The sequence below is a fragment of the Strix uralensis genome, unplaced genomic scaffold (assembly GCF_047716275.1).
Source record: "Strix uralensis isolate ZFMK-TIS-50842 unplaced genomic scaffold, bStrUra1 scaffold_219, whole genome shotgun sequence".
Lineage (NCBI taxonomy): Eukaryota > Metazoa > Chordata > Aves > Strigiformes > Strigidae > Strix > Strix uralensis.
In genome coordinates this window covers 94,769-157,616 of record NW_027436828.1, presented here as the reverse complement: position 1 = coordinate 157,616, position 62,848 = coordinate 94,769, and the positions used below count along the sequence as shown (strand labels likewise).

At 70.8% G+C, this 62,848-nt stretch overlaps 9 protein-coding genes and 1 long non-coding RNA gene across 15 annotated transcripts in view; 4 read left to right on the top strand and 6 right to left on the bottom strand.

The window, feature by feature from the left end:
- Positions 1–5,818: 5,818 nt before the first annotated feature.
- RAD23A (RAD23 homolog A, nucleotide excision repair protein) lies at positions 5,819–10,027 on the bottom strand. Its single transcript, XM_074857495.1, has 9 exons — positions 9,848–10,027; positions 9,056–9,217; positions 8,781–8,959; positions 8,443–8,498; positions 7,947–8,074; positions 7,766–7,841; positions 7,137–7,267; positions 6,901–7,056; positions 5,819–6,365 (listed from the first exon to the last, which is right to left on the bottom strand). Exons 1-9 carry the CDS (start codon positions 9,917–9,919, stop codon positions 6,252–6,254), a joined length of 1,074 nt encoding a protein of 357 aa, XP_074713596.1. The 5' UTR covers positions 9,920–10,027; the 3' UTR covers positions 5,819–6,251.
- LOC141938603 (uncharacterized) lies at positions 6,310–6,841 on the top strand. The gene is made up of 2 exons (XR_012627335.1): positions 6,310–6,481; positions 6,572–6,841. It is a non-coding gene; the product is annotated as an uncharacterized LOC141938603 (long non-coding RNA).
- Positions 10,028–10,173: 146 nt separating the features above from the next.
- CALR (calreticulin) lies at positions 10,174–13,486 on the bottom strand. Its single transcript, XM_074857508.1, has 9 exons — positions 13,141–13,486; positions 12,074–12,175; positions 11,787–11,990; positions 11,615–11,709; positions 11,328–11,537; positions 11,133–11,246; positions 10,893–11,036; positions 10,714–10,806; positions 10,174–10,637 (listed from the first exon to the last, which is right to left on the bottom strand). Exons 1-9 carry the CDS (start codon positions 13,469–13,471, stop codon positions 10,455–10,457), a joined length of 1,476 nt encoding a protein of 491 aa, XP_074713609.1. The 5' UTR covers positions 13,472–13,486; the 3' UTR covers positions 10,174–10,454.
- A 567-nt stretch (positions 13,487–14,053) lies between these two features.
- On the top strand, positions 14,054–17,153 carry FARSA (phenylalanyl-tRNA synthetase subunit alpha). Its single transcript, XM_074857505.1, has 13 exons — positions 14,054–14,326; positions 14,404–14,541; positions 14,622–14,720; positions 14,833–14,951; positions 15,031–15,123; positions 15,232–15,360; positions 15,433–15,548; positions 15,636–15,720; positions 15,814–15,913; positions 15,993–16,161; positions 16,235–16,312; positions 16,776–16,890; positions 16,982–17,153. The coding sequence occupies exons 1-13, from the start codon at positions 14,069–14,071 to the stop codon at positions 17,085–17,087; spliced, it is 1,605 nt and encodes a 534-aa protein (XP_074713606.1). The 5' UTR covers positions 14,054–14,068; the 3' UTR covers positions 17,088–17,153.
- A 131-nt stretch (positions 17,154–17,284) lies between these two features.
- On the top strand, positions 17,285–19,549 carry SYCE2 (synaptonemal complex central element protein 2). Its single transcript, XM_074857509.1, has 3 exons — positions 17,285–17,926; positions 18,254–18,419; positions 19,163–19,549. Exons 1-3 carry the CDS (start codon positions 17,814–17,816, stop codon positions 19,355–19,357), a joined length of 474 nt encoding a protein of 157 aa, XP_074713610.1. The 5' UTR covers positions 17,285–17,813; the 3' UTR covers positions 19,358–19,549.
- Positions 19,550–19,747: 198 nt separating this feature from the next.
- GCDH (glutaryl-CoA dehydrogenase) lies at positions 19,748–23,512 on the bottom strand. The gene is made up of 10 exons (XM_074857510.1): positions 23,436–23,512; positions 23,099–23,239; positions 22,661–22,723; positions 21,950–22,120; positions 21,252–21,381; positions 20,944–21,163; positions 20,761–20,864; positions 20,557–20,682; positions 20,314–20,474; positions 19,748–20,239 (listed from the first exon to the last, which is right to left on the bottom strand). The coding sequence occupies exons 1-10, from the start codon at positions 23,509–23,511 to the stop codon at positions 20,148–20,150; spliced, it is 1,284 nt and encodes a 427-aa protein (XP_074713611.1). The 5' UTR covers position 23,512; the 3' UTR covers positions 19,748–20,147.
- A 418-nt stretch (positions 23,513–23,930) lies between these two features.
- On the bottom strand, positions 23,931–39,929 carry MAST1 (microtubule associated serine/threonine kinase 1). 5 transcript variants are annotated; one of them, XM_074857504.1, is made up of 28 exons: positions 39,788–39,929; positions 39,337–39,368; positions 38,476–38,564; positions 37,899–37,974; positions 37,579–37,657; positions 37,036–37,226; positions 36,495–36,570; positions 35,747–35,953; positions 34,855–34,956; positions 33,753–33,882; positions 33,084–33,151; positions 32,917–33,002; positions 32,730–32,817; positions 32,609–32,648; positions 31,321–31,459; positions 31,107–31,239; positions 30,864–31,029; positions 30,012–30,113; positions 29,805–29,927; positions 29,439–29,548; positions 28,305–28,432; positions 27,966–28,153; positions 27,714–27,890; positions 26,957–27,186; positions 26,217–26,339; positions 25,851–25,987; positions 25,596–25,765; positions 23,931–25,355 (listed from the first exon to the last, which is right to left on the bottom strand). In XM_074857504.1, the coding sequence occupies exons 1-28, from the start codon at positions 39,824–39,826 to the stop codon at positions 24,673–24,675; spliced, it is 3,912 nt and encodes a 1,303-aa protein (XP_074713605.1). In that variant the 5' UTR covers positions 39,827–39,929; the 3' UTR covers positions 23,931–24,672. The 5 variants fall into 5 exon arrangements, with proteins under 5 accessions (XP_074713605.1, XP_074713601.1, XP_074713602.1 ...); XM_074857500.1 differs by having other exon boundaries at positions 32,609–32,817; XM_074857501.1 differs by having other exon boundaries at positions 32,609–32,817; positions 37,036–37,199.
- Positions 39,930–40,782: 853 nt separating this feature from the next.
- RNASEH2A (ribonuclease H2 subunit A) lies at positions 40,783–44,394 on the bottom strand. The gene is given in 13 exon segments (XM_074857487.1): positions 40,783–40,929; positions 40,932–40,987; positions 41,414–41,486; positions 41,489–41,536; positions 41,615–41,702; positions 41,862–41,944; positions 41,947–41,998; positions 42,433–42,520; positions 43,231–43,288; positions 43,291–43,342; positions 43,344–43,357; positions 43,594–43,665; positions 44,209–44,394. Coding segments are annotated over 13 exon segments (885 nt in total). The 5' UTR covers positions 44,336–44,394; the 3' UTR covers positions 40,783–40,855.
- A 5,596-nt stretch (positions 44,395–49,990) lies between these two features.
- Positions 49,991–57,568, top strand: HOOK2 (hook microtubule tethering protein 2). Of its 2 annotated transcripts, XM_074857498.1 has the most exons (22): positions 49,991–50,090; positions 50,644–50,729; positions 50,870–50,942; positions 51,270–51,320; positions 51,422–51,554; positions 51,645–51,712; positions 51,977–52,039; positions 52,209–52,289; positions 52,473–52,633; positions 53,360–53,500; positions 53,601–53,802; positions 54,455–54,565; positions 54,685–54,772; positions 55,067–55,136; positions 55,227–55,340; positions 55,424–55,490; positions 55,792–55,823; positions 55,942–56,012; positions 56,232–56,335; positions 56,622–56,729; positions 56,814–56,885; positions 57,171–57,568. In XM_074857498.1, exons 1-22 carry the CDS (start codon positions 50,040–50,042, stop codon positions 57,312–57,314), a joined length of 2,091 nt encoding a protein of 696 aa, XP_074713599.1. In that variant the 5' UTR covers positions 49,991–50,039; the 3' UTR covers positions 57,315–57,568. The 2 variants fall into 2 exon arrangements, with proteins under 2 accessions (XP_074713599.1, XP_074713600.1); XM_074857499.1 differs by lacking the exons at positions 49,991–50,090; positions 50,644–50,729; positions 51,270–51,320; positions 51,422–51,554 and having other exon boundaries at positions 50,874–50,942.
- A 109-nt stretch (positions 57,569–57,677) lies between these two features.
- Positions 57,678–62,848, bottom strand: part of BEST2 (bestrophin 2) — a 7,926-nt gene continuing 2,755 nt past the window's right edge. The window contains exons 4-10 of the mRNA XM_074857488.1: positions 62,145–62,299; positions 61,985–62,062; positions 60,721–60,873; positions 60,564–60,644; positions 60,311–60,462; positions 57,872–57,996; positions 57,678–57,799 (exon numbers count right to left, since the gene is read on the bottom strand). Coding sequence (XP_074713589.1) covers positions 57,678–57,799; positions 57,872–57,996; positions 60,311–60,462; positions 60,564–60,644; positions 60,721–60,873; positions 61,985–62,062; positions 62,145–62,299 — 866 coding nt within the window. The remainder of the gene's footprint in view (positions 57,800–57,871; positions 57,997–60,310; positions 60,463–60,563; positions 60,645–60,720; positions 60,874–61,984; positions 62,063–62,144; positions 62,300–62,848) is intronic.

Sequence of the window (62,848 nt, the reverse complement as noted above, 5' to 3'; positions counted from 1 at the left end):
GCGGCAGCGCCGGGACGGGGACAGCGCGGCCGCGGTGGCTGTGGCAGTGGCGGGGACAGGGACAGTGCGGTGACAGGGACAGTGCCGGTGACAGGGACAGTGCGGTGACGGGGACAGTGCGGTGACAGGGACAGTGCGGTGACGGGGACAGTGCCGGTGACAGGGACAGTGTGGTGATGGGGACAGTGCAGTGACAGGGACAGCGCAGTGACAGGGACAGCACGGTGACAGGGACAGTGCAGTGACAGTGCGGTGACGGGGACAGCGCAGGTGATAGGGACAGCGCAGCCGCGGTGGCTGTGGCAGTGCCGGTGACAGGGACAGCGCTGGTGACAGGGACAGTGTGGTGACAGGGACAGTGCCAGCGGTGGTGGCGGTGCCAGCGCCACGACAATGGCAGTGCCAGTGCCCGTGACTGTGTCGTGGCACTTCCACGCCGATGACAGCGCCGGTGCCGCGGCAGTGTGGGTGACAGTGACAGTGGCAATGGCAGTGGCAGTGGCGGTGACAGTGGCGGTGGCAGCCTCATCTGTCATTCCGGCTGCGGCCGCGTCCCTCCGCCATCTGTCACCACCCGGTGCCAGCACTGGCACCGTCGCCGCTGCCACCGTCACCCCTTCGCTGCCGGAGGCGCCGTCACCGCCGCGGCCCCGAGGGGTGGCAGGAGGGGCCCCGGCTTTGGGGCGCCCCAGATGTCACCGGGTGCCCTGGGTGTCCCCGCGGCTGGAGGGGACCTCGGGAGGGGGCGCTGGGGGGCGGGGGGGGTGTCTCAGCACCCCCCCGCCGGAGGGGGAGGGGAGGGTGGGCACAGCTGTGGCCCTCCCCCACACTGGGCCGCTGTCACGGGGAGGGGGGCAGGGCCGTCCTGCAGGGGACACGAGGGGACACGGGGGGACGTGGGGGGACACGGGGGGACGCAGCCGCACAAAGCCCCCGGCCCCCCCCCCCCCAGCGGCAGGGGGGGACACTCGGGGTGGTCCCAGGTGTCCCGGCCCCCGCCGAGCCCACGGCCAGAGGGGACCCGGCTGTCCGGCGCACGCGAGTCCCTGTGCGCACACGCGTGTGCAGCCGGCGCGTGTCACCCAGGGCCGTCGAGTGTGTGTGTGTGTGTGTGTGTGTGTGTGTGTGTGTGTCCCGCCCCCCCCCACCAGCTGCTCAGGGGCCGCCAGCGCCAGATGTGCCGCCGCGACCGGCTGGGGCCGCAGATGGAGCCGAGCGCGGGGGGGGGGGGGGGGGGGGCGGCGCTCACACACGCCGCCACATGCAACAACACGCCCTGACACGCCGTGACATGCTGCGGCATGCGATGACCTGCCACAACACGCGATGACATGCCCTGACCTGCCACAACACGCGATGACACGCCCTGACCTGCCATAACATGCGATGACACGCCCTGACCTGCCACAACACGCGATGACACGCCCTGACATGCCACAACACACATTGACACGCCCTGACCTGCCACAACATGCGATGACACGCCCTGACCTGCCACAACATGCAATGACATGCCCTGACATGCCACAACACACGATGACACACCCTGACCTGCCACAACATGCGATGACACGCCCTGACATGCCACAACATGCCCTGACCTGCCACGACACGTGATGACACGCCCTGACACGCCACGACAGACACCGACACCACAGCGTGTCACCTGCCACCCCCCGGGGACACGCGTGGGACGGGGACCTGGGCGTCCGGGCTGCACCCCCCACCCTGGGTGGGAAAAACCTGGGAGGGGAGAAATGCCCCCCCCGGGGGTAAATCTGGGGCTGGGGGTCTCGATGGCAGAGAAGGACAAAGGCGGGAGCAAAGGAACTGCAGAGGCCCCAAAATCAGGCAAAATTGCCCCAAAATGGGCCAGTTTCCAGCCCCTCCCCTTGGCCGGGTTTGGGGGTCCCTGGGTTCGGGGGGGGGGGGGGGTAGGGGCCGGGACCGCGGACACCTGGGTCCCCCAGCTGGCGGGGGGGGGCTGCAGTGGGGGCGGGGGGGCCCGGACGCCTGGGTCCCCCACCCCGGGGAAGGTTTTGGTGCAATTTCGGAGGATTTTGGCTCTGGGTAGCAGCGGATTTTTACCGGCTGCCGAGGCCTGGAAGCCATTAGGGCTCCCCCCGCCCCCGGCCCCCGGCAGCTCCAGCCAGAGCTTGGGGGGGGGGGGGGGAGCGGACCCAGGCGTCCGGGGGCCCCGGCCCCCCCGTGGGGCCCACGCGGGGAGCGGTCCCAGGCGTCGGGGCGCCCCCCAGCCCCTTTTCCCGTCACCCGGCTGCACGGCCCCCCCTGGCCCCCCCCCCCCCCCGCCGGGGATCCGGGCGGCCGGGGGCCGCTCCTGGGCGCGGGGGGGGCGGGGGGGGGCCGGGCCGCGGGCAGGGAGGGGTTAACGCCGCCGAGCCCTTGGCAGCGCGCCCCGGGGTTTGGCTGCGACTGAAAAGGGGGGGGGGGGGGCGGGGGAGGGGCGGGGGGGAGGGGAGCTCGCGCCGAGCCCAAACCCCCCCCCCCCCCCGCTGCGGGGGAGGGGCGGCTGTGGCGGAGCATCGCGGAGGGGAGCGCCCCCCCTCCCCCCCCCCCAGCCCCCCGCCGCCCCCCGCCGCAAGGAGGAGCCTCCCCCCAACACCGGGGGATCCCCCGGGCCCCCCCGTTGCGCTCCCCCCCGCCACCATCCCGCTCCGGGCCCCCCCCACCGCTGGGGTCCCCCCGCCCCCCGCCGCCGCCCCCGGCTCCTCCCCCGCTCCAGCCCTTCCGCCCGTCACCTCCCGGCCCGGCTTCCGCCCGCGCCTTCACCCGCTTCCTCTACGTCACTTCCGCCGCCCGCGCAAGATGGCGGCGCCCATGGCGCGAGGGCTCGCGGCGCTGCTGGGCCGGGCCCGGGCCTCGCTGGCGATCGCGGCCCCGGCGCGGCCCTACCGGGCGGCCCCGCTGCGGCGCGGCGCGGGCCGGGGCCTGGGCCCGGCGGACCCCGCGGACCTGCGGGCGGCGGCGCGGCGCTTCGGGCGGCTCGGGGAGGCGGCGGCGGTGCCGGTGTGGCGGCTCTGGCCGGGCCCCGAGCAGCTGCGGGCGGCGGAGGCGGAGGAGCGCGAGTGGGACCCGCCGCTGCGGGAGGTGGAGGCGGCGCTGGACCGGCGGGAGCGGGAGGAGGAGCGGCGGCGGGAGGAGAGGTGGGGCGGGGCGCCGGGGCGGGCGGGGGCACTGGGAGAACTGGGACCGGACTGGGGGGGGGCACTGGTGGAACTGGGGTCAGGGTCCTGCGGGGGCACCGGGGAACTGGGAGGAACCGGTGAAAACTGGGAGAAATGGGAACGGAGCTGGGGAGAACTGGAACCGGGTTGGGGGGGGTACTGGGGAGAACTGGGGGCATTGGGGGTACACTGGGAGAACTGGGATCACGTCTGGGGGAGGAAAAACTGGTGAAAACTGGGAGAACTGGGACAGGGTTTGGAGGGGCACTGGTGGAACTGGGGTCAGGGTCTGTGGGGGGGACGGCAGAGGAACTGGGGGCACTGGTGAAAACTGGGAGAAATGGGATTGGAGCTGGGGAGAGTGGTAGGTGCTGGGACTAAGGCCCACGAGGCACTGGGAGAACTGGGATCGGATTGGGGGGGGCACTGGTGGAACTGGGGTCAGGGTCCTGACGCACTGGGGGCACTGGTGAAAACTGGGAGAAATGGGAACGGAGCTGGGGAGACACTGGGGAGAACTGGAACCAGGTTGGGGCGGTACTGGTGAAAACTGGGATCATGTCTGGGGGGGCACTGGGGAGAACTGGGGGGATTGGTGTCACACTGGGAGAACTGGGATCAGGGTCTGTGGGAGGAAAAACTGGTGAAAACTGGGAGAAATGGGACCGGGCCTGGGGATGCTCTGGGGAGAACTGGGACAGGGTTTGGAGCGGCACTGGCAGAACTGGGAGGAATGGTGGGCGCTGGTGGGACTGGGAGGAGCGGTGGGCACTGGAGGGACTGGGAGGGACTGGGAGGAATGGTGGGTGCTGGTGGGACTGTGAGGCACTGGGAGGAGCACAGGTGCTGGCATGACTGGGAGGCACTGGGAGGAACTGGGAGGAGCGTGGGCGCTGCTGGGACTGGGAGGAACTGGGAGGAGTGGTGGGCGCTGGTGGGACTGGGAGGAACTGGGAGGAGCGGCGGACGCTGGCGGGACTGGGAGGCACTGGGAGGCACTGGGAGGAGCGTGGGTGCTGGCGGGACTGGGAGGCACTGGGAGGAGCGGTGGGCACTGGTGGGACTGGGAGGAACTGGGAGGAGTGGTGGGCGCTGGTGGGACTGGGAGGAGCGGTGGGCACTGGTGGGACTGGGAGGCACTGGGAGGAGCGGTGGGCACTGGCGGGACTGGGAGGCACTGGGAGGAGCGGTGGGCACTGGCGGGACTGGGAGGCACTGGGAGGAGCGGTGGGCACTGGTGGGACTGGGAGGCACTGGGAGGAGCGGTGGGTGCTGGTGGGACTGGGAGGAACTGGGAGGAGTGGTGGGCACTGGTGGGACTGGGAGGAGCTGGGAGGAACTGGGAGGAGCAGTGGGCGCTGTTGGGACTGGGAGACACTGGGAGGAGTGCAGGCGCTGGCACAACTGGGAGGAACTGGGAGGAGCGGCGGGTGCTGGTAGGACTGGGAGGCACTGGGAGGAGTGTGGGCTCTGGCGGGACTGGGAGGAGCGGTGGGCGCTGGTGGGACTGGGAGGAACTGGGAGGAGCGGCGGGCGCTGGCGGGACTGGGAGGCACTGGGAGGAGCGGTGGGCACTGGCGGGACTGGGAGGCACTGGGAGGAGCGGTGGGCACTGGCGGGACTGGGAGGCACTGGGAGGCACTGGGAGGAGCGGTGGGCACTGGCGGGACTGGGAGGAGCGGTGGGCGCTGGCGGGACTGGGAGGCACTGGGAGGAGCGGCGGGCGCTGGCGGGACTGGGAGGCACTGGGAGGCACTGGGAGGAGCGTGGGCGCTGGCGGGACTGGGAGGCACTGGGAGGCACTGGGAGGAGTGTGGGCGCTGGTGGGACTGGGAGGCACTGGGAGGAGCAGTGGGCACTGGCGGGACTGGGAGGAGCGGTGGGCACTGGCGGCACTGGGAGGCACTGGGAGGAGCGGTGGGTGCTGGCGGGACTGGGAGGCACTGGGAGGAGCGGTGGGCGCTGGTGGGACTGGGAGGAACTGGGAGGCACTGGGAGGAGCGGTGGGCGCTGGCGGGACTGGGAGGAACTGGGAGGCACTGGGAGGAGTGTGGGCGCTGGTGGGACTGGGAGGCACTGGGAGGCACTGGGAGGAGCGGCGGGCGCTGGCGGGACTGGGAGGCACTGGGAGGCACTGGGAGGAGCGTGGGCGCTGGCGGGACTGGGAGGCACTGGGAGGCACTGGGAGGAGCGCGGGCGCTGGCAGACCCGGTGTCCCCACGCGGCCCCTCGGTGCCCGCAGGCGGCAGCTGGTGGCCCGCAGCCTGGCGGCCATGCCGGCCCGGATCAGCGCCTGGCGGCAGCAGCGGGCGCAGGCCCGGGAGCGGGCGCGGCAGGAGGCGGCCCGGCGGCAGCGGCTGCTGGCCCAGGCGGGGCTGGGGGACCCCGCGCGCCCCGGGACCCCCCCCCAGGGCAGCGCCCGGGCCCAGGCGCTGCTGGAGGAGCTGGAGCGGCGGCAGCGGCGGGAGGAGAAGCGGCGGCGGCGGCAGGAGCGGGACGAGGCCGCCCGCAGCGCCATGGCCGCCGCCGAGGCCGCCGCCGCCTCCCGGCCCCCCCCGGGGGCCCCCCCCGAGAGCACGGGGGCTCCCTCCCCCTGAGCCCCCCCCCCAAATCACACCCACGCGACCCCGGGATGGTTTTAAAATTCTGCGTTTAATCTCTTCTTCCCCCGAGTTGTGGTTCTTCCCGTAGCGCTGCCCCCACCCCACCCCCCCGGGGCCCAACGGGGGAAGGGGGGGGGTTGGGGGGGGGGAGGGGGACAGGAGAAAGCGATTTGCTGAGCCCCCCCCTCTGTGGGGGAGGGGAGGGGGGGTGGGCGCTCCAGGGGCTCCACCCATCGCTGTCGCTCCCTGGGGAGGGGCGGGGCGGGGGCCCAGGGGGGGTCCCGGTCCCACCCCTCCCCAAGGACAGAGCCCCAGCCCCCAGGGGGGGCTGCGTGGAGCTGCGTGTGTCCCGCCCCCCCCCCCCCCCTCCCCACTGCGGTGGGACCCCCCAGGAGGCAGCGTGGGCCCCCTTCCCCCCTCCCCCAGAGGTGGGGGGAGGGTGGGGGGCGCCTGCCCCAGCCCCTCAGTCATCGTCAAAGTTCTGGCTGAGCAGGAAGTTGGCCGCCAGGTTCTCGTTCTTCTCGCAGGCGAAGTAGGCCTGGATCACCAGGCTCTCGGGGAAGCCCAGCGCCTTCAACTGCAGGGAGAAACGTTCACTCTGGGCCCTACTGACACCCCCAGGGCAGGGCGAGCTTCCCACTGCCATGGTTAACTCTGGAGCCTAAGGATAGCTGTCACTGCGTCCTCCCCGAGGTTAGCTCCGTACACGTTATGAATTAAGAGTGCTCTGGCTCCTCGCGATGGCTGAAAAGCAGTTAGTGCGTTTCTGGTTTTCCCTGACAGCTGCTTTCTGCTGTTGTTAACTCTGGAGCCTAGTGACTACAGCCCAAGTGCTCCCATTATTAGCAGCTATAAGAATACTGCACCTCCCACCAGCATTAGGTCTGGGTCTTAATAATACCTCTAAAGGTGGGTCGTTTCCCCGACTTCCTCAGTGCTGTACACTCTGGTCCCTACTGATGGCTGTAAATTACCTGCAGTGACTCGTGTCCACAGATCAGCCCTACTGTTAACTCTGATCCCTACTAACACCAAGATCTCCCTGCACCCTGCTGATGTCTGAGAGCCAGTGCCGCCATGTTGCCCCCCCTGTGGTGTCCCCTCGCTCTTACCCTTTCTATGGCTTCTTTTTCCTGAGGCGTCACCTGGATGTAGTTCATCTGGGGGGACTCGTCCCCGATGGCGCCTATCTCCCCCTCGAGGTCACCCAGCTCCCCCAGGGGCTCGTTCAGCATCTGGATGAACTGCTCCTGGTGCTGGCTGATTTGCTGGGGGAGGGAGGGCGAGTCAGGGGGTGCCGGGGCAGGGGGGGGGTCCCAGGGGGGTTCCCGGAGGGGGTGTCGCGTACCTGGAGCAGCTGGGGGTTCTCCTGGCCCAGCTGCTGGAGCAGGGCGGGCAGCAGGGCCGGGTTCTGCTGGATCACCTGCCGCATGTTCTGGAACTGGGGCTGCTCCCGCAGGAACTCCAGCGGGTTCTCCCCTGTGGGGGGGCGGGGCCAGATGGTGAAGCCCCTCCCACAGGGAGGGGCCCGGCCAGGACACACCCCACACCCCTGCAGGAGGCGCCTCAACACCCACCCCGAGGTGGGACCCCCACAGGTGCTGCTCGAGGGGGTGGGGGCTGGCACAGCCACGCCCCACAGTGACCACGCCCATGAAGGGGCGGGGGGCTGCTCAGGCCACGCCCCCACACGGTGAAGGGCCTGGTAGCACCACAGCCCTGGGTGGGGGGGAAGTGGGTGGTGCCACGCTGGGGTGGTGTTTAGTGCTTGGCCACACCCCCAAGGGGTGGAGCCTACAGACCCCACCCCCTGGTGGCCACATCACTCAAGCCCCAGCCCACCCACCAGGGAGGAGCCCCGAGCCCCGCCCTGAGGGGACCCTCCCAGCACCACCCAAGTCAGAGCCGCTTGGGGGCGTGGCCAGACGCGGCCCCGCCCCGTGGGCGTGTCCTGCAGAAGCCCCCTCCCCCACCCACCTTCAGGCGCCGGCTGCTCCGGGGGGCGACTCTCCTGCACCGGGGGGCGCTCGGGCTCGGGGCTGCCGGGGATGCCCTGGGGGGGGGGGTGGGGGGTGGCAGGGGTCAGGGGGGGCCCTGAACCCCACCCACTCCCCGGGACAACCCCCCCCCCCCCGCACCCCCCCCCGCCCCAGCTCACCGTCAGCAGGTACTCGACGGCGCGGTGGGGGTTGTTGTAGCTGGCACGCAGCGCAGCCACCACCCGCTCCCGCTCGTACCCCATCGACATGATCTCCGTCAGCATCGTCTCGTACTCCGAGCCCGTCACTGCCGGTCCCGCGTCAGCGCTGGCCCTGGGACCCCCCCGGCCCCAAGACCCTCGCCTCCCCCACCCCTCCCAGTTACCCGTGACAAGGACCCCAAACTCCACAGACCCCCACTTATCTGTCCCATTCCCTCACCAAGGGACCCCCAAAACATTTTCTGTGACCCCTCCCCCTCTCCGCCACCCGCCCCCCCACCTCCCCCCATTCCAGAGCCCTCCCCCTCCCAGTGACCACCACGTTCTGAGAAGCCCCCACCCCACAACCCCTCTGGGGACCACAAGTCCACACCCTCCAGGGATTCCCCCCCACATCCCTCCCCCTCCTTCCCCTCACCCAGGGGACCCCCCGTTCCCACCCCCTGGCACCCACCGAGGGTGGAGGCAGCATCGGCCGAGCGCCCCGCGCTACTTGCGGGGGGAACAGAGCTGTGGATGCAAGAGAGAGATGAGGCAGTCGGGGCTTTTCTGGGAGCTCTGGCCCCCAAAAAACCCCCTGTGACCCCCCCAACACCTCCCCCTGCTGGCCCAAAGCCAGTCCCCGCTCTCCCCCTATTCCCATTATTTCCCCCCAAATCTCCTCTATGCTGGGCCCTAAACCCCCCCAGCTGCTTTGCTTCAGCTGCTCCTGTCCCCTGCACCCCCCAGCCACAAAATCCAACAGAATTAGACGCCCCCACCCCCCCTCCTTGGGGCTCTGCCCCCCCTTACCCCGCTGCAGGCTCTGAGAGGGCAAGCGGAGGAAGGTCATGGGATGGTGTCTCCTCGCTGGGGGCAGCCGGCGGCGGGGGGACGGCGTCTGCGGCCGGGGGAGGCCCCGGTGCCGCGGGAGGCTCCGAGGTGCCGCCTGCTCCAGCCTCGGGGGCTGCAGTGCCCAGCGCCGACTTGGCCTGTGGGAGGGGGTCGTGAGTGGGTGGGGGAGCGTCCCGGTTTTTGGGGGGGCAGGGGGAGTGTTCTGCTCTGGGGTGGGATCTGGGGGGTCCCACCTTGGTCACCATGACGACCACAAAGTTCTTCTCGTCGATGCGGTACTCGCGAATGGGGACGTCATCGCTCAGGATCTTCCCGGCGTAGATGAGCTTCTGCCCGGCCACGGGAAAGGCGTCGCTGCCCTTCTCCGCCTCGATCTTCTCCTTCAGCGCCCGCACCTGAGCGCACGAGGGGTCAGGGGCAGCCCCCAAGCCGGGTCACCCCAAAACCGCGAGGTCCCACCGAAACCCACAAGGGCCCGCCGAGCCGGGGGAGTCACCCTCCTGCTCCGCAAAGGAACAGCCCCTGGGGGGCGGCGGGCGGCAGCCGGGGGGCTGCTCCGAGCCGGGGGGGGCGGTTCGCCACCGCTGATATTCAGCCCCGCACAAAGAATTCCCTCCTCAACCCCCCCAGCGCGCAGGGGACCCCCGCGGGGGGGCACTGGGGAGCCCTGGGCTGCCTAATGACAGAACCCGCCCCCCCAACACCTGACGCCGCAGCGGGGACGACACCCGCCCCCCCCCTCCCTCCCCAAAGGGGGCAGGACGCGACACAGACCCCCCCCCGCCCCCCCCTGCGCGCGGCTCCATCCTGAGCCGGGGGGGTGGGGGGGGGAACGCGGGGACGGATCCGAAACGGCCCCGCGGGGACGCAGAAGCCCCGCGCGGCCCCAGCGCCGGGGGAGCCGGACCCCGCGGCGGGCGGGAGCGCGATCGGGGCCGCCGCGGGCCGGCGGGGGGGGGGAGGCCCAGCCCCGCCCGCCGCTCCCGGCCGCGCCCGCCCCCGCCCCCCCCCGGGGCCGCGCTCACCGTCTCGTGCGGCTCCATCCGGATTTTGAAGGTTTGCTGCTGCAGCGTCTTCAGCGTCACGGTCACCGCCATGGCGCGGCGGCGGCTCCTCCCGGCGGCCCCACAACATGCAACTCACGCCGCCGCCATCTTAGGCGCCCCGCCGCTTCCGCCACGTGACGACCCGCCGGAAGTGCGTCACGGCGCGGGCCTGGCCCGCCTCCGTCCCCGTCACGTGACGCGGGAAAAAGGCGCGGAGCCCGGTCACGTGAGGCGCGCGGCGGCACAAAATGGCGGCGGGCGGGGGTGAAGATGGCGCGGGCGGAGTGAGCGGAGCCGAGGCGGCGGCCGGGACGAGCGTTAATTTAATAGAAACCGGATCGCGACACCCGTACAGTCACGTGCGCCCGCGGAGCCCCACCCCCCCCGCCGGTACCGCGGGGGTGTCCCGCCCCCAGCCCCCGCCCCGCGCCCCCCCCCACCCCCGGTACCGGGCCCGGCGCCGGTCCTGAGTCCTCGCCCCGCGGGGGCCCCGCGGCCGGGCGGGCGGCGGCGCCCATAGAAAAGAGTCCAGGTCTCACAGAGACATTACGGTCCCGCCCCGGGGCCGGCCGGGCCGCGCCGCCCCTCACAGCTCGTCCCGCGGGGCCGCCTCCTCGGGCTCGGCCTCGGGCTCCTCCTCATCCTCCTCCTCCTCCTCGTCCCCGTCCCCCTCCTCGTCCCCCTCCTCCTCCTTCTGCTGCTTCTCCTCCTCCTCCTGCTTCTTCCGCTGCTCCTCGTCCTGCTGCTCCTTCATCTTCCTCTCCGCCTCCTGCGGGACAGGGGGGTCAGGAGGCACTAGGGGTCATGGGGGGTCCCGGGGGGTCCAGCCCTGTCCCCTCCCCTACCTTGGTGGCCCCCCAGGTCTCATTCCCGATCTCCTCCGCCAGCTTCTCGTCATCCGTGATGAGGAAATTATCGAAGATGGTGCCAGACTTCACCTGTCGGGGAAGGGGGGGTCAGGGGGGGCACAGGGGACTTGGGGGGGTGGGGGGGGGGGGTCGGGGGTGTCCACGGCCCCACCCACCTGCCAGAGGTCGAGGCCGATGACGCCGAAGCTGTCGTAGGCGTAGAGGTGGGGGTCGGGGCTGTACTCGGGGTTGTCGATCTCGGGGTGCACCCACTTCCCCTTGTAGTCGGGGTTGTCGATCTGCTGGGGCCTCCACTCACCCTGAGGGGGGCACAGGGGGGGGTCAGGGAGGTGGGGGGGGGGGCACGGCCCAGCCCATCCCCTCAAGACCCCCTGCAGACCCCCCCCCAGCCTCACCTTGTACTCAGGGTTCTGGATAACGGGGGGCTCCCACTCCCCGTCCATCTCCTCATCCCAGTCCTCCGGCTTCTTGGCATCGGGGTCAGGGATGTGCTCGGGCTTGTCCCAGTCCTGGGGGGCCGAGCAGGGTCAGGGCTCTGCCGCAGCCCCCCCCCGAGCCCCCCAGCATCCCCCCCAGAGCCCCCCCCCCACCTCAGGCTTGGTGTCCTCGGGGTCATCGATCTTGGCCCGCTCATCCCAGTCATCAGGTTTCCGGGCCTCGGGGTCCTTGATCTTCCTGGGGGGCAGGAAGTCCCAGTCCTCCTCCAGGCTGCCCGACTCCACCCGCCCATTGTCGATCTTCACCTCGTAGGTGTTGTCGGGCCGCACCACCAGCGTGTAGAGGTGGGTGAACTCGTCGTCCTGTGGGGAGGGGGCGGCTCAGCGGGGCCAGGGACCCCCATTTGCAGGGCCAGGGACCCTGTGCCCCCCCCGCCCACCTTGCAGCGGATGTCCTTGTTGATCAGCACGTTCTTCCCGTTGTAGTTGAAGATGACATGGACCTTCTTGGTGCCGGGGCCGCAGATGTCAGGGCCTGGAGGGGACACAGAAGGTGAGGGGGAGGGCTCCACACACCACCACGGGGGGCTGGGGGCGGGTCCCAGCACCCACCAAACATGATGTTGTACTCCGAGTCGCCGTGCATGTCCTCCTGGCTCAAGCTGGCCGGGAAGAGCTTGACGTAGCCACCACCACAGTCTATGTTCTGCTCGTGCTTCACCGTGAACTGCACCACCAGCGTCTTGTCCCGGTTGCTGAAGGGCTCAAAGCGGGAGGAGATGGCGTAGAACCGGGCGTCCTGGCTCGTCTGGATCCCTGCGGGACGTGGGTGCGTTGGGGCAGGGGAGGAGCCGGCACAGCCCGGCCCCGGGGGTCCCCACCCGGCACAACCCCCTCACCTTTGTCCTTCTCCGAGTCGCCGTAAAACTTCCCAGCCGTGAGCACGAACCGGCCGTAGTCGGGCTTGTGCTTCGATTCCACCCACCGGCGGGTCCAGGCGTCTGCAGGAGGGGAGCGCTCAGGACCCTGCATCCCCCCCCCGCCCACGGCCAGGGCGTCTGATCCCCCCCAGCGCAGAGGCGGAAGCTGGGCAGCTCCCAGCCAGGCCCGTCACGCTCCAGAGGAGCCCATCGAGCACAACTGCCCACCTGCACCCACACCAGAGCTGGGGGGCCCCACATCGCTCCTCCCCCTTTTCCCCCCACTGCTGGGTGCCCCAGAGGGAACCTGGGTCCTGGGGTGTCTCTTGCTGCAGGAGGATTTGGGGTCCCAGGGACAGACAAACCCGCAGTGTGACCCAGCTGCTGTCCGGCCTCCCTGCAGTTCCCACATGTCACCTTCCAGTAAGGAGCCCCTACGCCTTGGCATGACCCCCACTCTTGATAGCCCACATCCACCCACCACCTCTCTGCCCCCCCCAAGTTCAGGGGGACCTCAGCCCCCTGTATCCTCCCAGGACCCCACTCCCCAGCCCAGTGCATTTCTCCTACATAAGGTTCTCCCCCAGACTCCCATCCACGTGGGCCCTGAGCCTCCCTCTACCTTTCTCCTGACCCCTGACCCTCCCCCGGACCTCTCAGCACCCTTTATCTCCCCCAGCCCTACCCGAGGGCTCACCCAGAGCACTCACACCCCCCACCCCTCCAATAACCCGCCTCCTCTGCCCAGGTGAGACCCCTCACACCTCACCCACTCCCACCACTAGGACACCCCCCACCACAGCCCCTGAGCTCCAGCTCAGGGGAGGCCTCCTGGCTCCCCCGTACCCACCCTCACCTCAGAGAACACGCTGGGTCCCCACAGCCCCCTCCTTCACCTCAGGGGCCCCCCCAGGTCCGCGCAGCCCACCTCCATCTCAGGACCGCCCCCCGCCAAGTCCCCGTCACCTCAGGGGACACTACGGCTCCCCCCCAGGCCCCGCCCTCTCCTCCCCGCCGGGGACCCCCGCCCCGGCCCCCCCCCTCACCTCCGTCCCCGAACTCCTCCCTGAAGAACTGGGTGGGCCCGGCCGCCGCCAGCGCCAGGAGGGCGCCGAGCAGGACGGGGAGGCTGAGGCGGCTCATGGCGGCGGTCCCAGGCGGCGCGGCCCGATCCTTCCCTGTGTCCCGGCCCGGCGGCGCCCGGCACTGCGGAGGGGGGGGGCGGTGGCGCCCCCTTTTATGTGCCCGCCGCCCCTCGGCCCGCCCCCAGCCCCGGCCCATTGGCCCGTGCCCGCGCAGGGCCCGCTCCCATTGGCCGGCCGCCCGCTGGCCGGCGGCGCCGGCGCCCCCGAACGTTGGCGTCCCAGATGGCCGCATCCCATTGGCTGAGCACGACGACCAATGAGGAGCGACCACGCGTTCGGAGGGAGACGCCCCCCCCCCTCCCGCGCGCGCCTGTCCTCCCTCCGCCGGTGCGTCACCGCAGTCACGTGGGGCCGGGCGCTCTTAAAGGGCCAGGCCCCCCACCCTCCACACCGGCGGGGGAGCGGTGCTCTCCATCCCATAATACCACCGGGAGGAGGGTCGGGGCCCCGCCATGGCAGTGTCCTTCTCGTCTCAGGGTTATACGACCTAACGCAGACCTGTGACGCAATGATGACGTAACATGGCCCATCGAAGCCCAGGCAGGCGCAGGCCGAGGGGCCCCACTGACCGAGCGCGGGGTCCCTCCGGGGGCCGTTGTCATGGCGATGGGGCGCCGGGGTCAGCGTCACCACAGCGGCAGGCCCGGAGCAGACGTTGCTGTGGTGACAGGTCTGGGGGTGACCGGGCCCAGGGCGCACGCGGGGGTACGTGGTTAGCACGACGTCACTCGTGACGTCACTCCGCAGCCTCACGACGTCACAGCCCTCCCGCAGCGCCTGGCGGCTTCCTCCTCCCAGAGCCCCCCGCGGGGGGCCCGCAACACTCAAGATGGCGCCTCGCCACGCTCAAGATGGCGCCCGCCGCGCCTCCGCTTCCGGTTTGCGCCGGGAGCGTTTCCGGTCGGCGCCGGCAGCGCTTCCGGCCGCCGCGATGTCGCCGAGCGTGGCCGAGCTGCTGCTGCAGCGGCTGGAGCGGGAGGCGGCGGGGCCCGGCGGGGGCCTCTGCAGCCTGGAGGCGGCCGCCGCGCTCGGCCTCGACCACCAGACACTCGTGGGCGCCGTCAAGAGCCTCCAGGCGCTGGGGGAGGTGGGAGCGCCGGGGGTGGGGCCGGGGCAGCCCCGGGGTGCGGGTACCGGCGCTGACCCCGGGGCCGGTTCCCGCAGGTGATCGAGGCGGAGGCGCGGGCGGCCACGCGGTGGGAGCTGAGCCCCGAGGGTTCGGAGGTGCTGCGGGACGGCAGCCCCGAGGTGCGGCTCTTCCGGAGCCTCCCGGCGGAGGGGCTGCCCCAGAGCGACGCCATGGTGAGCGCGGGGGGCACCGGGAGGTGTGGGGGGGAGCACCGGGGGTCATCCGGTCCCTCACGGCCGCGCTGTCCCCGCAGAAGCTGCCCGGCGGCTCGGTGGGCTTCAGCAAGGCCATGGCCAACAAGTGGCTGCGTCTGGAGAAGGGGGCGCCCGGCGGCCCCCGCGTCCTGCGCGCCGTGAGTGTCCTGGGGCGGGGGGACCCACGCGTGTCCCGGGGGGGGCCCTGTCCTCGGGGCCTGTCCCCGGTCGCCCCGTGACGCGGCCGTCGCGCCCCCCGGTGTCCCGCAGGTGGCGGAGGTGCAGGACGGGGTGCAGGAGAGCCTGCGGCGGGTGCAGCGGGGGGAGGCCCAGAGCCTGCCCGAGCGCGACCGCACCGAGCTCAAGAGGCGGAAGCTGCTGCTGGAAGTGTGAGCGGGGCGGGGGGTCCGGGGGGGTCGGGGGCAGGTTTGGGGGTGCTCCCCTGACACCCCCCCCCTCCCCCCCCAGCACCCTCAAGTCCTACTGGATCCGCAAGGGCAGCGCCTTCAGCACCGCGGTGGCGCGGCAGGAGACGGAGCTGACGCCGGAGATGATCGCCACGTGAGTTGGGGGGGCCGGCCGTGCCGTGACCCCATGACCCCCCCTGTGACCCCCTGACCCTGCCCTGCCCCCGCTGTGACCCCGCCGTGACCCCTGACCCCACGGCAGGGGCTCCTGGCGGCAGCTCCCCTTCAAGCCCTACAACTTTGCGGCGCTGGGGCTGCCGCCCGCCTGCGGCCACCTGCACCCCCTGCTGAAGGTGCGCTCCCAGCTGCGCCAGATCTTCCTGGAGATGGGGTGAGTGGGGGGCCCCGGGGGGTGACCCCTGGCTGGGGGGCACGGCCCCCCCCCTGACGCCGTGGCCCCCAGGTTCACGGAGATGCCCACCGACAACTTTGTGGAGAGCTCCTTCTGGAACTTCGACGCCCTCTTCCAGCCCCAGCAGCACCCGGCCCGCGACCAGCACGACACCTTCTTCCTGCAGGGTGGGTGCTGGGGGCGAGGGGGGGTGGGATATGGGGGCACCCCCAAATCCCGCTGACCCCCCTCCTGTGAATGTGCCCCCCCCCCAGACCCCGCCGAGGCCCCTGAGCTGCCCGCTGGATACACGGCCAAGGTGAAGAAGGTCCACTCGCAGGGAGGCTACGGCTCGCAGGGGTGAGGGCGAGACCCTGGGGCAGGGGGCGGGTTGGGGGGGCCGTGCCCCCCACCCCCAGGCCATGCCCCCGCCCCGCTGAGCCCCCCCCCCAGGTACAAATACGAGTGGCGGCTGGAGGAGGCGCGGAAGAACCTGCTGCGCACCCACACCACGTCCGCCAGCGCCCGCGCGCTGCACCGGCTGGCCCGCCAGGTGGGACGAGTTTAGGGGGGGACACGGGGGGCTTTGGGGGGTCTCCGCCTGACCCTACCCCTTCCTTGTCTCCCCCCAGGAGAAGTTCTCCCCCGTGAAATACTTCTCCATCGACCGGGTGTTCCGCAACGAGAGCCTGGACGCCACCCACCTGGCCGAGTTCCACCAGGTGGAGGGGGTGGTGGCCGACCGCGGCCTCACCCTCGGCCACCTCATGGGCACCCTCCGGCAGTTCTTCACCAAGCTGGGTACGGGGGGTCCCGGAACAGGGGGGGCACCCAGGGGCTCCCCAGGGCACCCCTCACCCCTCTCTGTCCCCAGGCATCACGCAGCTGCGCTTCAAGCCGGCCTATAACCCCTACACGGAGCCCAGCATGGAGGTGTTCAGCTACCACGAGGGTGAGGGGGGACCGGGGGGTCTGCGTGGGCCCCTCCATGGAGCAGAGGGGTCCTGGGGGTCCGCGGGGGTCCCCAAAGGAGCCCCGGGGTCTGTGTATGCACCCACAGAATAGGGGGGGAGAACATGGGGGCACGTGGCCCCGTAGAGCGAGGAAAGAACTTGGGTGGCTTTTTGGGGTGGCAACCAGCTTAGTCTTATTCTGTCCCCTCTGGGATGGGGGGCTTTGGGGTGCCCCTGTGGGGTGGGGGGTTCTGCGATGGGCCTGGGGGATGGGGGTCAGCCTGGCCTCAGCCTCTCCCCTGAAGGGGGGGGCTTTGGGGTGCCCCTATGGGGGGGTGTCTGGGGTTCCAATATGGAGTGGTCTGGTCTCGCTCCCCGTGAGGTGGGGGGTCTCTGAGGTGCCCTGTGAGTAGGGCCCCTGTCTCACCGCCGTGGGGCGGGGGCCCCCACCTCACCCCCCAGGCCTGAAGAAGTGGGTGGAGGTGGGGAACTCGGGGATCTTCCGCCCCGAGCTGCTGCTGCCCATGGGGCTGCCCGAGAACATCTCTGTCATCGCCTGGGGGCTCTCGCTGGAGCGGTGAGTGGGGGGGCAGCTGGGGCCCCGTCTCGGGGAGGGGGGGCCCACCCCTGCCTCTGCTGAGCCGTCCCCCCCCTCTCTCCTGCGCCAGCCCCACCATGATCAAGTACGGCATCAACAACATCCGGGAGCTGGTGGGGCACCGGGTCAACCTCCAGATGGTCTACGACAGCCCCCTCTGCCGCCTGGACGCCTAGACCCCGTCCTCGCGGGGGGTGCTCCCTCCTCCCGGGGGTGCCCCCTCAATAAAGCCCCTTTGCCCAGCTGGGTTGCTGTGTGTGTGCTGGGCAGGGCCCCGCCTGGGGCGGTGCTCGGGGAGGGTTTATTGCTCCCGAGGGTCCCCCACGGCCCCACAGAGCCGCCCCCACAGACGCTCCAGCCCCGCGGCCCTGACTAAGGCTCCCCGCGACCCCCCGGGGTGCCTCAGCCCGGCGGCTCCGGGCGCCTCCCCGCCCCTCAGCCGGCCTCACCCACCCATCCCCGGCCCCCCGCGGTGCGCCCGGACCGTACCGGCCATCGCGGCTCTCCTCGGCGTCCCGCCCGGCCCTTCCCGCCTTTTCTCGCGCCGCCTCTCATTGGCCGTCCAGCGGCCCAGGGGGCCGCCGATTGGTCAGAGGAGGTGCCCGTCGCCTGCCGAGACTCCGCCCTCCATGCTCCCCTCAGCGCCGTGAGGGGCGGCCGCGGGTCCCGCTCCCCCGCCCCGCGCTCCGGGCACCCGGTCCGGCCCCTCCGCCCCAGGCCCGCTCCTGCTGCTGCCCCCAGGTCCCCAGGCCCGGCGGTGGGACCCCGCCAGGGGCTGGGGGCGTCGCAGCCCAGCGCAGGCCCCGAGCAGCAGCACCAGAGCCAGGAAAGTCCTTCCCCAGCAGCCACCGCCGAGCCAGGCCGTGCCCCGGCCCCCACGGCCGCCTGCCCCCGGGGCGGGTATGTCAGGAAAGGAGCGCCAAGGCCCTGAGGCAGAGCCGCATCCGGAGAGGGATGACAGCCCCTTCTTTGCAGGGTTGAGCAGGGACGAGCCCCCCGGCAAGGACCCCAACAGGTAACACGTTTTCCACCCTCCGTTACCTCACAGTTTTGATCTAAACTGGGGAAAAAACAGCATACGGGGAGTGCCAACCCCGCAGGTGGTGCAGTGAGGGGTGTCCTGGGTGCCACATACAACCCCTTGCCTGGCCACCACGTTTATTAACGGGGTTCCCAACATTTCCCAGTTAACACAAGGGCCGGGCAGGCTGTTCCCTCTGCAGCCGGGGCAGAGCACAGCCCCGTCCCCGCGGGGTGTGTGTCCCTGACGTTTGAGGACCCTGACGTTGGGTCCTGTGTTTCGGCCGAGGACTGAGGCACTGCCCGTGGTCCCCCGGCCCAGCGCGGAGGCGTCGCTGGACAGCCAGGCCTCCAAATATTTCGCGTTGCTGGACGCCAGCCTCGGGGGCCTGCAGGAGCGGGCACAGGAGCTGATCAACATACTGAACAGCAGCCGCAAAGAGGACCACAGCATGATGAGAAGCTTCAGGGAGAGCCTGCTGCTGAAGGTGGGGGCCAGGGAGCAGCAGGAGGCTGCCAGCGTGGGGGGAGCAGCGGGCAAGGAGACCCCAGCCCACGCCAGCCCCTCGCTGCCGTGCGGTCTCTGCTTGACGTGTTTAATTGCATTATTCTGCCCGAATTAGCGGCAGGCTGGGGGGCGGTGAGACAAGGTGCTGCAGGGAGGGAGCGCAGTGCGAGCAGCCTCTCGCAGGGCACGGGCGCCAGCTGCAGAGCCTGGTGTGCCGTATGCACCGGCGCTCGCTGCCGGGGCGAGGGGAGCACCCCCAGCCCCTTCGGGGGTGGCTGCAGCTGCCTCCGGCCCCGCTTTGGGGAGCGGAGGGGACGCCAATGGCTCCCCCGTCCCCACGCAGCCGCTGGCTGCCCTTGGCGTCCTCGCTCGGCTGCGTGCCGCGCTGGACTTTGCTCACGGCAGCCGGGGGGGGCCGTGCCGGCAGGGCGGGAGCGGGGGGCTCCCGCAGGCCCACGCGCAGATGGCGGCCCAGCCTCAGCAGCTGCGGCCCGCGGTGACCCGGCACTCGGTGGCTACCGTGGCCGGCGCTCCGGCTACCGTGGGCGCAGCTGGCGGTGGCAGCAGCCAAGCCAGGCTGGGAGCTGCGCCAGCACGGGGAGGCTGCAGCTGCCACCCCCCTCTGGGGACAGCAGCCGGGCGCCGGCCATGCCAGTGGCGCTGCCCACCCCCGCACGGCAGCAAAAGCTGTTTTTTTCCGCCTTTTCCGCGCCGGCGCGGCAGGTCTCGGGGCTGGCGGAACAGCTGGAGGAGCGGGTCTTCCACCTCTACGACCTCCACAACAAGCTGATCCAGGAGCGGCTGCAGGAGCTGGAGGAGGTGATGGAGCGGGTGGGACAGGCCAAGACCGAGCTCCAGCAGGTCTGTCTCACTGTGGAGGCGGCTTATCGTGACCTCTGCCTGCAGCCCGAGACCTGACCGGGGCCCCAAATCTGCAGGGGCCCCCCCTAAATTCACGGGAGCCCCTGTGGCCGCCTGCCAGCCCCGCGAGCGGGGTTTGTTTGCATTGCCTGCTGCTGCTGTGCAAGGGCGGCTGCGAGTGGGAAAGGGGGATTTTTGCCCAAAAGGGCTTTTCTGCTTGTGTTCAGGTTTAGCATGAATAAAAAGAGCAAAAAAACCCCAAAGGCTGAATCCGGGGCACTGCCAGGGCTCCGCTGCCCACGCGCTCCCAGCCGCCTGCCAGGGCAAACCCCCCGTGCACAGCACAGGCTGAAGCAGAGCCCCCTCCCGGCGGCGGAGCTTAATTAATACTGGCGGCTTAATTAATACTGATGAGGCTGGTGCTGACGAACGGCGGCCGGGGCAGGGTGGCTTTTCCACCTTTTATTGGCGAGTGGCCGTGAGGATGGCAAAGGCACCGGGGCAGTTCACCGACCAAGAGGCTCCGCGGCAAAGCCTGGCACAACCACGCTGCCGGGTCCCGTTGGGGACACCGAGTCCCGTCGGTGACAGCAGGTCTGTCTGGCGATACCTTGTCCTGTCGGTGACAGTGAGTCCTGTCGGTGACAGCAGGTCCCGTTGGGGACAGCGGGTCTGTTTAGCGATACCTTGTCCGGTCGGTGACAGCGGGTCCGGTCATTGGTGCCGTCTCCTCAGTTCCTTCCCCGCGAGGAGCGGACACGTCCCCCACGGGTGACATCCCGGCAGCGCAGGGCCGGTCGTGCCGCAGAGCGTCGCAGCCCCGTGCCGCCGGCGCGGTGTCCCCCCACTAGCCCCGCGGTGCTGGCGGTTTGCCGGGGGCGAAGGCCTGGATGCCGGTGATGGCTCGGCCCAGGATCAGCGCGTGGATGTCGTGGGTGCCTGCGGGCGAGGGAGCGGCCAGGCCTCAGGGGTGCCCGTCGGGACCCCACAACCCCCCCCCAGCGTGGTGGTACCTTCGTAGGTGTTGACGGCCTCCAGGTTCATCAGGTGCCGGATGACGTGATACTCGTCGCAGACCCCGTTCCCCCCCAGCATGTCCCGCGCCTCCCGGGCGATGGCCAGCGCCTTCCCGCACGAGTTGCGCTTCAGCATCGACACCATCTCAGGGGCCGCCCTGCGGGGACGGGGACGCTGCCACCGCTCCGCCACCGCCACCAACCCCCCCCCAGCTCCGGGCGCCTCGCGGCAGCACCCACCTGCCCTCGTCCTTGAGGCGGCCGAGGCGCAGGCAGGCCTGCAGCCCCAGCGCGATCTCCGTCACCATGTCCGCCAGCTTCTTCTGCACCAGCTGGTTGCGCGCCAGCGGCCCCCCGAACTGCTTCCTGCGGTGCAGGGAGGGGGCGGTGAGGCTGGGGGGCAGGCGGGACCCCCCCGGGCACCGCCCCCAGCCCCGGCGTTACCTGTCGAGGACGTACTGCCGCGCCGTCTCCAGGCAGGCCTCGGCGGCGCCCAGCGCGCCCCAGGCGATGCCGTAGCGGGCGTGGGTCAGGCAGCCAAAGGGCCCCTGGGGCGAGCGGGTGTCACCGGGGCCCCCGTCCCGCAGCGGGGGCTCCCCCCCCGCACCCCCGGCCCCCCTTACTTACCGCCAGCCCGTCGGCGTGGGGCAGCAGGTTCTCCTCCGGCACCTCCACATCGTCCATCACGATCATACCGGTGGCGGAGGCGCGGAGCGAGAACTTGCCCTCGATTTTGGGGGTGCTGAGGCCGGGCATCCCCCGCTCCAGGAGGAACCCCCGCACCCGCCCGTCCTCCTCGCACACCGCCCACACCAGGCACAGGTCGGCCACTGGCGCGTTGGTGATCCTGGGTGGGGTGGGGGGGGGTCAGGGTGGGGCTGGTGGGGTCGGGGGGGGTCCCCGTCCCCCCCCCACCCCCCCGGTTCGGGGCTCACCAGGTCTTGGAGCCCCGCAGCGTGTAGGTCTTGGCACTGGGGTTGTAGCGCGCCCGCGTCTCCATGCGCCCCGGGTCGCTCCCGTGGTTGGGCTCCGTCAGCCCAAAGCACCCCAGCAGCTCCCCCCGCGCTGGGGGGGGGGGGCGTCAGGGGGACCTCGGGACCCCCATGCCCCCCACCCCTGCCCCCCAGCCCCCCCCGCCTCAGTCACTCCCGTGGTTGGGCTCTATCAGCCCCTGAGGGGGCGGCAGTGTCAGGGGGAACCTCAACAACCCCATGGCCCCCCCTCTCCTGCCCCACAGCCCCCTCCCACCCCACAGACACCCCCCCCCTCCCTTGTGGCCCCCCACTTGCCACACAAGCCCCCCCCTGCCCCACAAACCCCCCTCCTGCCCCCCAGACCCCACTCCTGTCCCATGCCCCCCCCGCCCCATGGCCCACCAGAGCCCCCCCCACCCCAGTCACTGCTGTGGTTGGGCTCTATCAGCCCCTGAGGGGGCGGCAGTGTCAGGGGGGACCCCAGCAACCCCATGGCCCCCCCTCTCCTGCCCCACAGCCCCCTCCCACCCCACAGACACCTGCCCCTCCCTTGTGGCCCCCCACTTGCCCCACAACCCCCCCTCCTGCCCCATGGCCCCCCCACTTGCCCCGCAGACCCTGCTCCCGTCCCGTGCCCCCCCCCTCGGTGCCGCTCTCACCCAGGGGGGGCAGGAAGCGGTCGCGCTGGGCGGGGGTGCCGTAGGCCAGGATCGGGTGCATGACGAGGGAGGACTGGACGCTCAGCACCGAGCGGTAGCTGCTGTCCACCCGCTCCAGCTCCCGCGTCACCAGCCCGTAGCCCACCGAGGTGGTGCCCGCGCAGCCGTACCCTGGGGACAGCGTCACCCCGTGGAGCCCCCCCCGGCACCCCCCCGCCTCACCCTGGGGACAGCGTCACCCCACAGAGACCCTTGGGCCCCCCCTCCTCACCCTGGGGACAGCGTCATCCCACAGGGACCCTTGGGCCCCCCCCCCTCAGGAATCCCAGCCCACCTCCCCCCATCCCCCATAGCCCTCTGCCCCCCCGAAACCACCCTCCTACCCCCCATGAGAGGACCTTGCACCCCCCAGAGACACCCCCAAGGAGGACCACTGCCCCCCCAACCCCACCAAACCCTTTTGTTGCACCCCTGGGGGCACCCCAGTCCCCCTCCAGGGGTCCCAACACTCCCCTATGGCACCCTGGACCCCCCAATAACACACCTGGTAACACCATGGGTGTCCCTGGACCCCCACATCCACCTCTCGTAGCCCCCCAGCTCCTTGCTGTCTCTGGGGGGACTTCAACTCCCCCCCAGGGACCCCACAGCCCCCCCAAAGTCTCCCCCACCCTCTGGGGGGTCCCAGTCCCCCCATTGCCCCCCACTTACCTTTGATGGTGGGGCCCAGCACCCCCAGTTCCCCCATCTCCGACACGATCTCCCGGTCAAAGACTGGGGGGGGGTCACAGTGGGGTGTGAGGGTGGCTGAGCTGGGGGGGAAGTGGGGACCCCTGAGAGGGGCTGGGGGGTCCCCCCACCCCTGCCCCCCCCACTTTAGCCACCCAGGGCCCTGCAGGGAGGGTGCTCAGGGGCAGGAGGGTCGCTGGGGAGGATTGGGGGTGCTGGGGGGTAACTCGGGGGTGCTGGGGGTTAACGGGGAGTGGGGGGGGGGGGGGGGGTCGCGGGAGCACCAAGGGGGGGGTGCAGATACCAGGGGAGGAAGGGGGCGATGGGTTTGAGGGGGTGAGCGGCTCTGGGGGTACCTGAGGACGCGGGGGAGGGGTCGGGGGAGGAGCCGAGGCGCGGGGGGGTGCGGGGGGGCCGTACCCTCGTGGCGGTTGGCCCGCAGCACGCGGGGCTGCAGCCGCTCCCGGCAGTACCGGCGCAGCGCGTCCCGCAGCAGCCGCTCCTCGGGGAACAGGAGCCCCTCCAGCCCCAGCGGGTCCCGCCAGTCGAAGGCGGCCGCGGCTGCGGGGGGGGGGTGCGGGGGGGGGTCACACCGCGGAGGGGGCGGGTCAGCAGCAGCGCCACGGCTGCCCCACGCGTGTGCCCCCCCCCCGCCCCCCAGCAGCGAGGGAGACGGTCAGGGAGGTTTTGGGGGACGGGAGGGGAAGGGGGGGGCAGTTGGGGGGCTCGGCCCCCCCCGTCCGCACTCACCCTGCGGGGGGGGGGGCCGTGCCCCCCCAGCGGACGCCGCTCCGGACCAGGCGCAGCAGCGGGGCGGCGAATCGCAGCGCCATGGGGGTCTGGGGGGGGGGCGGCAGCTGAGCCAGGGACCCGCAACTGCCCCCAGCGCCCCCCCCCCCGAACCACCCTCCTAGAGCTCCCCAAGACCCTTGAACACCCCCAGGGACACCCCCCCCCCCCCGCACCGTGCGAGCTCGGCGGCGGCGAACGGGCCCGGAGGAGCCCCCGGCCGTGACGTCCCGGGGGGTGGGGCGGGGGTGGGGCGGGGGGCGGGGCGTTAACCCGCGCCTGCCCGGACTCGGGGCGGGGGGGGGGGGACACGCAAGGCTGCGAGACCCCCAAACGGCCGCCCGGACAGAGCCGGGGGCGACAGGGCGGGGTTGGGGGGGCCGGGGGGGCCCCAGGACGGCGGCCGCGGCGCGATGACGTGTGTGTCCCCCCCCCGAGTCCCCACCGAGGCAGAGGTCGCGGGTCGGTGCTGTACAGGCTTTATTGGTCCCCGGAGCCCCCCCGGCACCCCCTGCCCTGGGGGCGGGGCGTTTGCATAGCGAGAACGGGGGGGGGGGTGATGATGTCACAGGGGGGTCGGTGATGTCACCTGCTCCGTGCCGCGATGCCGCCGCTGTTGGGTGACATCACCGCGCACCGGGGACGCGGCAGCCCCGCTCGGTGACCCGCCCGGCACCGGTCATTGCCCCCCCCCAGTGTCACCGCAGCTGTGACATCGCCCCCCACCACCTTCGGTTCCGTCAGAGCCGTGGCCCCGCTCGCTCCCGGCTGTGACATCACCGCTCCTGCGCCGCCAGTGACATCGTAACTGTGACATCAGTCCCACACCGCCACCGCTTGTGACATCCCCCACTCCCCAGTGGTGCCGCCACCGGGATGTCACTGTGCCCCCTCCCCGAGTGACACCAGAGCCGTGTCCTCGCCCCTCCCGCCCCGCCTGTGACATCATCGCTGTGACATCAGTGGGGCAATAACTGGGGGCAAACAGGACACTGGGGGCGGGGGAAGTGGCCCCCTGGGGCAAGGGGGGGGTTGCCAGGCCGGTGCCATCGCGCCGGGGGCCGGGTGGGGGTGTCACAGTATTGACCCTTCGTGGACGCGGGGAGGAGCCGGGGGGCTGGGAGCCGCTTCCCCGGCCGAGGCGGGCGGGGGCCCCGCATGCCTGGGGGTCCCCCCCTTATTTACAGCCGCGGGAGGGGGGAAGCTCAGCGCCTGGGGGGGGGCCCGGCAGCCCGGGGGGGCCCCAGCGCCCCGTCCCCGTCCCCGGGGGCCGCGCCGGGCCCCACCACCACGATGGGCACCGGCGGCCCCCCCGGGGCGCCCCCCCGCCGGGCCTGCTCGTGTTCCTGCACCGGGCTAAGCGCCTTGGGGGGGCCCCGCGCCGCCCGCTCGGGCTCGTCGGGCCCCGGCGGGGCCGCCTCGGCGCCGGGGGGGCCCCCCAGCAGGAGCGGCAGCTCCTGGCGGCCGAGGCGGCGGGCGGGGGGGGGCGCGGGCGGCGGCCCCTCGGCCGGGCTCTCCCCGTCCCACTCGGCCAGGCTCTGCAGCGGCGGCTCGGCCGGGAAGTCCTTGCGGGAGCCCTCCAGGCCGTGCTTGCGCGGCGCCGCCGCCGCCGCCTTCTCGGGAGGGCCCCGGCGGGCCAGGCGGGGCGACTCGGCGGCCTTGGGGTGCAGCTTGGCGGGGAAGGCGGGGGGCGAGGCGGCGGGCGGCGAGGGCGTGTGGGCGAGCGGCGAGAGCGGGATGCTGCCGGCGGACTTGCAGCGCGCCGCCCGGTACTGCCGCTGCAGCTTCGGGGACAGGCCCTGCAGCGAGCTGGGCCGCAGGTGGGGCCCGGCCGGCGCCGGCGAGGGCGGCGCGCTGGAGCCCGGGGAGCTGCTGGGCGGGGAGGCCCCTGCGCCGGCCGCGGGTCAGCGCCGCCGCGGCACCGGGGCCGAGCGGGGCCTCCCGCCGCCACCGGCCACCGGCCTCCGCGAAGCGCCCGCCCGCCCCCGCCGTGATCCCCTGCGGCCACCGTAGCCCCGCTCCCCCGCCCCTCTCCCGGCCGCCGTAGCCCCGCCTCACCCCCCGAGGCCCCGCCCCGCTCCCATGGCCCCGCCCCTCGCCCCGCCCCCGTTGCCATGGCGGCGCGTACCCGTCTCGGCGGCGCGCGGCGGGAGGGCGGGGTCCCGCGCGCGCGCGTGGGTGGGGGAGGCGGGGAGGCTGTCGGAGGAGGAGAGCGAGCGGCTCAGTGACGTCAGCGAGCGGCTCGTGTGCAGCAGCGAGGCCTGGCGGGCCAGGTGGCGGAACAGCGCGCTGCGCCGCCTGCGGGGGGGGGGGGTGTCACCGAGCGCCCCGGGACCCCCCGGGACCCCCTCGGGACCCCCCGGCCCGTTCTCCCCGGCCCCACCTCTCGTGGCCGCTCCCGGCGCCGCCCCGGCGGTTCCTTCGCGCCATCTTGGCGCGGGCGCTGCGGCGCCGCGCGGGGCCCAGGCGGATGGAGGTGTTCTCCAGCGGCGTCGTGGTCACCAGCACCTTCGTCCCGCTCTGGGGCACCGGGGGGTCACGGCCACGCCCCGACCCTGGGGCCACCGCCCCCCAGCCCCCACCACACCCAGCACCCACCTCCCTGCCAGCACCCACCTCCCCGCCGCCCCCCCAGCAGGACCCACAGCCCGGCCGTGACCCTGCCATGACCCCACCACAACCTCTCACCCCTTTGACCTTTCCCACTGTGTGACCCCCTGTGACCCCGTGACCCCCCGTGACCCCTGACCTTGAGGATGAGCTCCACGACCTCGGTGTGCACCAGCCCGTGCACGGGCTCCCCGTTGACGTGGGTGATGAGGTCACCAGCGCAGAGCCCGGCCTCGTGCGCGGGGCCGCCCTCCTCCACGTGCTGCGCCCGCCGCCGTTACCCACAATGCACTGGGGCCGCCGCGCCCCGCCCCTCCCCGTCCCCCCCCATGTCCCCAGTGTCCCCCCCACATCCCCCTGATGTCCCCAATGTCCCTCTCACATCCCCCGATGTCCCCCCACATCCCCCCGATGTTCCCAACGTCCCCCCATGGCCACCTGATGTCCCCAATGTCCCACATCCCCCTGTTGTCCCCAATGTCCCCCTGATGTCCCCAATGTCCCTCCCACGTCCCCCCGATGTCCCCAATGTCCCACATCCCCTTGCTGTCCCCAATGTCCCCCTGATGTCCCTAATGTCCCTCCCACATCCCCCTGATGTCCCCAATGTCCCCTTGATGTCCCCAATGTCCCTCCCACGTCCCCCCGATGTCCCCAATGTCCCACATCCCCTTGCTGTCCCCAATGTCCCCCTGATGTCCCCAATGTCCCCTTGATGTCCCCAATGTCCCCCCCACGTCCCCCCGATGTCCCCATCGGTCCCACAGTCCCTCGCTGACCCACACAATGCGGTGGGCACAGCTCCCGTTCCCCCCCCCCCCCCCTCCACGCCCCCATGTCCCCCCCCCCGCCCCCCGCGTCCCCCCCCATCCCGCTGACCCAGACGACGTGGTGGACGCTGTAGACGTCGCTGTCCCCCAGGTAGACGCGGATGGCGCGGAGGGTGAAGCCGAACTTCTTGCCGGGGCGGGGGATGGCGATGGGGGAGCGGGGGGCGGCCACTGCCGGGGCCAGCTCCCGCCCCGGGGACGAGTCCCGCGAGGACGGGTCCGAGGACAGCGACCGCGGGGACATGGGGCTGCCCAGGGGCGAGGAGCCGGGCGCCTCCCCTGCGCCCCCCCGCTGGCAACGCACCCACGGACCCGGGCGGCCGGGGCACCCCCCCACCCCCCGGGGGGACACAGGCACCCACGGGGACCCCCACCCACCCCCGGGGGGACCCGGGCATCCACGGGCACCCATCCACCCCCCACCCCCCGGGGGGACCCGAGTGACCTGGGGTCCCCCACCCTTGGGACCCAGGCACCCCGGGGACCCGCGCCACCCCCCTTGGGGACCCGGGTGTCCAGGGGACCCCCACCACCCCCCCTGGGGAGACCCAGGCACCCAGGGGACCCCCACCACCCCCCCCGGGGACCCAGGCACCCAGGGGACCCCCACCACCCCCCCTGGGGACCCGGGTGTCCAGGGGACCCGCGCCACCGCCCTTGGGGACCTCGGTGTCCAGGGGACCCCCACCACCCCCCCGGGGACCCAGGCACCCAGGCTGCCCACCAAGGGGGGTGGGGGGCGGGATCCCAAGGGGATGTTGGGGTCCCAGGGAGGGGGGGTTTGGCGTCCCGGGGGTGACACCCACCGCTGGGGATGATGACGGAGAGGGCGGTGGCCGATGCCGACTTGGTGACCTTCCCGGGACCGCGGGGGCTGCGCTTGTCACCCCCCGCCTCGGGGGCCACCCCCGGGTGCCGCGGCCGCCGCAGCCCCAGCTCGGCCCGGGGCGGGGGCAGGTCCCCGGCCCGTGGTGGTCGCTCCCCTGGGGGGGGACCGGCTGGTGAGACCCCGAGTGGCCGGGACAACCCCCCCCCCCCGCAGGGCGTCTGGGACTGACCTGGCTCCTCGCTGGGTCCATCTGTGGGTCCATCGCGGGGGGAAGCCCCGTTGCGGGGGGGCAACCGCTCCTCGGGGGTGGCCCCGGGGCGCCCCGGCTCCAGCAGCGCTGAAAAGCGGCGACGGGCACCCGGGGGGGGGCTGCCCTCGCCCTCGGGGGGGGCCCCCTCGGCTGCCGGTGGGCGCTTCCTGCAGGGAGCCAGGCGTTTGGGGGGGGGTCTGACCACCCCACACCCCCCCCCCCCAGGCCCCCGGGCAGACCCCAGGGGACCCAGGTGATGTCCCCAACGCTGGGTACCCAAGCGTGACCCCCGTGTCCCCCCCCCGGGACCCCGCTCACAGCTCGGGGGACGCCGTGCGCCAGCCGCGGTCGCGGGCGAAGCCGTCGCGTCTCCCCTCGTCCCGCGGTCGCCCCTTGGGCGCCTTCGGCTCCTGCTGCTGCGAGAGCTGCTCCAGGCTGCTGTAAACCTGCGCGGCGGCACCGCCTCGCACCACGGCCTCGCACGGGGGCTTGTGAGCGCACGAGGGGCCAGTGGTTGTGATCGCACGAGGGGCGCACGTTTGTTATCGCACAGGGGTCACGCGTTTGTGATCGCACGAGGGCTGCACATTTGTGATCACACGAGAGTTGTGTGTGATCGCACGAGGGTCACACGTTTGTGATCGCACGAGGGTCACGCGTCTGTGAGTGCACGAGGGTCACGTGTTTGTGATCACACGAGGGGCCGTGTGTGATCGCACGAGGGGTGCACGTTTGTGAGCACACGAGGGTCACGCGTCTGTGAGTGCACGAGGGACTGCGTGTTTGTGGTTGCACGGGGGTCACGCGTTTGTGATTGCACGAGGGACCGTGTGTTTGTGGTCGCACGAGGTTCACACGTTTGTTATCGCATGGGGCCCACGCGTTTGTGATCGCACGAGGGCTGCACGTTTGTGATCACACAAGAGTTGTGTGTCTGGGATCGCACGGGGGTCACGCGTTTGTGATCGCACGAGGGCTGTGTGTTTGTGATCACATGAGGGTCACACGTTTGTGATCACACGAGAGGCCACGTGTTTGTGATCGCACGGGGGCCGTGCATTTGTGATCGCACGAGGGTTGTGTGTTTGTGATCACACGGGGGTCACGCGTTTGGGATCGCACGAGGGGCCGTGTGTGATCGCACAAGGGGTGCACGTTTGTGAGCACACGAGGGTCACGCATTTGTGAGTGCACGAGGGTCACGCGTCTGTGAGTGCACGAGGGACTGCATGTTTGTGGTCGCACGGGGGTCACGCGTTTGGGATCGCACGAGGGTTGCACGTTTGTGATCACACAAGAGTTGTGTGTTTGTGATCGCACGGGGGTCACGCGTTTGGGATCGCACGAGGGGCACGTGAGGGTTTGCACGAGGTCCCGCGCATCCCGTGTCCCCACCCCCCGTCCCCCCCCAGCCCTGCGTGTCCCCGCCCCCCCCGTCCCCTCGCGCCCCACCTTGCTGAAGCGGGGGGAGCAGGACGAGAACTGCCGGATCTCCACGGGTTCGTCCTCTGTGGTGTCCTCGTCCTCGTAGGAGGTGACGTGGGGGTACCGGTCCGAGCGCGCTGCGGGGAGGGCGGTGACAAGGGGGACGTGGGGTGGGGGTCCCATAGAGTGACCCCGGGGGGGGCCCAGGGGTGAGGGGGCCCACGGGGGGGTCCCTGGGAGGGTCCATGGGGGGATTCCTGGGGGGGTTCTGTGAGTGGGGGGGGGGTTAGAAGGTCCCGTGGGGGGGGTGTCCCTGGCTGGAAGTCCTGGGGGGGTGGTGCCAAGGGAGCATCCCCTGGGAGGGGTCGCGGGGGGGTCCCGGGGGTCCCTCACTGTCGAAGTAGCTGGTGTCCTCCTCGGACTCCAGGTGCGGCACAAACTCCGCTTTCTGCCGCAGCAGCCCCGTCCAGTCGAGCGCCGCGAAGAAGCCGTGAGCCTTCACCTCCTGGGCCCCCCCTGCGGGGACCGGGCTGGGGTCAGCGGGGGCAGCACCCCGGGGAGGGGGGGCCGGGGGGGCGGGGGGGGGCGCGGGGGTCTCACCAGCCCCGAGGCGCCGCAGGGGGTCGGGCTGCAGGAGGCAGGAGATGAGGTGTTGGGCGTCGGGGGGCAGCGCCTCGTCCCCCTCCGGCCACAGGATCTCGTCTGACACAGCGGGGGGACGGGGGGGGACACAGACGTGAGTGCGGGGACACGGCTGCCACCCCACCGCGTCCCCACGGCCCTGTGCCCACCCCCGTACCAGGGGTCACCGCCCTGGCCCCGTGTCCCCATCGCCATGTACCCGAGATGGCCTACTCTGTGTCCCCGTGTCCCCGTGTCCCCCTGTGTCCCCATGTCCCCCTGTGTCCCCATACTTGAGATGACCTGCTCTGTGTCCCCATGTCCCCATGTCCCCATGTCCCCGTGTCCCCGTGTCCCCCCGTGTCCCCATATTCGAGATAACCTGCCCTACGTCCCCATGTCCTCATGTCCCCATGTCCCCCTGTGTCCCCATACTCGAGATGACCCGCTCTGTGTCCCCATGTCCCCATGTCCCCGTGTCCCTCCCATGGCCCCATCCTTGTACTACAGATGACCTGCCCCATCCCCGTGTCCCCCACATCCCTGAGATGACCTGCCCTGTCCCCCCGTGTCCCTGTCCCTGTACCCAAGATGACCTGCCCTGTCCCGCCCTGTCCCCCTGTGTCCCTGTACCCAAGATGAACTGCCCTGTCCCCCCCTGTCCCCCTGTGTCCCTGTACCCAAGATGAACTGCCCTGCCCCCCCCGTCCCTCTGTGTCCCTGTCCCTGTACCCAAGACAACCTGCACTGTCTCCCCCATGTCCCTGTCCCCGTACCCAAGACGACCCGCCCCGTGGCCCCGTGGCCCCCCCCATGTCCCCCCGCCCGTACCGGAGATGACCTGCCCGAAGAGCTCCTCGGGGGTGTCCCCGAAGAAGGGGACGCAGCCCACCAGGAACTCGTAGAGGACGATGCCCATCGCCCACCAGTCCACGGGCTTCCCGTAGCCCTGCCGCAGGATCACCTCGGGCGCGATGTACTCGGGGGTGCCGCACACCTGTGGGGGGACACCGGGGGGGTCAGCACCAGTCACACCCCACCGTGCCCCCCCCGGCCAGGCCCGGCCACACCCACCTGCTTGTCGCGGAACTCGCGGGCGTCCTTCTCCATGTGGCCCTCGTAGAGGTTGGTGGTGAGGCTCATCAGCCCCATCTTGGAGAGCCCAAAGTCCGTCAGCTTCACGTGGCCCAGCGACGTGATCAACAGGCTGCGGGGACCCAGGCGTCCGGCGGGGACCCAGGCGTCCCCCAAAACCCGCCCCCCTCCCCGCCCCGGGGTCTGAGCCTACTTGTCGGGCTTGAGGTCGCGGTGGACGATGCCGTAGTTGTGCAGGTACTCGAGGGCCAGGACGGTCTCGGCGAAGTAGAGCCGGGCCAGCTCCAGCGGCAGCGCCCCGATGTGCTTTAGCAGCGTCGCACAGTCCCCGCCTGGGACGGGGGAACAGGGGGCGGGGGGGGGGACATGGGGGGGACACGGGGACACACAGCAGTGGGCGTCACGGCATCTCCCACCACCCCCAGCGCGTCCCAGTGGGACACAGAGCACCCACCCAGGTGTAAAGCACCGTGTCTGCACGTAAAACCGCCCCGTCGTGACATAAACACCCTGTTGTGACACAAACCAGCCCCAAGGCCCTGCCCGGCCTCGTACCACCACGTCCAGCTCCCATTGTGATCCCTGTACCGTATCGCGACACACAACCCTGTACTGCAACGCCCGGCCCCTCATCGTACCACCCAGCCCCATATCACAACCGCCAGCCCCATATCACAACCTCAGCCCCATATCACAACTCCCAGCCCATAATAACGCCCAGCCCAGCATCAGTATCATAACGCCCAGCCCAGCATCACGAGGTCCAGTCCTGTATCGCAGTGCCCAGCCCCATATCGTGATGCCCAGCCCCATTTTTTAAATTTTTTTTTTTCCACCTCGGTTGGAAAAGCCCCTGAAGCTCCTCCAGCCCCACCATGAACCTCACCCTGACCGTTCCCAACCCCACCAGATCCCTCAGCGCTGGGTCAACCCGACTCTTCAACCCCTCCAGGGATGGGGACTCCCCCCCTGCCCTGGGCAGCCCATTCCAACGCCCAACAGCCCCTTCTGGACAGAAATCCTTCCTAAGAGCCAGTCTGACCCTGCCCTGGCGCAGCTTGAGGCCATTCCCTCTTGTCCTGCCACTGGTCCCTTGGCTCAAGAGACTCCTCCCCCCTCTCTGCACCCTCCTTTCAGGGAGTTGCAGAGGGCCAGGAGGTCTCCCCTCAGCCTCCTCTTCTCCACACTAAACCCCCCCAGTTCCCTCAGCCGCTCCCCATCAGACCTGTGCTCCAGACCCTGCACCAGCTCCGTTGCCCTTCTCTGGACACGCTCGAGTCATTCAATGGCCTTTTTGGGGTGAGGGGCCCAAAACTGAACCCACTCATCGAGGGGCGGCCTCACCAGTGCCGAGCCCAGGGGTCAGATCCCTTCCCTGTCCCTGCTGGCCACGCCGGTGCTGGTACAATAACACCACAACACCCAGCCCCGTATCGCGATGCTCAGCCCCGTACCACGACGCCCGCCGGCCCCGCGCCCACCTTCGACGTACTCCATGACCATGCAGAGGTGGCGGCGGGTCTGGAAGGAGCAGAACATGCTGACGACGAAGGGGTTCTCGGCGAAGGTGAGGATGTCGCGCTCCACGAACGCCTGCTCCACCTGGTTGCGCAGCAGCAGGTTCTGTTTGTTGATCTTCTTCATGGCGAAGCGCTGGCGCGTGGCCGTGTGCCGCACCAGGTACACCGCCCTGCCGGCACAGCCGCGCGTCACCCCGCGCCGGGGACCCCCGCGGCCGCCACCCCTCCCTGCCCCGCCGCGGGGGACCCCGTTATCCGGGGCCGCTCACCCGTAGGCGCCGTTGCTGATGAGTTTGATGGTCTCAAAGTCGCCTTCGCCCGGCGGCTTCTTGGCCCTGGGGACGGCGCTGCGGCCCTGGGGGGACACGGGGTGACGTGGGATGCGGGGAGGGGGGACACAGGGAGGGACACAGAGGGACCCTGTCCCAGCGCCCACCTCAGCCCCCTCCTCGGGCTCCGGCGTGTTGCTCCCGCCACTGTCGGGCTCCTCCAGATGTACCACATCTGCAGGGACACGGGGTGTCACGTGTGTGGGGACACGGGGTGTCATGTGTGTGGGGACATGGGGTGTTACATGTGTGTGGGGACACGGGGTGTCACGTGTGTGGGGACATGGGGTGTCACACATGTGTGGGGACACGGGGTGTCACGTGTGTGGGGACATGGGGTGGCACACATGTGTGGGGACACGGGGTGTCACACATGTGCGGGGACACGGGGTGTCACACATGTGCAGGGACACGGGGTGCCACATGTGTGTGGGGACACAGGGTGTCACAGGTGTGTGCGGACATGGGGTGTCCCATGTCTGCAGGGACACGGGGTGTCCCACATGTGGCCCCCCAGCATACACCCCCCCATGCACACCCCCCCCGCGCACACTCCCGCACCCCTGCCCACCCCCCGTGACCCCCCGCCCGCTCCCGCACACACGTGCAGCCCCCCCAGGCCCGCAGAGCCCCCACACACCCCACACCCCCCCCCCGGCCAGGCTCCCCCTCCTCACGCTCCCACACGCGTGTGCATGCCCCTCGCACGTCTCAGCCCCCCCCAAGGCGTGCGCAAGCCCCATGCCTGCCCCGCGGGCGCTCGCACACGCGTGTACCGGGGAAGGGGTCCCGCGCCAGCCCCAGCTGCCCGATGATGTAGCGGGGGATGTCGGCCTTCAGCAGCCCCTCGCGGGCCTGGCCCTCGGCCGCGGCCAGCAGCTGGTAGAACTCGGCCGGGTCGAACTCCTGCGCCGACACGGCCCCGGGGGCACGCGCGTGCCCGGGGGGGGAACACGCATCGTCACACGTGTGCGCACGGGGACGTGCACCAGCTCGGTACAAGGCACCAGCAGACAGAGGGAGCGCGTGCTGGTGCACGTGTGTGCTGGTGCACGTGTGTGCTGGTGCACGCGGGTCTGTGCACGCGTGAGTGTGCAGAATCCCAGGAGGGTTTGGGTTGAAGGGACCTTAAAGTCCCTCCGGTCCCACCCCCCTGCCATGGGGCCACCTTCCACCAGCCCAGGTTGCCCAAAGCCCCGTCCAACCTGGCCTTGAGCCCTTCCAGGGAGGGGGCAGCCACGGCTGCTCTGGGCAGCCTGTGCCAGGGCCTCCCCTCCCTCACGGGGAAGAATTTCCGCCTTAGTTCTGGTCTAAATCTCTCCTCTTTCAGCTTAAAACCGTCACCCCTCGTCCTATCCCCCCCCCCCCCTCGACCAAGAGTCCCTCCCCCCTGTCCTGCAGCCCCCTCAAGTCCTGGGAGGCCGCTCTAAGGTTTGGGTTTGAGCCCAAACGTGTGCGCACACGTGTCGCTGCGCCTGCACCACCGCACACACGTGTACCAGAGCACACGGGTGAACACGCATGTCATCGCGTGCCCCGAGAGTCACGGGGGAGCGCACACACGTGTGTCCTCCGTGCCCCCCCACCGGCCCCTCCCGCCTTTGTCTCGGTGGTCCCCGGGATGCGCCGCGTCACCATGGCGCTGCCCCGGCAACACGGCTGTCGCCGTGGCAACAACAGCCTTGACTCCCCATTGGCTGTGCGCGGGGATTGGCCAGGGCGTTGTCAGGGTGACTGGAAGGGCTTCGTCTGATTGGGCAGTTGGGATGGTGCAAAATGGGATGGGGGGGGGGGGGAGGGAGGGATGCTGGGGGGGGGCTGTCACAGGGCCCAGACACCCGGGTCCCCTGGGGATTGGGGGGGTCCCGGGGGACTCACCAGGCACTCGAGCAGCCGGGCAGGGCGGGAGATGATGATGAGGAGTTTCTTCACCAGCTGGGTGATGAAGGCCACCTCCTCCGACTCTGACCGCTCGTAGGCCTGGGAGGACACGGGGGGGTCAGGGGATCCCAGAATACCTGGGGGTTGGGGGATGCTGGGGAGTCATGTGGGGTCCTGGGGGGTCCTGTTGGGGGATCCCATGGACCCCAGGGCATCTGCTTGGGTCTCGTTGGGTTCAGCAGGGTCCCACTGGGCCCCTGGGGGTCCTCTTGGGTCCCATTGGGTGCCCTTGGGTGCTGAGGGTTCCCACTGGGCCCTGTATGGCCTTGGTGAGTCCCCATTAGGGGCTGAGGGTGCCATTGGGCCCCGTTGGGACCAATTGGGTGCTGTTGGTCCCCACTGGATCCTCTTGGGCCCTGTTGAGTGCCACTAGTGCTGTTGAGTCCCTTGGGGCCCTGTTGGGCATCACTGAGCCTCTTTGGGCTCCCTTGGGTGCCAATGGGTCTGTGTGGGGCTCTATTGGGTGCCGTTGGGCATCACTGGGTCCTGTTGGGCCATTTTGGGTCCCTTGGGGCCTGGTTGGGTGCCACTGGGTCCCGTTGGTCCCTGTTGGGTCCCATTGGGCCTGTGTGGGGCTCTGTTGGGTGCCATTGGGCACTATTGGGTCCTGTTGGGCCATTTTGGGTCCCTTGGGGCCTGGTTGGGTGCCACTGGGTCCAGTTCGTCCCCGTTGGGTCCCATTGGGCCTGCGTGGGGCTCTGTTGGGTGCCATTGGGCACCATTGGGTCCTGCTGGGCCATTTTGGGTCCCTTGGGGCCCAGTTGGGTGCCACTGGGTCCTGTTGGTCCCCGTTAGTCCCCGTTGGGTCCCGTTGGGCGCCGCGGCTCACGTCCTGCAGCAGCCGCTCCATGTTCTCCTGCAGCTCGTAGAAGTAGCCGGCGGTGATGAGGCCGTGCCGGGCCTTGGCCAGGCAGTCGCGCGCCAGCTCGACCAGCTGGTGCTGGATGAAGCTGAGGGCGCCGTCGGCCAGCGGCGTCCCCCCGGGGCCGCAGCCCCGCACGAACTCCTCCAGCCGCTCCTCCATCTGCGCCGTCGCCTGCGGGACCCAAGTGGACGGGCTCCCCACGGCTCCCAACACCTCCGCAGCCCCCCCCGGGACCCTCCAAGACCCCATAACCCCCTTCAGTGCCCCACAGCCACCCCAGACTCCCCCCTGAGCCCCTCTGACCCCCCATAGATACCTCATAACGCCCCCAAGACCCCTATAACCCTGCCAGGACCCCCCCAAGACCCTTCTATGCTCCCCCAGTCCCCATTAGCTGCCCGAGACCCCCCTGAACTCCATAACCCCCAACCCCAATGCGCCCCCAAGACCCTCCAAGACCCCATAACCTTCTTCAGTGCCCCACAGCCACCTCAGACCCCCCCGAGCCCCCCTGAACCCCCACAGATACCTCATAACGCCCCCAAGACCCCTATAACCCTGCCAGGACCCTCCCAAGACCCTTCTATGCTCCCCCAGTCCCCATTAGATGCCTGAGACCCCCCCCAGAGCTCCATAACCCCCAACCCCAATGCGCCCCCAACCCTCCAAGAGCCTGTAGCTCCCCCAGCCCCCCACCTCCCCCCAGGCCCACCTTGGGGAACCGCTCCTTGTAGACGTGGTTCATCATCACGATCTCGTTGTCGTGGGACGAGGGCGAGCGCCCAGGGCTGGGGGGGGGACACCGCTGGCACCCACGGGACCCGCAGCGTCCCCCCCCAGCATCCCCACCTCTAGCACCCATGGGAACCCCAGTACCCCTCCATAGTGTCCCCATGGGGACCCACAGTGTCCCCACCCCCCCGATGTCCCATGGCCACAGTGTCCCCATCACTCTGCTGTCCCCCACCCCACAGTGACCCATGGTCCCCCCCCGGTCCCCCCCCCTGCTCTGGGTCACCCCAGACTCATGGTGTCCCCACCCCCAGGGTGCCCCGATTCCCCCACAGTGTCCCCAGAGCCCTGCCTCCCCCCAGCCCTATGGTGTCCCCAAGCCCCATGGGTGCCCCCCACGGTCTCCCCACTGCTCCCCCCTCCAACCCCATAGTGCCCCGATTCCCCCATGGGGGTCCCCCAAATCCCTGGGTCCCCCCCAGCCTCTCCGTGTCCCCCACCCCTGAGTGCCCCAGCCCCACCTGAGGCTGCGAGAGCGGGGGCGCGGGGCCGGCCCCCCCCGGGCCCCCCCATCCTCCTCGGCCAGGCTCTCGGAGCTGCCGAAGTGGCGGGAGAGGAAGCGCAGCTCCTCCGGCGTCGGCTGTGCCGGCAGCTGGTGCAGGCGCTCCTGCGACGAGCACGAGGACTGCGCGCCCGCGTCACCCCTCCGACCCTGCGGACCCCCACCGCGCCCCATGGACCCTCACAGACCTCCCCCCCTCCCCGTGGGACCCCCACTGCACCCCACAAGGACCTATGGCCACCCACGGGGACCTGCTGACCCACATGGACCCACCGTGGTCCCCATGGACCCCCCCATGACACTCCCCGCTGCACCCAACGGGGACCCCCGGCCACCTACCGACCCCTCCCAGGGTTCCCCCATCGGTGCGACCCACCCCGAACCCCACAGCCAGACGCCCCCCGTGACACCCCCCCTCCCATCAGCCACCCCCCCGCCATGGGGAGGACGCCCCAGCGGGTCCCCTGGCCGTGGGGGGGGGGCTCCGGGGCCCCCGACTCACCGAGACGGTGGAGCTGGGGGTGTTGGTGCCATAACCGGAGGAGGGCAGCGAGGCCAGTGACCAGCGGCGCCCGTCAGCACTGGGGTGCGGGGTGGGGGGGGGGGGTCAGCGGACCCAGGCATCCGGGAGACCCCCCCCAACATCCTTGAGCGGGGACGGGACCCAGGTGCTGGCCTGGGTCCCTCTGGATCACTGCCCCCCCCCCCCCCCCCCAAAATGCATAGCTGTCGCCCCCCAGACACCTGGGTCCCCCCCCGGCCACCTGGATCCCCCTCCCAGACGCGTGGGGGTCCCCCCCACAAAAACAGGGGTCCCCTTACCGGCGGGAGGAGGCGAAGGAGAAATGGGCCGGGTTGCTGGGTGAGAAGTTGCGGGGACTGTCCAGGGGGCTGCTGCCTGCGGGGGGGCACGGGGGGGGGACACGGACACACACACACGGGGGTGACATCACCACCGCCCCGCCCTGACACCCCCACCCTGCCAGGCCCCACCCCCAGAGCCAAACGGATGCAGCCCAGGGGAAAAAAGGCGGAGGGGGGGGGGTCCAAGAGGGACCCCAGGGGCTGGGGGGGGCCTCCAGGTGCTTTGGGGGTCCCTATAGGTACCAGGGAGGCCAGAGGGGTTATTGGGGTTGGGGGGGCAATGGGTCCCTTGGGTGGGGGTCCCAATGGGTCTCTGGGGGGGGATCCCCACGCCTGGGGGTTCTGGGGGCCCAAGGGGGGCAATGGGTCCCTTGGGGGGGGTCCCAGCGGTTTGGGGGGGTCCTTATGGGTCCTTGAGGGGGTTTATGGGCCCTTTTGGGGGTTTTGGGGGGGAATTGGGGGGTTCCAGGGCCTTGGGAGGGGGTTGGGGACACCAGAGGGGTGTTGGGGGGCACCGGGGGTCCGGGGGTCTCACCGATGTGTCCGGGCAGCGGCGAGTGGGGCCGCGGGAGGGTGGGGGAGGTGCTGGTCAGGATCAGGCTCTTCCGGTTGCTCGTGCGGCAGCTGGGGGGGGCGGGGGGGCCGTGGGGGGGGGGCTGGGACCCTTCTCACGCACGGGCCCCCCCCCCCCCCCGTGTGTCCTCACACCCGAATGCGCTCACGACACCTAAAGGTGCCCTGGGGGGGAACCCACAGCCCCCCTCCCCCCCCTCACCTTCCGGGGGGGGGGGGTGTCGGGGGGGGGGGGGGGGGCAGGGGCCGGGGGGGGCTCATGGGGCCGAGGGGGAGCGGGGATGGAGGATGAAGAAGGAGCGCTGAGGGCTGGAGGACGGGGATGAAGGAGGGAGGAGGGTGGAGAAGAGATGAAGGGTGAGGATGAGGATGAGAGAGGACGAGGATGAAGGATGAGGATGGAGGATGAGGATGGGGATGAGGATGAGGACAGAGGGGGATGAAGGCTGAGAATGAGGGTGGAGGGGGGATGATGTGGTGATGGAGAGGGATGAAGGCTGAGGATGAAGGATGGGGATGAGATGGAGGATGAGGGTGGGGGGAGGAAGGCCGAGGCCCCGGTTACCTCTTGGTGCGGCGGAACATGCTGCTGCCCACCAGGATCGGCATCGGGGGGTCCGGGAGCCCGGGGGGGGGCCGGGGCTCCGGGGCGGCGGCGCCTCGGCGGGGCGGGGGGGGGCGGGGGGGGGGGGGGGAGGACGCGGCGGCGGCTGCAGCGGGGCGGGGCCGGGGGCGGGGCGGGGGGCGGGGCCGGGGCTGTGGGTGCAATGGGGGCGCAGTGGGGGGCAGCGGGGGGGCGCGGGGGGGCGCGGGGGGGCCTCACCTGCTGCTCTTCCGCGGCAGCGGCAGCTCCTTCTGCAAATCGGGGCAGAGGGTGGGGGGCGGCCCGGAGCCCCCCGACCCCCCCGGCACCCCCCGATCCGTCCGGACAGACCCCCCCGGCCCCCGCAGCAGCGCTTGGGGGGGGCCCAGGCGCCGGCTCCATCCCCCCCCCCCCCGGGGCCCCCCTATGTCTAAACCCCCCAGATCCGGCTGCCCCGGCCCCTCCCCCGGCCCTGCAGCCCCCCCGGTACCGGGCCCGCATCACCCCCCCCCGGTGCCGACCCCGCCCGGACCGACCTTCCCGGTACCGGGGCTGCGTGTCCCCCCCCCCGGGTACCCGCGCTGCCCGGTACAGACCCCCCCGGACCGGGCCTCCTCTCCGCGGTACCAATCCCCCTCCCCCGGTACCGATTTCCACCCCCCCCTCCCCGGTACCGACGCCCCCCCGGTACCTGCAGCCGCCGCCGGCGGATCACGCCCGAGTCGTCCATGGCGCTGCCGGTGCGGGGGGTCCCGGCCCCCCCCCCCGCGCCCCCGGTGCCCGCAGCCCCCCCTCAGCCGCCCGCCGCCATCCTCCGCCGCGCGGGACCCCCGGGAGCGCCCCGCCCCCCCCGGCCCCGCCCAGCCCCGCCCCGGCGGGGGGACCCGGGCGGCCCGGAGAGGGGGGGGGGGGGCGGCCCCACCCTGGGGAAGGGGGGGGGGTGGGGGGGGTTAACCCTGCGCTGCCAGGACCCCCCCGGGATACCGGGACACCCCCCCGGTACCGCCCCCCCCCCCCCCCCCCCCCGGCGCTGTCCGCGGTGCTGAACCGGCCGCGCTCTGCGGCCCGGACACGGGGGTCCCCTCGGGGTGCGGGTGGGGGGCTCCCGCCCCCCCCCGTGTGCTTCCCCCCCCCCCCGGTTAATATTCGGGCACTATGGCAGAGCTGCCCCCCCGCCACGAGCCCCCCCCGCCTCATTAGTGACATCACAGCTCCGTGACCCCCCTAAAAACGTGCCCAAAGGAGTTGGAGGATGGGGGGGGGGGGGACACACACGGTTCAGGGGCCCCCCAGTGACCCCCCGGCCCCCCCCCCCGGATTAGACCCCTAATCCCCGGGATTGAGGACACGGCGATTTCCAGGCGCCCGGCCAGGAACGATTAACGGGGTGGGGGGGGAGTGGGGGGGGGGTGTGTGGACACGGGGGGGACGCCTGAGTTCCCTTCCCCCCATGGGGGGGGACACATGATCATAGGGGGGGCCACAACCCCCCCAACAAGTCAGGGAGCCCCACCCCCTCCCCCAGACTCCAGCAGGTCTGTGCAACCCCCCCCCAACCCCACCGACCCCCCAAAAGCTACAGCCACCGCCTGCCCCCCCCCGTCCCTGTGACCCCCCCACCTTCACACGGGGAATAAACGGGTCTGTCACTGCCCAGGCCCCACCCTGGAAAAAAGTGGATTTGGGTTTTTTTGCCATTTTTTATTAAAAAACAACCACTTGCTTTATTGGGGGGGTGGGTCCCCGTTCCGGGGGGGGGTCACAGCTCGGCCAGGGGCCGCAGGCTGCGCTCGTGGAAGAAGCGGTGGGGGGGGCGCCGGGGGGGCCCCGGGCGAAGTAGGAGAGCAGCGAGGGGGTGGCCGCAGGGTCCTCCTCGGGGTCCTCGTCAGCCCTGGGGGGGGGGAGCTCAGGGGTCAGGGACCCCGGGGGGGGCCACAGGGGTCCCAGAAGTCCGGGTAGGGGTGTGTGTCCCCCCCCCCGCTGCAGGGCAGGACCCCTGTGCCCCCCCCCCCCCCCCCACTGCAGGGGCTCCCGGTGCCCCCCCACTGCACAGGAACATTCCCCCCACCCTCATCCCCCCATTGCACAGACAGGACCCCCCCGTGGTCCCCCCCCACTGCACAGGCCTTGTCTCCCCCCCCAGCGCCCCCCATGGCACAGACGGGGACCCCTTGTTCCCCCCCCCCATATTACACAGGGAACACCCCCCCTTCACCCCACCATCCCAGGACCACTCCCAGCGCCCCCCCCACACCGGGATCCCCCCAAACCGCTGCAGCCCCACATCACCCCCCTTCTGGACCCCCCCCCCCCGTACCACTTGACGGGGACCCCCCCGCGCTGCAGCAGCTCCCGCGCCGTCCCCCAGCTGAAACGCACGAGCTGGGGAACCCGAAAACGGGCTCGAGGTTCCGCCGCAGCCACTCCTTCGTCTTGGGGTCTGGGGGCCACGGGGGGGGGGGCATGAGGGGTGTCCTGGGGGTCCCCAGGATCCAGCCCCCCCCCCCCCCACTCCTACCGTTGGGGTACCCCGAGCCGTAGTCCCGGTCGATCTCCCCCAGGTCCTCCACGAACTTCCAGTGCTTCACAGCCCGGTCACGGGCGACCTGGAAGTGGGGGGGGGCAGAGGGATTTGGGGGTGGCCAGAGGGGTTGGGAGGGGGGTCCTGCACCCCCCCGGGACCCCACCACGGAACTCTCCGCCCTGAGGCGCAGCTGGGGGGGGAATGGAGCAGATGTGGGGTGCAGGGGGGGGTCGGCGCCCACCTTGGCGCAGATGCTGGCGGCGCTGACGACGGGGAAGAGCCCGTCGGCTTTGGGGCGCACGGTCACCCCCAGCCCCGGAAGTGCTGCTGCAGCTTTGCCTCGTACTTCTCTGCCGGCCCCACTGTGTCCACGAACACCTGCGGGAGCACCAGCCCCCCCAAATCACTGCCAGCTCCCCAAAAACCACCCCCACCCCCCCCCACATCACCCCTGGCTCCCTGGTCCAGCCTGACCCTCCCCAGCACCCCAAAAGCCCCTCAGCTCCCCCAAACCAGCCTGAACCTTCTGCTGTGTCCTGACACCCCCCCCCAAGAGCACCCCCAACCCCCCCCAAATCAACCTGGACCCCCCAGAACCCCCAAACCCACCTTAAATTACCCCCAAACAATCCCACACCCCCCCTGCACCCCCCCTGCACCCCAGATCCCCCTCCAGAGCCCCAACTCCCCCCTAAACTGCTCAGCCCCCCCCATAAGGGAAACTGAGGCACAGGGGGGAAAGTGGGGTTCAGCCTCAGCCTGGGGCCCCCCAGGTCCCCGTCTCTGGATCCCCCAGCCCCCCCCAAACCCACCTCAGACACCTGTACCCCCGAGTCCAGCGCGAACTGGATGAGGCCCACGGCCGTATCCTGCGACAGCTCGTTCAGGTTGTACTTGGCTCTGGGGGGGGTGTTGGGGGGGGGGGGGTGTCACCCCTCAGCACCCCAAATTGGGGGTGAGGGGCAGGAGATGGAGACTGCGGGAACCAGGCTTGGAGGGTCAGGGACGCCCAAAGGTGCTGAGGGGGGGGCTGAGGAGTTTGGGGCACCCTGGGGCCTGTGGGAACAAGACCTGTGGGATGGACTCAGCACCCCTAAAATGGGCCTGGGGCCCCCCCGTGATGCCCCCCCCCAGCTGGGCCTGGGGAACTCTCCAGGTCAGGGGGAACCTGCAGGGTCAGGCCCCCCCAAACTGGGGGTTGTGTGTCACAACTGCACGCAGGCGGAGATGGGGTCAGGGGTTTAAGGGGTGCCCGGGGGGGTTTGGGGGGCCCTGGGGGGGTCTCACCGCTGCTGCACACAGGCAGAGATGTGGTCAGGGGTTTAAGGGGTGCCTGGGGGGGTTTGGGGGGCCCTGGGGGGGGTCTCACCGCTGCTGCACACAGGCAGAGATGTGGTCAGGGGTTTAAGGGGTGCCCGGGCGGGTTTGGGGGCCCTGGGGGGGGTCTCACTGCTGCTGCACACAGGCAGAGATGTGGTCAGGGGTTTAAGGGGTGCCCGGGGGGTTTGGGGGGCCCTGGGGGGGGTCTCACTGCTGCTGCATGCAGGCAGAGATGGGGTCAGGGGGTTGTGGGGTGCCCGGGCGGTTTGGGGGCCCTGGGGGGGTCTCACCGCTGCTGCATGCAGGCAGAGATGTGGTCGGGGGGCAGCACGTGCAGCGCCCACCCAGGACGTCGCTCGCCGCCTCCAGCAGCCCGAAGCGCCGCTCCCGCTCCGCCTCCGAACAGCGTCTTCGAGTCTGCAGAGGCCGGGATGAGGGACCCCCCCCCCACGGACCCCCCAACTGCCCCTGAGACCCCCCAACTCCCCCGGGGATCCCCCCAGCTCCCTAACCACCTCCCCCCACCTCTCCCCTTCCCCGTGCCCCAAATCCACCCTTGGGACCTCCAACCCCCCCCCCGAACCTCCTGGGGCTCCCAAACCCCCTCCAAGACCCCCCCGCCCCTCCGGGTGCCCCCCCCGGGACGCCCCCACCTGCCACCCCCAGCGCCTCCAGCTCCTCCAGCTTCTCCACGGGGCAGTAGCAGATCCCGTAAACCATCGGCCCTGGGGGGGGGGTGTTAGACCGAAGAGAGGGAGGAAGGGGCCCCCCGTGCGCCCCCGGTACACCGGACACACCCCCCCCCCCCCCCCCGCAAAACCCCGTGCACCGGCGCACCCTCTGCAAAAGCCGGTGCATGGGAGATCCCCCCCCCTTCTGCAAAATCCGGGGAAGCGGAAAACACCCCCCTGCAAAACGGGGTGACCCAGAGCATCCCCCCCCGCCCAAAACCCGGTGAACCGGACCCCCCCCCCTCCCGCATTCAGAACCCGGTGGACCAGAGTCCCCCCGCTCTGCCAAACCCGGTAAACCGGAACATCCCACCCCCCCCCCGCCTCCCAAAACTCGGTGAACCGGACACCCCGCCCTGCATTCAGAACCCCGTGCACCGGAACCCCCCCCCCCTCAAACCCCGGTGAACCGGAACACCCCCCCCCCCCGCAAAGCGGGGTGAACCGGAGCATCCCCCCCGCCCAAACCCCGGTGAACCGGAACATCCCACCCCCCCCCCCGCCCCCGGTGAACCGGACCCCTCCCCCCGGCCTTACCCAGCACCGGCCCCCGCCCCGCCTCGTCCACGCCGAGCGCGCAGGGCCGGCGGCGGCAGAGGGGGGGCACGGCGGAACCGAACCGCCCCGCGCCCGCCGGGTCCCGCTCCAGCCGCGCCAGCGCCATCGCGGGGGGGGGGGGCGTGGCCCGCGGGAGGGGGCGTGGCCCGCGCACAGCCCTCTGGGAGATGTAGGCTGGGGGGGGCGGGTGGAGCCCCCCGGGGTCACAGCGGGGGGGGGGCGGGGGGGGGGGGGGTGTCCTGGCCGGGGCGGGGCCCCCCCAGCGTCCGGGAAGTGCCGCCCCGGGGCGGGCGGTGCCGGGCAGCGCGGGAGGGGGGTTCCCGGAACGGCCCCGCCTGCCCATATATGGGCATGGCTGCGTCAGCGGGGAAAGCCCCGGCCCCGCCCCCTTCCGCTGACGTCACTGCGCGGGGGGGGGTCCCACGGGGCGAGGAGGGGACGGGACACCCCCCCCCCCCCCCCAAACACAGCACCATTAGACCAATTATTACAATTATTATTAATTAAATACAAACGTACAAAAAAATTAAACAGCAACAACAAACCCCCCCCAACCCCCCTCGGAAATGGGGGCACCGGGGGGTCCCTCGGGGGCTGTTTCCCACCGGGGGGTCCTGTAAACATTACGGGGGGGATCCCCCCCACACACCCCCGCTTTTGGGGTGCACAGAACAGGGGCTCAGCCCCCCACAAAATGAGTCCCAGGGACCCCCCCCGGGGGAATCCCCAGTTTGGGGGGGGGCCTGGCCCTGCAGGTCCCCCCAGACCTGGAGGGGTCCCCAGGCCCAGCTGGGGGGGCACCACGGGGGGGCCCCAGGCCCAGTTTGGGGGTGCTGAGTCCATCCCACAGGTCCTGTTCCTGCAGGCCCTGGGGGTCCCCAACCGGGGGTGCCTGGTCCCGCAGGTCCCTTCAGACTGGTCCATTCTGGGGGGGGGCCCAGTCCAGGGGTCCCCCATGCTCACAAGTGCTGTTGGGGTTCTCCATCGGGGGTCCCCAGTTCCTCCAGGTCCATGTTGGGGGGGTCCCTCAGGTGCCCCCCCGAGAAGCGATGGCCCCCGCTGAGCAGCGGCTGGAACCAACAGGGTCCACGTCCACGGGGTCTCTGTTGGGGTGTCCATGGGGGTCCCCGGGGGTGTCCCCCAAAGCCGGGGGCCTCATCCAGCGCAGTCCCACACAGTGTCCCCGTGCCAGGGGTCCCCGTCCCGTCAGGTCCATCCAGGTCCATGGGGTCCCTGTCGGGGTGTCCATGGGGGGCCCCATCGGGATGTCCATGGGGGGGTCCCCGGGGGGAGCCCCCCAAAGCCGTTCTCCTCACCCGCGGTCCCCCGGACTTCCCCGTTCCTCCGTGTCCGTGCCGGGGGTCCCCATCGGGGTGCCCCCCGAAGCCATTCTCCTCACCCACAATCCCCATGCTGGGGGTCCACGTCAGGGTGTCCATGGGGGTCCCCGTCGGGGTGTCCATGGGGGGGAGCCCCCCGAAGCCGTTCTCCTCACCCACAATCGCTGTACTGGGGGTCCCCGTCGGGGTGTCCATGGGGGTCCCCGTCGGGCGGCAGCCGGGGCAGGGCCGGTCCGGGCGCTCTCCCGGGTCCCCCCCCGGGGGGTCCCTAGAAGCCGAGGGCGGCGCCGGGGGGCAGCGGGCAGCCGGAGCCCGCGTGGTCGCGCACGGAGCCGCGCAGCCGCCGCACCTGGGCGCGCAGCCCGGCCGCCGTGGCCGCCAGCGCCGCGTTCTGGGCGCGGAGCCCGCGGACGCGCTGCTCCAGCCGGGCGATGCGCTCCAGCTTCCGCCGCCGGCACCGACTCGCCGCCAGCCGGTTCCGCAGCCGCCGCCGTTCCGCCTGAAGCCGCTCCGGAGAGTCCGGGCCCGGTTCGGACGCCTCCGCCTCCGGTGCCGCTCCGGGGACCCCCGGGAAGGGGCCTCCCCCTCCCACCGCCGCCGCTGCCGCCGCCGCCGTCAGCCCCGGCGGCTCCGGCAGCGCCACGTTGGGCGGCCCCGGCTGGTGCAGCTCGTCCAGCGCCTGCGCGAAGCTGCCGGTGAAGCCGTCGCGCTCCCCCGGGCCGGGGTAGAAGAAGCCGCCGGTACCGGCGCCGCCGCCGAAGAAGCCGCCGTCGGGGCAGGGCGCCGGTTTGAGCCCGCGGAAGGGCTCGGGGGGGGCCCCCGGCGGTAGCGCCCCCGGTAGCGCCCCGTAGTCGGGCTCGGGCCGGCAGAAGCTGCCCGGGAAGGGCGCGGGGCGGTAAAACGGCGGCTCCATCCGCGCGCACATGCGGTGACACCGGGGAAGGGAGCGGAGACGGCGGCGGGACCCGAACCCGCGACCCCGCGCCGCGCCGCCCGCCCGCCTTATACCCGCCCGCGGCGGAAGCGCGATCCCATTGGCTGCGGCGCCCCAGGGCCACGCCCCCCCGCGCCGGGACACGCCCACGTGCGGGAAGGGGCGGGGCCGCCCGGGGAGGGGAAGTGTGGAACGGCGGGGAGGGGGCACGGGGGGGCACGGGGCTGTGAGCACACGGGGGGGGCGGGGCTTCGGGAGGGCACACGCGTGTGAGCACAGGCCCCAGCACATGTCCAGGTGCACACGCGTGTGAGCACAGACCCTGGTCACATGTCTGAGTGCACACACATGTGAGCACAGGCCCCAGCACATGTCCAGGTGCACACGTGTGTGAGCACAGACCCTGGTCACGTGTCTGAGTGCACACGTGTGTGAGCACAGGCCCCAACACATGTCTGAGTGCACACGTGTGTGAGCACAGACCCTGGTCACGTGTCTGAGTGCACACGTGTGTGAGCACAGGCCCCAACGCATGTCCGAGTGCACACGCGTGTGAGCACAGACCCTGGTCACATGTCTGAGTGCACACACATGTGAGCACAAGCCCCAGCACGTGTCCAGGTGCACACACGTGTGAACACAGGCTCTGGGCATGTCCCACTACACACACGTGTGAGCACAGCCCCTGGTCGTGTGTCTGGGTGCACACGTGTGTGAGCACAGGCCCTGGGCATGTCCCAGTGCACACATGTGTGAGCACAGACCCTGGTCATGTGTTCAGGTGCACATGTGTGTGAGCACAGGCCTTGGTTGTGTGTCTGGGTGCACACACATGTGAACAGAGGCCCTGGGCATGTCCCAGTGCACATGCGTGTGAGCACAGGCCCCAGTCCATGTCTGGGTGCACACACATGTGAGCAGACCCTGGTCATGTGTCTTGGTGCACACGCGTGTGAGCACAGGCTGTGGTCGTGTCCCAGTACACACATGTGTGAGCACAGGCCCTGGACACGTGTCTGTGTGCACACACATGTGAGCACAGGCCCTAGGCATGTCCCAGTACACACGCATGTGAGCACAGACCCTGGTTATGCGTTCGGGTGCACACATGTGTGAACACAGGCCCTGATCATGTCCCAGTACACACGCATGTGAGCACAAACCCTGGTTATGTGTTCAGGTGCACACGTGTGTGAGCACAGGCCCTGATCATGTCCCAGTACACACACATGTGAGCACAAGTCCCAACACATGTCTGGGTGCACACGTGTGTGAGCAGAGGCTCTGAGCATGTCCCAGTACGCACACACGTGAGCACAGGCCCTAGTCGTGTCCCGGTGCACACACGTGTGATCCCAGCCCACGCCAGAGCCGGGGCGAGCACAGAGCACACGCGTGTCCCCTTGTGCCAGGGCCGTGCGCACACACGTGTCAGCTCCTGCGCTGCGGGTGCCCGGACCCCTGGGTCCCCTCCCCGAGTCACCGTCAGCGTCACGTGAGTCACTTCCCTCCCCGTGCCCCGGCGTCGCACGCCCGGGCCGAGCCCACGGGACACCCCCCCCCCCCCCCCCCCGCGGGTCCCCGGGGACGCCCGTGCCCGGGGGGGGGCACCCAGGCGTCCGGGCGGGGCGGACGCCGGTTAACGAGCGGCGAGTCCAGGCCTGCCGGGGCGGGGCAGGGACACACACGCGTGTGCACGCACGAGGACACGTGTGTGGGGTGGCGGCACAGGGGTCCCCCCCGCCTCGTCCCGTCTCGGCAGCCCCCGGGGCTTTCCCGGGGGGGGGACCCAGGCGGCCGGGCCCCACCCCCACGCTGGATTTTAGGGGATTTTGGGTCCGTCTGATTTTCCCTCCTGACTTCTCCTTCCCCGTGAGCAGCCCCTGAGTCAGGCCCGGCCAGACCCCCCGCCGTGACCCCCCCCCAGGCGGCCGGGCCCCCCCTGCCCCGGTTCTAACCCCCCCCATGAAGGAAACTGAGGCGGGGGGGGGGGGGGGGGTTAGACCCGGCCGCCCTCCCCCCGCCAGGAAGTGGCGGGAGCAGGAAGTCGGGGGGAGGGGGGGTGACACAGGGGGAGGGGGGGGGGTGGCTCTTACCCCGACACGGGGGTCCTCCAGCTGCAGCGCGGGGGGGGGCTGGGGGGGTCCCAGAATGGTCCCAGGTCTGGGGGGCCCTCAGCGTGCCCCTGCCCCCCCCCCCCCCCCAGCGTCTCTCACTTGGTGTCACCTTTGGGTGCCCCAACGGCCCCAACCGCCACCGGGTTTTCGGTGCGGGGGGGGCGCTGCCTGTACGGGGGACCCAAGCGTCCGGGGCTGGGCTCTGCGGGCCCCCCCCAGGGGACCCGGGCGTTCACCATCCTCCCCCCACACCAGGCAGTGGGCGAGAGCGCAGGCGACCGGGTCACACCACACCCCCCCCCCAACCCATAAGACTGGGGGAACTGGGATTAACTGGGGGGGGGTGACCATGCACCTGAGTGTTGGTGCAGCGGGGCTGGGGGGGGTGGGGGGGCCCAGGGGATGGTGGCTCAGGGGGACGGAGGTGCCCGGGGCGGCCGCTGAGAACCGGGAGGCCCCGCAGGGTGGGAATTTCCCATCATGCCTTGGGCGTGGATGCCTGGGGGGGGGGCACTGGGGCTGGGAGCACTGGTGGGGTCTTGGGGCCAGACTGGGGGCACTGGGAGGGCCCAGGGGGTGCTCTGGGACATGGTGGGGTGGGGGGCAAAGCTCTACTGGGAGAACTGGGATGTCCCCAAGCCTGTACTGGAGCACTGGGGTGTTTCCAGGGCTATACTGGGAGTACTGGGATGTCCCCAGGGCCGCTCTGGGAGAGCTGTGGGGCGGCTCCTGAGCCGTACTGGGAGCACTGGGGGATCCCCCGGAGCCACACGGGCGGGGGTCCCCGGACACCCCCCACCCCGGAACCGGAAGTGCCGCCGCGGGGGTAAAACCTCGGGGTGGGGGGGAGAGGGGGGCGCGTTGCCATAGTAACGCCGCTGACACCCAACACCCCCCGTCGGCCGCCTGGGTCCCCCGGGGCCCGTTCCCAGCGCCCCCCCCCACACACCCGGCGCCGTTGACGCAACCGGAGTCGCGGAGTTCGCCGCTGACGTCAGCGGGGGCAGCGCCGCCAACCCCGCCCCGCGGGGGGAACGGCCCGGCCTGACCCCGCGCGGCTCCGCCGCGGCCTCCCCCGCCCTCTCCCTCTCCACCACCTCCCCCCCCCCCCGCACCTGGCGGCTGCCGGTCCCCGACGGGGCGGGCCCGGCCGGGCCAGACGGGAGCGGCCGGAGGGGCGGGGGCGGGCGGTGACGCGGCGCTGAGTCAGCGGCGGGGCCGGGCGGGGCGGTGCTCGGCGCCAAGATGGCGGCGGGGCGGGAAGGGGCGGAGCCAGCAGCTACGGCCGGTCTGGCCGCAACTCTGTAGCCCAGGAGGACGCTGCCGAGATGGCCGAGGGGGCGTGGCCGGAAGGGGGCGTGGCCGGCAGGTGCGGCCGCTCTGGGCGCGGCTCGGTGCCCCTGGCGGACCGGCCCCGGGATGGCGGCCATGGCGGCGGGCCGGGACGCGTGTGGGCCGCTGCTCACCTGGGTAAGGGGGGGTCGGGACCCCCCCGGACCTCCTGGGACCTTCACGGGCCCGTGTGACCCCCCCCCCTCCGGGCGCCCCCCCGCCCGTGTGATCTCCCTGCCAGGTTCCCCGTACCCCTTGTGAGTCCCAGGGTGTCTCCTGCGGCCCTGGGACCCCCCCGGGCACCCCCCGGGGCCCTGTGACACCCCCCCCACCCCCCCCCCCCAGCCCTGTGATTCCTCCCGGGCACCTGCCGGGCCCCTGTGACCCCCCCTGCACCCAGTGACCCCCCTGGCGCCCTTTGCCCCGAGCTAATGGGGGGGATGAAGGGGGGGGGGAGGCAGCTCAGGGGTCGTTGCTACCCCCCCGCCTGGGGAGGGACACAGTTGAGGGTAAAAGGGGGGGCCCTGGCCCCCCTGCAGTGGCTTGGGGAGGTTTGTGCAGGTTTGGGGGCTCCCGTGTCTGCAAGGGGGGGGCAGGACATGAGTTGTCCGTTCTCAGCCCTGAGCGGGTCCAGGAGCTGTTTTGGGGCCAAGCTGTGCTCTGATCCCTGCCCTTTGTGCCCCCCCCCCAGCTGCAGACCTTCACCCCCCCCTCGCCCTGCACCTCCCCCCAGGACCTGGCCAGTGGGGTGGCACTTGCCCACGTCCTGCACAGCATGTGAGTGGCAGGGGGACGGTGCGCCCCCATGTTGGGGACACCCCCCAGGGGGTCTGGGGCACCCCTGAGTGGGGATGGGGGCAATGTGGGAAGCGGGGACCTGATTTTGGGGACACCCCCCCCTCCCCTGTGCCCCCCAGCGACGCCTCGTGGTTCAACGAGACGTGGCTGGGCCGGATCCGGGACGACGCCGAGGATAACTGGCGGCTGAAGGTGGGGGGGGCGTGCGCTGGCCGGGGGGGGGGCACGTTTGGGGACGCACACGAGCCCCTGTCAGGTTGCGGGGGGGTGTCTCAGCCTTGGGTCTGCCCGGGGGGGTGAGGAGGAGGAGCGGAGGGGTTGGAGGGGTTGGGTTGGGGGGGGTCTGGGGGCGGCTGGTTTAGGGGACACAATTGGGAGGTTGGTTAGCAGAGCTGGTTTTGGGGGGTTCAGGTGGGGACGGCTGTTTTGGGAGACCTGAGGTGGAGCATTTTGGGCTCCTCAGCGGTGGGGGGGGGGCATTTTGGGGGTCCAGGGGGGTCCCACCTTTCCCCCCTGCAGGTGAGCAACCTGCGGAAGGTGCTGCAGAGCGTCCTGGAGTACTGGCAGGATGTGAGTGTGGGGGTGCACAGGGGACCCAGGCATCTGGGCCCCCGCGTTTCGGGGTGGGGAGGTTCCCCCAGAGGGGGGGGGCTGACCCCCAGCCCCCCCAGGTCCTGGGCCAGGTGGTGGAAGAGCAGCACGTGCCCGATGTGGCGCTGGCGGCCCAGCGCGCCGACCCGGAGCAACTGGGCAAACTGGTGCGACTGGTGCTGGGGTGTGCTGTGAGCTGCGAGAGGCGGGAAGGTGGGTGCAGGGGGCGGGGAGCCCCCACCCCTCCGAAATGCCCCCCCTGACCCCCCCCTCACTCCCCTGCGTCCCCCCCACACCTTGCAGAGCACATCCAGCGCATCATGACACTGGAAGAGTCGGTGCAGCACGTGGTGATGACGGCCATCCAGGAGGTGGGGGCCGTTTGGGGGTCCCCCAGGGGGTGTTGGGGACCCGGGGGGGGGGTTGGAGGGGACAACAGGGGTTGGGGGGCCCTGTGGGTTGGGCTCGGGGGGGGTTTTAGGGCATCCTGGGGACCTGAGGGTGAATATGGCCAGAGGGCTTTGTGGGAAGGTTTTGGGGGGGTTCTTGGGGGATTTTTGGGAAGCCGTGGAGGTTATGGGGGGCCCTGAAGAGCCCCACCCAAACCCCACTTTATAATTTCTTTTTTCCCACAGCTTTTGGATAAAGAGCCGGCGGAGACGATGGCGGCGGAGACGTACGGGAACTTTGACACGCAGGTGGGGGGACGGGGGGGCAGGACTGGGGTCGGTGGGGGAGACGGGGAGACCCAAGGTTGGGGTAAGCTGGGGAGCGGGGGGGCGGGATGGGGAGCGACTGGGGGGGTTTGAGGGTGTCTGGGTGCCCCCACTAGCACCAACCCCCCCCTTTCCGCTCCCCCCCCCGCAGTCACGGCGCTATTATTTCCTGAGTGAGGAGCCTGAGGAGGCCGGGGGGCCGCAGCAGCGCTGCCTCGAGCTGGAGCAGCAGGTGGGTGACCCCCCCAGTTTCCAGAGTTGGGGTGAGGGTACCCAAGGCGGTACTGCCGAGTGGGAGGGGATTCTCTGCTGTCTTGTATGAGGGTTGGGCGCACCCACTCACAGGAACCCCGGGGGGGGACACCCGGACGCCTGGGTCCCCCCTCTGACGCCTGGGTCCCGCCGGGGGCGGCAGGTTGCGGTGCTGCTGGAGGAGAAGGGCAGCCTGGCAGAGGAGAACCGGGCGCTGCGGGAGGAGAAGGCACAGCTGGAGGCCGACGCCACCGGTGCCGCTGCTGCCAAGAAGCTGCTGGTGCTGCAGACGCAGGTGGAGCAGCTGCAGGAGGAGAATTACCGGTAGGAGCCAGGCGCCGGGGTCCCCCGGGCAGGGAGAGGGGGGTCAGCCTGGGCATCTGGATCCTTTTGTGGGGGTTGCCCCAATTTCTGCACTGGTGAGGCCACACCTGGAGGGTTGTGTCCAGGTTTGGGCACCTCAATCCCAGAGAGATCTCGAGGGGCTGGAGCGAGGGCAGAGGAGGGCAACGAGCTGGGGAAGGGCCTGGAGGATAAATCCTGTGAGGAGCGATGGAAGGAGCTGGGGCTGTTCAGTGTGAGGAGGAGAAGGGGAGGGGAGACCTCATCACTCTCTGCAGCTCCCTGAAAGGACGTTGTGGAGAGGTTGGGGCTGGTCTCTGCTCCCAGGGAATTAGTGACAGAACGAGAGGGAACGGCTTTGAACTGCAACAGGGGAGGGTCAGGCTGGACAGGAGGGAAAAATGTTTCCCCGGCAGAGTGGTCAGAGAGTGGAACAGGCTGCCCAGGGAGGGGGTGGAGTCCCCACCCCTGGGGGGGTTTAAGGGCCGTTTGGATGAGCTGTGGGGGGATGTGGGGTAGGGGAGAACTTTGCAGAGTCGGGCTGAGGGTTGGACTCGATGACCCCGAGGGGCTTTTCCAGCCTGAAGGATTCTGGGATTCTGGAGAATTTGTCCCGGAGAGAAAGAAAATGGGAGGCAGGGGGCATTCCAGAACCGTGCGCCATAGGGAGGGGGGTGTCTCCTTGACGCCTGGGTCCCCCCCCCGCAGGCTGGAGAGCGGGAAGGAGGAGCTGCGGGCGCGCTGCAGCCGGCTGGAGCGGGAGGCGCGGGGGCTGCAGGCGCGGGCGGAGGAGCTGAGCGGCCTGGCCGGGGAGGCCCGAGCCCTGCGCGACGAGATGGACGTGCTGAGGTGGGGTCCCGCGGAGGGGGAGGTGTCCCCCGGTGCTCAGGGTGTCCCTCCCTGCAGGGAGAGGGGGGACAATCACACACACACACTCCCCTGCACGCAGGGCGTCGTCGGCGCGGGCGGGGCGGCTGGAGGCGGCGGTGGCAGCGTACCGGGGCCGGGCGGCGGCGGCGGGCGACCTGCGGCGCTGGGTGCGGGCGCTGGAGGAGCGCCATGCCGCCCAGCTGCGCCGCGCCGCCGCGCTGCAGCACCAGCTGGGCCGGGCCCAGGCCGGCTGCGCACAGCTGGAGGCCGCCCGCAGGCAGGTGGGCGGGGCCTCGGGGAGGGGGCGGGGCCTAGGGAGCTGGGCACTGCACTGCAGTTGGATCGGGCGAGGGAAGGGGCGGGGCTTTAGGGTGGTGGGTGGGGCAATGTGCAGCAGGGCTGGGCCCCGGGGGTGTGGCCTCGGGGCAGGGGGCGGGGCTATGCTGACAGGCTCCTCCCCACAGCGGTGCAGGGATGTGGGTGGGTGTGGCCTATGGGGAGGTGGGCGGGGCCATTGCAGGTGGTTCTCCTGTGAGTGGGTGGAACCAAGGGAAGGGGCGGGGCTAAGTGGGGAGGGGGCGGGGCCACCTGTGGGTCATGTGTGAAGGTGTGTGGTGGGTGGGGCTGTTCCGGGGGGCGGGGTGATAGGCTGGTGGGCGGGGCTATGGGATGATGGGCGGGACAACACAGTCCAGGTCCTGGTGCAGCAGGGCTGGGCCCAGGGGGTGTGGCCTTGGGCAGGGGGCGGGGCTATGCTGACAGGCATGTGGGTGGGGCAGGGCCATGCAGCAGGGGGCGTGGCCTATGGGGAGGTGGATGGGCCCATCCCAGGTGGGGTGGCTGCGGGTGGGTGGAGCTAAGGGAGGGGCGGGGCTAAGTGGGGAGGGGCGGGGTGCTTGGCGGGGGGGCGTGGTCAGCGGTGGCCCCGCCCAGGTGGAGGAGCTGAGCGGGCAGCAGGCGGAGGCAGCGCTGCGGGCAGAGAAATGGCAGGTGGAGTTCAGGAACCTGCAGGAGAAGTTCGAGGCGCTGAACAAGGAGAAGGAGGTGGGGGTCTGTCCCCTCCCCTCCCAGACACCGGGGGGGGGGGTCCCCCTCAATAGGGGGGTCCCCCGCCCTTGACACCCACGTCCCCCCCCCCCCGCTGAGCCCTCCCCTCCCCGCAGCGGCTGCTGGAGGAGCGGGACGCCCTGCGCGAGGCCAACGAGGAGCTGCGCTGCGCTCAGGTGCAGCAGAGCTGCCTGCGCCAGGCAGGTGGGTGCGGGACCCCCGGGGGGGGGCGGGTGACAGACCCCTGGGGGGTTACAGACCGCGGGGGGTGGGTACAGACCCTCCTGGGGGAGGAGGGACCCCGCTGAGCACAACCTTCATACGAGACACCAGAGAATCGCCACTCGAGGCAGGGGCTTTGGGCTGGGGGGTAACACTGGGAGGAACTAGGGTTTGGGGGGGGCACAGTATTGTCTCCAGGGGGTGACGGGGTGTAGTTTGGGGGTGTCACCTCCCACCCACCCCCCCAACTTCTCCATGTCCATCCGTCTCCCCCAGACGCGGTGCTGGAGGAGGGCACGGCTCCGGCAGGAAACCTGGCAGCCGAAATCCTGCCTGCGGAGCTGAGGTGGGTGCAGGGGCGGGGGGGGGGGAGTGTCCCCAGCCTTTTTTGGGGGGGCGCCCCCAGACCCCCTGACCCCTTCCCGACCCCCCCCAGGGAGATGGTGGCGCGGCTGCAGCGGGAGAACCGGCGGCTGCAGGCGCAGGAGGCGACGCTGCGGCTGCAGCGGGACCAGCTCCAGCGGCGGCTTTGGGACAACGACCGGCAGAGGTGGGGGCTGAGGGGGGGGGTCACGGTGTCCCAAACGCCCCCCCCCCACATCCCTAACGCCCCCCCCTCCCTCCTCCCCCCAGGCTGGAGGCCCCAGTGGCGGCGGAGCTGCGGATGGCGCTGGGGGATCGGGGGGACCCCCCTGAGGAGGTGAGTGGGGGCTCCCCTGAGGGGTCGGGGGGGTCGGAGAAATGTTGTTACTGGATTTGGGGGGGGTCGCAGTGTTCTTGGGGGGGGGGGTGTCTCCATTTTATTGGGGGCATCATGATGTTCGGGGGAGGTTGTATTTTTGGGGAGTTTCTACATTTGGGGACAAGTTTGGGTTTTGGGGGGGGGCTGAGTCTCCTCAGGTTTCAAGGGGTGTGCCCGGGTTTGGGGGGGGCAGGGCTCCTCAGGACCCCCAACTCTGGGGGTGCTGGGGCCCCCCCTCACTCTTTGTTCCCTCCCCCAGTTGTTGCTGTTGAAGGAGACCCTGGAGGAGCTGTAAGTTGGAGCAGGGGGGGCGGCCAGGGCCCCCCCAGGCGGGGTGGGAGGACGGGGCAGCCCGTCCCCGTGTCCCCAACCCGTGTGTGTGCGTCCCCCCTCCTTGTCCCCCCCCCAGAGAGGAGCTGCCAGAGGCGGGGGCAGAGCTGGAAGGGGACGAGGAGCCGGAGCCACGCGGGGACGGCAGCGGTACAGGGGGGGGGTCCCGGGGGGGGTCGGGGTGTTGGGGGACCCCAGGCTGGGGTGGGGGGGCACAGGGAGGAGGGCGGGGGGGGGGGGGGGCAGAGTGCTGAGCTGTGCCTCAGTTTGCCCCGGGAAGGCTGCGGGTTGGTGGGGAACACACAGATATGGGTCCCCCCCACCCGGACCCCAGTTTTTTTTTTTTCTCTGTTCCCCCCCCCCCCACAGGGCAGCGGCACGTGGAGGAGCTGCAGCGGACCCTGCGCCGGCGGGAGGAGGCTCTGCGCACCCTGGAGCAGCGCTGCCGGCGGCACGCCGGGGGGGCCCGCGCGGTGCGGGGCTGGGGGGGCTCGGGGACCCCCCCAAATACCCTCCTGATGCTGGGGGGGGCTCTAAGACCCTTCTCAAGGGTCTCTTGGGTGCACGGGGGGCTCTGGAACCCATAGAAATAGCCTGGAGTTGGGGGGGGGGATCCTGGGGCTGCTCTTGGCTGGGGAGGGGCCCAGGGATATTTTGGGAGGTGCTGGGGATCCCCCGGTGGGGCAGAGAGTTGGGGGGGGGGGAAGCCTCGTCTGTGTTGGGGGTCGGGGGTCCCACGCTGTTGCCCCCCCCCCTCAGGTGATGCGGGCGCTGGAGCCGAAGCCCCCGGGCCCCGCCGCAGCCCCCGTCCTCCGCGCTCTCCGTACCCAGCTGCAGGAGAAGGAAGCCTTGATCCGGCACCTGGAGGTGAGGGGGGGGGCGCTGGGGGGGATCCCGGGGGGTCCCCAAATCTGGTTTAACCCCCCCGTTTCTTGCCCCCCCCCACCCCAGAGTGACTGCGAGCGGAGCCGGGCGCAGCGGGAGCGGGAGGAGCGGCTGCTCGTCACCGCCTGGTACAACATGGTGAGCGATGGGGGGGGGGCGCAGGACCCCCGGGGGGGGGCAGGGGTACCCCTTGGGGGGGCAGGTGCCCCTGGGGGGGGTCACAGATACCACAGGAGGGAGGAGGTGTTTATGGGGGGGGGTGTAATTGGGGGAGAGAGTTGGTTGGGGTAAATATATCCAATTGGGGGGGGCGGGGGGTCCCTGTAAACCCCCCCCCGGGCATTCTGGGTTCGGGGGGGGGGGTTTGATACTCAACCTGTGTCCCCCCCCCCACCCCACCCCACCCCACCCCACCCCTACCAGGGCCTGGCATTCCAGCAGCAGACAAGTGAGGGGAGGGGGCCACAGGCCCCCCCCGGGGGGGCTCAGTCCTTCCTGGCCCAGCAGCGCTTGGCCACCGCCGCCCGCCGCGCCCGGCCCCCCCACGGCCGCCCCCCCAACCGCTGACCAAGTGCCTGGGGGGGGCCCCCCCCCAAACTGCTGACCTGGCCGGGGGGGCCCTTCTCTGGGCTGGTCCCATTTTAGACACTACGGGCTTGCCGTCACCCCCCCCCTTCTCTTGGGGGGACCCAGACCCTGCCCCCCTCTTTGGGGGGCTTTTAGCACTTCTATTTTTGTACCCCTTTTCTGTGAGGTGGGGGGGTCCTGCGCCCCCCCCCCGCCAAAAAAAAAATCCTTTCAATAAAACCACAGGACTCAGGGCTGGGGGTTTATTCCTGGTGGAGATTCTCGGGAGCGTCGTATAGGGCTGAGGAGGGGCAGGGGGGCGGGCAGGGGGGGTGGTCTGTGTGTTTTGGGGGTTCCCCCCCCTTAAACCACATCATCGATGCTGGGGTGCAGGAGCCAGCGGTCATGGGGGGTGCTGCCCCCTCCCAGGGTGTCCCCCAGGAGGACAGTCGTGTCCCCCCCGAGGCTGTCCCCATCCCCCGGGGCTGCAGGCGCAGGGGGGGCCCCCGGGGGGGGCTCGGGGCCGCCCCCCCCCTCGGAGACGGAGCTGTTCTTGCGGCGGAGCAGGGAGAAGCGTTGGGTGAAGGCGCCCGGGGGGGGCCGCGGGGGGGGCTCGAGGGTGTCCCCCAGGGTCTCCCCAATGTCCTCCAGCGGCTGGAACTGCATCTCCTCCTTGGCCAGCCTGGGGGATACCGGGGTCACCCCGAGCCCCCCCCAGACATTGGGGTCACTCCAACCCCCCCCTGGGCAGCTGGGGTCACCCCCAACTGCCCCCCAGGTGTTGGGGACACCCCTGGCCTCCTCCCCAGCCCCCAGGGGGGTGTCCCAGGCTGGGCCATGGGGTCCCTGGGAGTGTTTTAGGGTCCCTGAGGGGGCCAGAGATCCCTGGGGGGCGTTGGGGGTCCCTGGGTGGTTTTGGGTTTCAGGGAGGGGTCTCGGGGGCAGTTTAGGGGACACAGGGGTGGGGGGAGCCAGGGCACTGGGGACAGTGGGAGCACTGGGAGGGGGGATGGGGGAAACCAGGACACTGGGAGCACTGGGAGGAGGTGCTAGGGGGGAGTTGGGGACACTGGGAACACTGGGAGGGGGGATGGGGGAAACCAGGACACTGGGAGCACTGGGAGGAGGTGCTAGGGGGGAGTTGGGGACACTGGGAACACTGGGAGGGGGTGCTGGGGGTGAGTTGGGGACATTGGGAACACTGGGAGGGGGCACTGGGGGGAACCAGGGCACTGGAAGCACTGGGAGGGGGTGCTAGGGGGGAGCTGGGGACACTGGGAATACTGGGAGGGGGTGCTAGGGGGGAGCTGGGGATACTGGGAACAAAGGGAGGGGGTGCTGGGGGGGGAGTTGGGGACACTGGGGACACTGGGAGGGGGCACAGGGGTGAGCCAGGGCAGTGGGGACAGTGGGAGCACTGGGAGGGGGTGCTGGGGGGGAATTGGGGACACTGGGAACACTGGAAAGGGGGATGGGGGGGGAGCCAGGGCACTGGGGACAGTGGGAGCACTGGGAGGAGGTGCTAGGGGGGAATTGGGAACACTGGGAGGGGGGACAGGGGGGAGCCAGGGCACTGGGGACAGTGGGAGCACTGGGAGGAGGTGCTAGGAGGGAGTTGGGGACACTGGGAGGGGGTGCTGGGGGGGAATTGGGGACACTGGGAACACTGGGAGGGGGCACTGGGGGGAACCAGGGCACTGGAAGCACTGGGAGGGGGTGCTAGGGCGGAGCTGGGTATACTGGGAACACTGGGAGGGGGTGCTGGGGGGGGAGTTGGGGACACTGGGAACACTGGGAGGGGGGACAGGGCTGAGCCAGGGCACTGGGGACAGTGGGAGCACTGGGAGGAGGTGCTAGGGGGGAATTGGGGACACTGGGAACACTGGGAGGGGGACAGGGGGAACCAGGGCACTGGAAGCACTGGGAGGCGGTGCTAGGGGGGAGCTGGGGACACTGGGAACACTGGGAGGGGAGTTGGGGACACTGGGAGGGGGCACAGGGGTGAGCCAGGGCACTGGGGACAGTGGGAGCACTGGGAGGAGGTGCTAGGGGGGAATTGGGGACACTGGGAACACTGGGAGGGGGGACAGGGGGAACCAGGGCACTGGGGACACTGGGAGCACTGGGAGGAGGTGCTAGGGGGGAGTTGGGGACACTGGGAACACTGGGAGGGGGCACTGAGGACACTGGAAGCACTGGGAGGAGGTGCTAGGGGGGAGTTGGGGACACTGGGAACACTGGGAGGGGGCACTGAGGACAGTGGGAGCACTGGGAGGGGGTGCTAGGGGGGAGTTGGGGACACTGGGAACACTGGGAGGGGGCACTGAGGACACTGGAAGCACTGGGAGGAGGTGCTAGGGGGGAGTTGGGGACACTGGGAACACTGGGAGGGGGGACAGGGGTAACCAGGGCACTGGGGCCTGGCTGGAGAGGATCTGGGGGTCAATTTGGGGGTCCAAGTTGTTGGGTGGGGGGGTCCCTGGAGCCCTCTGGAGTTTTGGGTGACCCCAGGAAGTTTTTGGGTTCCCCAGGGCCCCTCCCAGAGGGGTTGGGAGGGGCTGTAGGATCTGAGACGGGGGATCCTGGGAGCTTGGGGGGGGGTCTGGGGGCTTGGGGTGATCCCGGGGGTCTGGGGGGGAGGGCTCCCGGGGGTTTGGGGGGTCTCGGAGGCTTGGGGGGATCCCGGCGGTTTGGGGGGGGGGTGCCGGGGGTTTGGGTGTCCTGGGGGTTTGGGGGGGGATCCCGGGGGTTTAGGGGGGGGTGTCCTGGGGGTTTGGAGGGAGATCCCGGGGGTTGGGGGGGGTCCCGGGGGTTTGGGGGGTGTCCTGGAGGTTTGAAGTGGTGCCGGGGGTTCGGGGGGGATCCCGGGGGTTTAGGGGGGGGTGTCCTGGGGGGTTGGGGGGGATCCCGGAGGTTGGGGGGTGTCCTGGAGGTTTGAAGTGGTCCCGGGGGTTCGGGGGGGATCCCGGGGGTTCGGGGGCCCCCTCCCCACTCACGCCACGTCGAAGGCGGACCCGCGGAAGGGGGGCTGGCGCAGCGGGGCGGCCGCGGCCGTGTAGGGCGCCCGGGGGCTGGCGGCGTCCCAGTACCGGTCCCGCTCCAGCGCCGGCACCTCCCCGTACAGCTCGTCCACCGCCAGCATCGACACCTGCGGGCCACACGCCTCGGTGTCCCCCCCCGCGCGGCTGGGGGTCCCCCCGAAACCCCCAGGTGCCCCCCCCCAGATGTTGGGGTCACCCCGGGGGGTACCTGGAAGTTGCGGTCGATGAGCGTGTTGGTCTCAAAGTCGTCGTCGTCCTCCCCGAAAGGGTTAATGAGCTGCTCAGCCACCTGCGGCGGGGCCACCGTGTCCCCAGGGCCACCCTGTGTCCCCCAGAGCCCCCCCCCCCCGCTTCCCCCCACCCACCTTGAGCCACCCCACGTAGAAGAAGAACTGGAGGAGGGTGAAGACGGGGACCCCCAGGTCCAGCTCGTGCCCCGCGTAGCCCTGGGCCGGGTCCAGGAACTGGCGCCCGATGAGGCAGGTGACGAAGAAGGTGTAGACGGCGATGGTCACCACCTGCGGGGGGACGTCACCACCGCCCACGCGTCCCCTTCGTGTCCCCGTCACATCCCCCCGTGTCCCTTTTGCGTCCCCTTCATGTCCCCTTCCTGTCCCCCCATGTCCCCTTCACATCCCCTCATGTCCCCTTCATGTCCCCTTTGTGTCCCCTTCCTGTCCCCCCAAGTCCCCTTCGTGTCCCCTCATGTCCCCTTCACGTCCCCTCCTGTCCCCTTCACGTCCCCCCCATGTCCCTTTTGTGTCCCCTTCACACTCCCCCATGTCCCCTTCATGTCCCTGCATGTCCCCTTCGCATCCCCTCATGTGCTCTTCACATCCCTTTTGTGTCCCATGTCCCCTTCACGTTCTCCCATGTCCCCGTCACATCCCCTTCATGTCCCCTTCCTGTCCCCCCATGTCCCTTTTGTGTCCCCTTCCTGTCCCCCCATGTCCCCTTCGCATCCCCTCGTGTGCTCTTCATGTCCCCTTCGTGTCCCATGTCCCCTCATGTCCCCTTCATGTCCCCCCATGTCCCCTTCACATCCCCTCATGTCCCCTTTGTGTCCCCTTCACACCCCCTCATGCCCCCCCCATGTCCCCTTCACGTCCCCTTTGTGTCCCTTCATGTCCCATGTCCCCTTCACGTCCCCTCATGTCCCCTTCATGTCCCCGCATGTCCCCTTCACATCCCTTTTGCGTCCCCTTCATGTCCCCTTCCTGTCCCCGCATGTCCCCCTCACACCCCCTTGCATCCCCCCATGTCCCCTTCACATCCCCCCATGTCCCCTTCACGTCCCCTCATGTCCCCTTTGTGTCCCCTTCACATCCCCTCATGCCCCCCCCATGTCCCCTTCACGTCCCCCCATGTCCTTACATCCCTCTCTGTGTCCCCATGTCCCTCCATCCTCATCTGTGTCCCCCTGGGTCCCTCCAGCCCCCCCCTCGTTCACCCATCCCTGTCCCCCCCCCCGTCCCTCCAGACCCCCCCAATTCCCCCCATCCCCGTCCCTCCGCCCCTCTTGGGTCCTCTCCGTGTCCCTCCCCCCTCCCGTCCTTCCTTGACCCCTCGTGTCCCTCCCCGTGTCCCCACTCCTGCCCCCCCCTCGTTCCCAGTGCTCCCAGTGCCCACCTGGGTGTACACCAGTGGGACGCTGATCCAGTCGTAGTGGAAGAGGAGGCTGCAGTGGCCCCGAAAGCGGTTCAGCTCCTGGGGGGGGGGCACGGGAGGGTTGGGGGGGGCTCAGAGGGGGCCCCGGGGGGGTTGGGGGGGTTGGGGGGGGCGGGGGCACCTCCATCAGGAGCTTGAGGGCGCAGTCGTCGCGCACACGCCCCTCGCGCCGCGCCTGCCCCGCCAGCGCCCCGAACCAGGCGCAGGGCACCCAGAACTTGTTGTAGGGCGAGCGCAGCCCCTCGAGGCGCCGCCGCTCCTCCCGCGTCAGGAACCCTGGGGGGAGCGGCACCGTCTGCCCCCGTGACGTCACCTGGCACCCTGTGACGTCACCCGCTGCCACGTGATGTCACCCACTGCCACGTGACATCACCCGCCGCCCCGTGATGTCACCCACCAGACTCCGTGACATCGCCCGCCGCCCTGTGATGTCACCCGCCGCTGCATGATGTCACCTGCCGCCCCGTGATGTCACCCACCAGCCTGTGTGACGTCACCCACCGCCCTGTGATGTCACCCACCAGACTCCGTGATGTCACCCGCCAGCCTCTGTGACATCACCTGCTGCCCCGTGATGTCACCCACCAGCCTCCATGACATCACCCGCCACCCTGTGATGTCACCCGCCAGCCTCTGTGATGTCACCCGCCGCCCCATGATGTCACCCACTGCCCTGTGATGTCACCTGCCACCCCATGATGTCACCTGCCGCCCCATGATGTCACCTGTTGCTCTGTGATGTCACCCACCAGCCTGTGATGTCACCTGACGCCCCATGATGTCACCCGCTGCCCCATGATGTCACCTGCCACCCCATGATGTCAC

Bases quoted from the DNA above. Each gene is read 5' to 3' on its own strand.
- RAD23A (XM_074857495.1), bottom strand. From the start codon at position 9,919: ATGGCGGTGACCGTGACGCTGAAGACGCTGCAGCAGCAAACCTTCAAA. The intron at 7,842-7,946 runs GTGAGCTGGGGC...CCCCCCCCCCAG, and splicing joins CCGTCGAGTACCTGCTGACG to GGCATCCCCGGCAGCCCCGA. The intron at 6,366-6,900 runs GTAAGAGCGAGG...TTCTCCCTGCAG, and splicing joins AAAAAGAAGCCATAGAAAGG to TTGAAGGCGCTGGGCTTCCC.
- CALR (XM_074857508.1), bottom strand. From the start codon at position 13,471: ATGCGGCCATCTGGGACGCCAACGTTCGGGGGCGCCGGCGCCGCCGGC. The intron at 11,991-12,073 runs GTGAGGGGGTTG...CACGTCCCGCAG, and splicing joins CGACTCGGAGAAGGACAAAG to GGATCCAGACGAGCCAGGAC. The intron at 11,247-11,327 runs GTGGGGGGGGGG...TCGGCCCCCCAG, and splicing joins CCGAGGACACCAAGCCTGAG to GACTGGGACAAGCCCGAGCA.
- FARSA (XM_074857505.1), top strand. From the start codon at position 14,069: ATGGCGCCTCGCCACGCTCAAGATGGCGCCCGCCGCGCCTCCGCTTCC. The intron at 14,952-15,030 runs GTGAGCGGGGCG...CTCCCCCCCCAG, and splicing joins CGGAAGCTGCTGCTGGAAGT to CACCCTCAAGTCCTACTGGA. The intron at 16,313-16,775 runs GTGAGGGGGGAC...CTCACCCCCCAG, and splicing joins GGTGTTCAGCTACCACGAGG to GCCTGAAGAAGTGGGTGGAG.
- SYCE2 (XM_074857509.1), top strand. From the start codon at position 17,814: ATGTCAGGAAAGGAGCGCCAAGGCCCTGAGGCAGAGCCGCATCCGGAG. The intron at 17,927-18,253 runs GTAACACGTTTT...CCCCCGGCCCAG, and splicing joins CCCGGCAAGGACCCCAACAG to CGCGGAGGCGTCGCTGGACA. The intron at 18,420-19,162 runs GTGGGGGCCAGG...CCGGCGCGGCAG, and splicing joins GGGAGAGCCTGCTGCTGAAG to GTCTCGGGGCTGGCGGAACA.
- GCDH (XM_074857510.1), bottom strand. From the start codon at position 23,511: ATGGCGCTGCGATTCGCCGCCCCGCTGCTGCGCCTGGTCCGGAGCGGC. The intron at 20,683-20,760 runs GTAACGCCGGGG...CCTGCACCGCAG, and splicing joins CGGCAGTACGTCCTCGACAG to GAAGCAGTTCGGGGGGCCGC. The intron at 20,240-20,313 runs GTACCACCACGC...CCTCGCCCGCAG, and splicing joins GGCCGTCAACACCTACGAAG to GCACCCACGACATCCACGCG.
- MAST1 (XM_074857500.1), bottom strand. From the start codon at position 39,826: ATGGACGACTCGGGCGTGATCCGCCGGCGGCGGCTGCAG. The intron at 39,369-39,787 runs GTACCGGGGGGG...CCCGATTTGCAG, and splicing joins TCCGCCGGCGGCGGCTGCAG to AAGGAGCTGCCGCTGCCGCG. The intron at 25,356-25,595 runs GTACGCGCCGCC...CGGCCGGCGCAG, and splicing joins GCCGCGCGCCGCCGAGACGG to GGGCCTCCCCGCCCAGCAGC.
- HOOK2 (XM_074857498.1), top strand. From the start codon at position 50,040: ATGGCGGCCATGGCGGCGGGCCGGGACGCGTGTGGGCCGCTGCTCACC. The intron at 50,730-50,869 runs GTGAGTGGCAGG...TGTGCCCCCCAG, and splicing joins GCCCACGTCCTGCACAGCAT to CGACGCCTCGTGGTTCAACG. The intron at 53,501-53,600 runs GTGGGGTCCCGC...CCCTGCACGCAG, and splicing joins GACGAGATGGACGTGCTGAG to GGCGTCGTCGGCGCGGGCGG.